Genomic DNA, 72,089 nt, shown 5'->3' on the forward strand with positions numbered 1-72,089 from the left:
TATTTGGAATAAGTTATTTTCTCAAATGTGACAAGTATTATGAAACAGAGGCAGTATATAATTTTTTTGGACTCCATGTCCTTACACAAAATCTAAAAATAAGTTGATTGAAGTTATGAGCTCCAAATGAGAATTAATGTCCAAACAATTACATTGATAATGGAAGATCATTTCTCAAGTTTATAGAAGATATAAATGAGATTAAATTCGAAAATTTCAAAGTCCTATATATTTATTTAAAAAATATATTTAAAAATTTAAAATTTTAAAGGTGTAGTTATCTTTATATCTATTTTAAAAATTATTTTAAAAAATACATCCAGTTAAATCATAGAAAATTAAGTAAAATTTCATAAATTTCAAAAAATAAAAAAATAAATATTGAATAAGAACAGAATTCTTGAATTTTCTCTTTATTTCATCTTCAATATAGAAAAAGCTGAAATTGAAAATGACAGAAAATATGACCAACTAGCTATTTTTTCATTAATTCAAACTTTTGTATAACCTATTTTTTCATCAGACTAAAAAAGGAAAAATTCTCTTATTTGATATTAGTCAAATATTATAATTCTATACTTCAATTACTTAATCTAAATAAGTGCACACCATTCTCTCCAAAAAAAAAAAAAAAAGAAATAATATATTTTAAAAATTATATTTTAGTTTCATTGTAATTAACTGATAGGGTCTAATAGTAAAGTGTTCAACCATATTTTAAAATTCAAAACATAATAAATTAAAAGGATTTAAGTTTCATTTTCAATACTTGAATTTAGAATTTTGATTTACCTTTTAGAAAGCAATATAATGTGAGAACATATGATTAAGAACATCAAAGTCTATTAAATATAAAAATCATTGAACAGGATTGCTGCAAGATCAAGTAGAAAACATACATATAGATATTTTCTTGAATTAAAATGCGTAAAACATCTAACTAAAATGATATTCAAAAAAAATAAATGAAATCTATTTTCTCCAATTAAAAGGTATAAAAAATTACAACTAAAAAAGATATTCAAAAGGATAAATGGATTTATTTTCTAAAATTAAAATACATAAATAATCTAACTAAAAGGATATATTAGAAATTTTACTTTTCCACATTTATATATAGTATAGACTATAGATTATAATTAATAATTTTTATTAATGTGGGTGAAAAATTAAAAGTCCAACCTTTTATTCGTTAATTGATATGTCCAAATTTTTATTCATTAATATTTTTTTTTTTTGAAACTAATTCACGTACGAATCCTAATAGTGAAAGTTTTAATCAACTACTATATAAAATAATAAATATACTAATCCTAATAGATCACACATGCATAATCCGCTTTTTAGTTGCTTTGGCTAAATAGAAAGCACTATAAAAATATTCAATATCTTTTTTTTAAAAGATAAAAAGTATTCATATTGTATAATCTCGGTGTGTATAAATCTTGGTATGTATAAACTCACATGAGTTCGAAATATGTTTCCATATGATATTATTATTTCTAAAAAAAAATGTATTTTTTATTATAAATAATAAAAAAAAACTAAGAAGAAGAAAAATCCAAAAAATCCTAAACATCGTAATTAATATATTATTTTTTAATTTATGAAAGGGCAATGGGGAATAGGATTTATTTAATTTATTGTAAAAAAAAAGCTAATTGTTATTTAATTTAATTTTTAATTTGTTGTGTAGTATTTGATCAAAGCAAGTCTATATGTTAGTAGATGATTTTAACAGCTAGAGTGAGAGAATAAACAATGCTATTTCTCTATCCTAGTCATCAGATGAAATTTAAAGCAGTAAAAATAAAAATAATTAATAAATTTGTTAGTAGACAATGTTTGGAAAATGACAACTCATCTTTATTATCATCAATGAGAGAATATAAATGCATAAGGACATAATTGTCTTTTTCTCATAAACTATTTACGTCATACTGTATATTAATAAATTACACTATATACATTTAACCCTCCTCCTCAAGATATGCATAATTATCTTTTATGCTCATCTTGTTAAGGAGAAATCTAAACTGTCTTGGATTTAAGGCTATAGTAAAAAGATTAACGGTCTTCAAATGCTCTGTCTTCACTATTCCTTGTAAAATCTTTTCTCTAATAAAATGACAATCCAACTCTATGTGCTTAGTTCTTTCATGAAAGACTGGATTTTTACATATATGCGAAGCAGAAATATTCTAAACAAAATAGAAGTGCTTGTTCTGGATGTACAATACCAAAATTTTGCAGCAAGTGAAGAAACCATACAATTTCACAACATGCAACAGCCATGGCTCAGTATTCTGCTTCAGCAAAGCTTCTTGAAATGGTATTTTGTTTCTTTGATTTCCAGCTTATCAAGGAATCACCAATAAAGACACAAAATCCAGTCACAGACCTCCTTGTTTCAACACAACTTGCCCAATCACTATCTAAATATGCTTACAATCTCAGTTCTGAATCGGCAGATAAGAACAACCCTTGACCAGGTGCTTGTTTTAAGTATTTCAACATAGTAAATGCAGAATTTAGATGCACCTTAGCTGGTTTGTCCATAAACTAAGCTAAAGTGTTAACTGCATATGTGATATCAGGTCTTGTGAGTACATTAGTTTCCTAATCATTTTTCTATATAGAGATGGATCTTTAGTCAATTGGTTTATATCTTCAACATGTGCCAATTTATGATGTACTTGCATTGGCACACTACATGGCTTTATTCCTAGCACCCCAAATCCTTCTAATAATTCTAAAGTATATTTCCTTTGAGATATGGAAATTTCAAATTTTGATCTAGCAAATTTCCAATCCAAGAAAATACTTAAAGATCTCCCAAATCTTTCAACTTGAATTTAGAGTGTAAGAAAAGTTTTAGCTTTTCTATAAGTGACATATTATTTATGGCTATAACAATGTCATTTACATAAACTAACAAAGCTACAAAATCATTTTCTTCCCTTTCAGTAAGGAGAGAATAATCTGCCTTAGATTGGCTCAAACCATTTTCTAATAAGCAATCAGTAAATTTGGCATTCCATTGCATAGAAGCTTGTTTCAACCCATACAAAGACTTCTTTAGTTTGCACACAAGATTAGAATCACTAGGATTAACAAATTCACATGAATTCTCCCCCTGAAGATGGAATCCTAGTAGAATCTCCATATAAGCATCCTCTAACAAATCACCATTAAGAAAGGCATTATTAACATCAAGTTGAGCAAGATACCAACCATTAATTGCAGCCAAAGCAAGAAAAACTCTAACTGTAGTATGTTTAACTACAGGATTGAAAGTTTCTTGATAGTTTAGACCTTCCCTTTGAGTATACCTTTTTGCTACAAGTCTAGCCTTGTACTTCTCGTTAGACCCATCAGACTTGAGCTTAACCTTATATACTCATTTACAACCTATAGCAACCTTATCAGATGGTAATGACACCAAATCCCAAGTATGATTATCCTTTAAAGCTTGAAGTTCAGATATCATTGCCTCTCTCCAATTATCAAACATGACAGCTTGGGCATAAGATGAAGTCTAAAAAATCGAAGAAACAGATAGAACAAAAGTTTTATGATCAGAAGATAACTGAGAATAAGAACATAATTCTGAATAGGATAAGAAAAACAAGAATTAACAGTAGAGGAGGAACTTGAATTTTTAAAAGAAAGGTGATAATCCTGTAAGTATGAGGGTATATGAGTATTTCTAGAACTTCTCCTAAGAGGGACAAAATTAATAGGAACTACAGGAACATTATCAGAATTATTAGTATGAGAAACATGAACATCAATAGTAGATGTAGAAGAATCAAAAGAAGTATCAAACAAAGGAATAGAAATAACATGAGAAGAATTAATATTTGAAGAAGCAGGTATAACAAGAAGAACTAAATTAGAAATATCAGGGGAAGAAACAGGAAGAGGAAATTGTGAATCAGAAAATGGAAACTATATTTCATGAAAAATTATATCCTTAGAAATGGAAACAGTCCTAGTATCTAAATCAAACAATTTATAACCTTTGAACTATAGACGATATCCAAGAAAGATACATTTTCTAGACCTAGAGTCAAATTTCCTTTTGTGAGGAGTAGTATTAACAGTAAAAGCAAGACAACCAAAGGATTTCAAATGTGAATAAGAAGGAACATCGTGAAATAAAAGTCCATATGGTGTTTTGTGATTCAAATGTGGAGAAGGTGTCCTATTGATTAAGTAAACTATAGTGAGGACAACATCGCCCCAAAAATGAATGGGCAAAGTGTTGGGAAAATCGCTATTTTTCCCGCCCTTCGGATCGGCTTCAAGCAGGAACAAATGAGAAAATAAAATAATGACTGAGAAATTAAAGAGAATAAATAACACGATAATTTAACGTGGAAAATGGAGAAAAACCACGGTCGTTGCCAAACGACAACCAAGAAAAATATTCACTATGCGGTAAATTGTTACAACCACAATTACAAAATATTTTTCTACCCGACACCCTCAAAAAACACCCCAAATATTTTATACTCCAAGGGCCTCCAACAGACTCGCTCTAAATCCCTAATATAAAACACATTTAAGTGTTTTTGGTGTGTTTAGAAACCTAAACATGGGCTTCCTTTTATAGCCAATTCAAACACCCTCAAAAGCTCATCTCCCCGATGTGGGATTGAGCTAAACCTTTTTTTTTTTTATTTGTTTTCAACAAAGGCGGCTAACAATCTCCACCTTGAAAATACAATAAAAAAAAAAAAACACAACACTGTCTGCTACCGACAATCATAATTCTTATCGTCAAGAATTATCATACTCCACCATAAAAGAGTATCGCCACTTGGAACCACTTTACCGACTCCAAGAATTTTCCATCGGCCATGTCAGATCCCACTAATAGTTTATGGTGCAACCCTCCTATTGACTTTTCCGAGAGTTCATTAGCCATCGACATATATTTTTCCACCACACACTTTGCATCAACTGTCAACCAATGCCGTGCGCATTTCTGTGGACCAGCTACCAATAATCCGTCCTCTTCCATGGCATCTCAACGGGTAGCAATCATGCCATGAGGACACACATCTCTCAATTACAGAGAGATCACATCATCTCCTTCGCCACAGGAGATCACATTGGCAGCAATAATGTTAGAGCTTCTAGCCGAATCAGCTCCACCGTTTGGGCAATCCTTCCTCACGTGTCCAGTTTGACCACAACCCCAGCAGACAACCTTCCTCTTTCTGGAGCTTTTATTCTTTTTCTTGGTACCGACAAATAAAGCTGAATCCTCATATGATTTATTTTTCATTTCATTCAGTCTTCTCTCCTCAGTAATGAGCTTATTAACCACATCCGCATACACCACTTCCTTATTACCATATTTCAGAACAGGTTTCATGTGCTCATATGTCGAAGGAAGTGACAGGATGAGTCGGAGAGCTTTATCTTCATCTTCAGTTTGCACTCCAACAGTTTCTAATTCAGAGACAATGCCGTTAAGAACACTCAGGTGATCTGACAGCTTTGTACCTTCCGCCATTTTCAACGTATGAAATTGCTCCTTCAAATATAACCTGTTGGATATATTTTTTCCCTGGTACAATTCTTCCAGTTTCTCCCACAACTCTTTTGTCGTGGACAATCCAAGCACATTAGCAAGAACATTTTTTGCTAGACACATGCGAATTTGACTTGCCGCTTTGATATCCAGTTCCTCCCATTCTTTATCGCTAATCTTGGATTTTTCTGAGTCTCCACTGCTACTATCTTTTCTTGAATTCTTTCCGCTGACTGGTTTACCCTTCAAAACCTTATGCAGTCCAGATTGAATCAACACGTCTTTGACTTGCACTTGCCACAGTGCAAAATTCATTCTCCCATCAAATTTCTCAATCTCACATCTCATAGCCGACATGCTTACTTGTGCTTATAACAGTGAACCCAATAATTAGTAAAGTAAATCGATTCGGCAATACCCAGGAAAGATCACAATGATCTCCTAGACAATATTACCATTCCACGTAAAATCTCAGTTGGACGGAGGGGTCACAAGTGGTCCCACTTAAAATCCGGCCTTCTAGACAGAAGTTACGTGCACGGTATATTATCAGAACTTTCGTACCAGAATAACTTCAATAATTATCGTCAGGACATTCACCACCGGTACTCAAGCACACCAAAGCAAAGCTCCACCCGTTCAAGACTTCTAAAACTCCACCTGCTTTTAAAATAAAATAATTTCTAACAACAATATTTCTGATGTGGAAGATCAGACTAAGCCGCAACCATTGTGCATACTTATAATTTAAATTACAAGAAATTATTTTAACACTAAAAGCTGCGCCTAACAACTAGGCTCTGATACTACTTATTGGGAAAATCGCTATTTTTTTTGCCCTTCGGATCGGCTGCAAGCAGGAACAAATGAGAAAATAAAATAATGACTGAGAAATTAAAGAGAATAAATAACACGATAATTTAATGTGGAAAACTCCCCAAGTGGAGAAAAACCACGGCCATTGCCAAACGACAACCAAGAAAAATATTCACTATGTGGCAAATTGTTACAACCACAATTACAAAATATTTTTCTACCCGACACCCTCAAAAAACACCCCAAATATTTTGTACTCCAAGGGACTCCAGCAGACTTGCTCTAAATCCTTAATATAAAACACATTCAAGTGTTTTTGGTGTGTTTTGGTGTGTTTAGAAACCTAAACATTGGCTTCCTTTTATAGCCAATTCAAACACCCTCAAAAGCTCATCTCCCCGATGTGCGATTGAGCTAAACCTTTTTTTTTTTATTTGTTTTTAACAAAGGCGGCTAACACAAAGAAGAATGAAACAATAAGGCTCTAGCAACATTAAGAATGTGCTGATGTTTACGTCAAACTACACCATTTTATTGTGGTGTATATGCACAACTAGATTTATGAATAATGTCGTTTGATGCATAAAAGGTAGGCATATGAAATTCAAGACCATTATCAATTCTAATAGTATTAAGAGAAGTTTGAAATTGAGTTTGAATTAAAAAACAAAATTGTTGAACTGTTTGACTAACATCATGTTTGTGCCTAAGTAAAAATACCAAAGTACATTTAGTAAAATCATCCATAATGGAAAGGAAATAATGAAAGCCATCTAAAGTAGCTTGAGAATAAGGATCACAAAGATCCATATGAACAAGTTCAAAATCATGAAAAAGACTAGTGATTATAAAACTGAAAACCCTACCACTTTTCTTAGATGAGGACAGGGAGGAATCATTAAAGTAAGGTATAGTAAAGTATAGTACGAGAAAGTTAGGTAAATGTCTTTTTGTGTTTGTAGAGAAGGCATGGTAAATGAAGGTTTAATAACATTGTCTTGTTTGGTTTGGTTTGATGGTATCATCCACAATGGAAAGGAAATAATGAAAGCCATCTAAAGTAGCTGAGAATAAGGATCCTAAAGATCCATATGAACAAGTTCAAAATCACGAAAAAGATTAGTGATTATAAAACTGAAAACCCTACCACTTTTCTTAGATGAAGACAGGGAGGAATCATTAAAGTAAGGTATAGTAAAGTATAGTACGAGAAAGTTTGGTAAATGACTTTTTGTGTTTGTATAGAAGGCATGGTAAATGAAGGTTTAATAACATTATTTTGTTTAGCTTGATGGTATAGGAAGATAATGTTAAATATAAAGATTATGAAAATACCTTTGTCATGGAAGATTTATAAATATAGTTATGGATAATTTTGAAAATTAAATTTTTTAACCATGCTTACACCCCAATTCGGCGGGTTGAAGATTGGGACCGTTTAAATAACTTTTGAAAAATCATTCTCTCCCTCAAACTCTCATCCCAAACGACTGAATAATAACATCCATTTACCTCAATTTACTCTCCAAACCCTCCAAATAACCTCCATCCACACAATCTATACAACTTTAGTAAAATCTCTCTACTGATCCGTTCTTCAACATCTCGCACTCTCCTCTTCTATCCATGCTCTCTACCATTTTCATCGCCACTGCAACTAATCTCTAACTACGTAAGTGCTTTACTTTCCTCTCACATGCACTCTCCACTCTCAATTCCAGTAAGTGCTTTTTTTGTCTCTCTCTTACTTAGTTACAGTCGACAAACCACTGATAATATCGGTTGGTTCCACTTGTGTGGTTGTTTAAGTACTGAGTGGTTGCTTAGAGGTAGAATTATTACTTTATTTTTCCTTTTGTTCTTTTGGATGTGAATTTTTTTTTTCACTTCTTCTTTTATTCTTTTTTTTTTTGTCTAAATGTGGAATAATTGATGATGTGTTTATTGTGTTTAGGTTTTTGGAGAATCCAGTTTGATTAATTTAATTATTGCAATTAATAATTGAAGGAGAGAAAGGCAAAATGGAAACAAAGAGAAAATCCCTACTTCAGCTTCAAGCGCTTGAGAAATTCTATGCTAGTACATACTCTATGTTTCTCTCTTTAATTAGTAATTTTTTTATATTTATTTTGGTGAATTGCATTTGAGTTGATTCATTGTAAGTCCATATGGTTATTGGTAGGCATTGAAGCAGGTCGGTAGCCACAAATTTTGAACTACCCATACCGTATCCGTTTGAAATTTTGTTACTCATATTCGTTCCAAACTTGTTTAAATATCCATTTAAGTACCCATATTTGAACCCACTTAAAATTTTACTAACTGTATCCATCTCAAACCCGTTTAAAGTACTCCTTAAATGGGTAGAGTATTTGCAAAATTTAAACTATCTAAACTCGAACTTATTTAAAATGCATTTTTCACTAATAAATGGTATGGGTATGCGGGTTCCTATGGTGAAAACCGTTTATTATAGCGGGTAATAGATAGAGGGTATCCAAAATCTAATGCTTGTACCCTATCTGTATCCATTGTGGGCAGTAATTTCACTATCCGTATCCGTCTCAAATCTATTTATAACTATCCGTACCCTCATTAAATGGATTGGAGCGAAGTAGGTATCCTAAAATACCCGTATAACTTCCATCCCTAGGTCTGATTTCTACTCTAATTGCAACTGCTTACTTTTTCTAAAAGCGATTTAATTTTCTCACTAGGGAGTTTTTCTATTTCTTATAGAGGTCAGGGGTGGAGGGAGGGGGGCCGGGGGAGCCCGGGCCCTCCAAACTCTAATTTTTTTTTAAATTTTCCCTATAATTTAGTATAAAAATTTTTTTTTCTTCATTTTGGTCCCCCTAATTTTTAAAAAATTTATTTTGGCCTCCCCAAATTTTAAAGTCTAAAGTTTAGCTCCGCCCCTGGTAGATGTCCAAGTTTAATTTCCTTGGTTTTGGCTTATGATTAGAGGAAAAAAGATATTAGTGAAGTACTAAGATTTTCATTTGAAATAAGAGGGCAGGAAGTATTAAAACAAGATTATAATTATATATAGGCATGTTATTTATTTTCTATAGTGGTATTGTTGTGTCAAGCACAGCACAAGTATCCCACAAATAATGCAACAGAAGAGTAATAGCTTTTATTATAGCTTTTGCATTAAGTAGAATCGGTGGCCATGCCTAAGGATACTCATCATATATATAAAAAATATTATATCCTTAGGCCTTATTTGGTAGGGGATAAGTGAACTCGGGACTCTGAGTTCCCGCGAAGCGATCAATTTTATAGTGTTTGGTTCTAAAAAACTAAAGAAGTTCTCGGGAAGTTCAAGTGTTGAAGTTCCTGACTGTATAGGAACTTACTTCCTCTCATTGACTCAAGGAAGTGCACTTCTCGACCTCAACAAATTTGTAATCTCTATTTTGCCCTCTTTCCTATTTGACGCTCAACGTTGTTGTCTCCAACTCTACAAATCCTTGTCTTCAGGGAAAAAAACTCTTCAAATCCTCTCTTGAAGAAGCAAACCAAAGAAATTTCTACTGATCAAAGGAATCCAAACCTCAAGTAAGCATCTCTTCAATTTCTTTTTAGTTATTGATTCTTGATTTAGTTACAATGTTTTGTAGTTCGAGAGTTTTTCATTGCTATTAATATGCTCTTTTCTTATTTATATTCTATTTACTAAATCTGCTATTTACATGAAATTGAATTTTGTATTGTTAATCCCTTCATATGGGTTTGTGATTTTTACCATAAAATTTACATTCTCATGTCAGATCATGTGATAATTATGAAAAAGTTCAACTTTTGTTCCATTATCTGTGCCCAAGTTGCAGTTTTAATTAGCTCAACTCAGCTAGTTTTCACTATTCCTCTACAAATTCCTTTTAAAGTCGGAAGAAAATGTTTGTATTTGCAAAAATCTGTGTATCTATTTGATGTCCATAAAGAATTTATATATCCAATGCCTCATCTAGAGATAAAACCATGAGAAACAATTGAATAATTGGTCCCTTTTACCATTTTCATCAAAAATTTCAAGCATAAGAAACGAAAAAAAAAAAAAATTCACTTTTAAGGTGAATAAAGCTACTGCAAGTCTTTATGGCATGACAAATGGCATGCATGCCTTCAAGTTTTATGTTTAAGTAGTAGTCAAGTGTCCACTTTACAAGCAAAACATATAGATTAGTCTTTAAATTGTAATTATTAGTATTTATTCTATTTGAGTGATTGGCCTGTTCTTGATTTTGTTGTGCTTTGAATGCAATTTTAAAATGTTTGTACGTATATAATGGATTATTATTTAAATTTTAGGCTATAAATAAAATGTTTTTAATTAATGTATTTTTTTTCAGTAATGGCAAAACTTCCATTGAGTAAAAAGAAGAAGATGATTGCCTCTTGTATAGTAATTTATGCTGAAATGTTGATAATGATTATGGAGACAATAGTCATGGTCATGGATGCAATTGAAACGTTAACAATTAGAGTCCTAGAAATATTTGTTATAAGTTCGGTGATTCTACTCAACAACGATTGGATGTTAGACTTTCAAATCTCAGGACACTAATTCATAATGATGATGAAGTTTGTATGGAAAATTTAAGAATGAATCAGAAGTGTTTTTATAAATTGTGTAAGATGCTTAAAGAAGTTGGGAAGCTACAAGAAAATCGAAATATGAGTGTGGAAGAAATGGTAGCAATGTTTTCATATATAATTTCACATCACACAAAAAATAGAAGCACTCAATTATATTTCAGAAGGAGTGGAGAGACAATTTCTAGGCATTTCATTTCGGTCCTCCATGCTATACTTAGATGTCACCATCTTCTTCTAAAAAAAGCCAGAACTAGTCGGTGAAAATAATCCCGATGAGAAATGGAAGCAGTTTAAGGTAGATTTCATTTACCAATGTTAACTTACAATAATTAATTTCCAAACTCGGTATAATTCTAACAAATATACACATTTTGTAGAACTACTTGGGTGCTTTAGATGGAGCACATATTAAAGTCCGTGTGGTAGAGAAAGACAAAGTTAGATATAGGAATAAGACTAATGTGTTAGGTGTTTGTTCACAAGATTTACAATTTATCTATGTATTACCTGGATGGGAGGGATCTGCATATGATAATAAAGTACTTTGAGATGCAATTTCTAGAAAAAAATCCTTTAAAAGTTCCCCAAGATAATGCATAAGAAAATTAAATTTTTATATTAAAAGTCATGTATGATTTAAATTTTAATAATTATAAAATTCTTATTTTTCATTCATAGGGTATTATTATTTATGTGATGCTGGTTACATGAATTCAAATGGCCTCCTAACCCCTTTTAGAGGTCAAAGATACCATTTGAATGATTGGAGAACCATTAATGAGCCAAGAACAGCAGAGGAGTGCTACAAAATGAAACATTCTCGAGCAAGAAATGTCATAGAGAGGTGTTTTGTTTTATTGAAACTTAGGTGGGGCATTTTAAAAAGCACACCATGGTATCCTATAAAGACAGTTTGTAGGATCATCTCAGCATGTGCTTTATTACACAATTTTATTAGAATGATCATGCAATCATATCCAATGGAGATGGAGTTAAATCAGTATGAGAAAATGGAACAAGAACCATCAGATGTTTATGAAGGAGAGCTAATTGATAATCTAGAAAGTTCTTCAGAGTGGAATAACTTTAGGCACAACTTAGCTAGAGAGAGTTTTTAAAAATGGAGGGATAATAAGAATAACTTATAAACATATTGTGTTTTTTAAAGAGAATATTTGCTTGAATTGTTTGTTTGTCACAATAACATATCTATTATTTCAATTGTTTTTAAAATCTATTACTTGTTAGACAATTTTTAATGGAAATATTTTTATTGATGTATTGACATTCTATTATGAATGTTTGTGATAATTTATGATCAAATTATATGAGTTAAGTCATTTTATTATCCATTCATGATGATATTGTTTATGTAATATATACATGTGATAATTTCAAGGATGAATAATGTCCACAATAGTCAAAGAAGTGCAATCTCAAAAGATAAAGGTAAAATGACACAAAATGACAAAAATTCTGGGAGATCTTGTGTTAGATGGACACATGCAGTTTGGTGGATCTTGTCAATATGGGAGGATGGAAACAAGACAATGGTCAATTTAAGTCTGGCTATCAATTTTAAATAGAGAAAATGATGAAGGAAAAGATTCCTAATTGTCAAATGAAAGCTAACCCACATATTGAATCAAGGGTGAAGATTTTGAGGTCAAAGTATCATGCAATTGTTGAAATGAGAGGTTCAAGATGCAGTGGATTTGGATGGAACGAAAGAGATAAGTGCATCACTTGTGATGATGATGTTTGGGAGAATTGGGTTAAGGTAATATCATATATTCCTTTTAATTTTAAAATGCATATTTCAATGATATAAGTATATGAGAATGACTAAAAATATTTCATTTTATGCAGTGTCACTGGGATGCTGTAGGGTTGAGGAACAAACCATTTCCTTTTTACAATGAATTAGATTATGTTTATGAAAAAGACAGAGCTACTGGAGAAGGTGCAGAAAATCAAACTGATGCAATAGAAGATATTGAATTAGAGGAGCAAGAACAACAAAGCCAATATGAATCTTGTTCCCCACCAGTTTTCAATGGAGAAGCAGGTAGTGAATAAGAAGAGACAAGTTATATAAATCTACATCCATATTCTAGTTCTGCTTAGACAATAAATGTTGTGCCATCAAGCACTGGAAATAAAAGAAGAAAGAAGAGACATTGGAAGTTATTCAAGAATTTTCAAGTCAAATGGATAAATTAGGTAACTTGATGGCAGTTGCTGGAGAACATATTGGTAGACTTGCAAATTGTTTTAAGCATGAGTCTGAGGGTGTAGAAAGAAGAATGGCTGTTAATGCTGAATTAATGAAGATTGAAGGATTATCTCAACAAGATATTCTTAAGGTAGGAAGGAAGATTGCACTTGACACTATGGAAACTGATTACTTTTTTAGTCTGCTAGAGGATTATAGGAAAACTTATGTGCCTAGTTTATTAATCCCTAAAAATCTATAATTTATTAGAACTCTAAAATATTATGACCCTTAGTATTTAGATTAGGACTTCTTTATATAATGTGATGGTAAATGATATAGTAGAAGCTAAGAAATAATTGGTTATGTAAGTGAAGTTATATATACTGTGATGGTAAATGATGTAGTAGGAGATATATATTTTAGGTGCTAAAATTGAGATGTATACATGAAAAGTTGTAATATTTTGGATGTTAAATATTATGATGATAATAATAATAATAATAATAATAATAATAATAATAATAATATTATTATTATTATTATTATTATTATTATTATTATAAAAAACATTATATGTTGATTATAAGGTGAGTTGAATGATAGCAAACATATATAAAATGTGCTTCATAGAGTTTCTCCAAAGAATTTTTTCAATTAATATACTCAAATTCATATTAGGGGTATTATTGACATTTCATATTTAAAAATTTCAATTACACAATTTTATTTTCTAGGAAGTCGTATATCAACCAAACATATTTCCACAGTACTTCTCATGAAGTAACTTCCTTGGAACTTTACTTCCTGGGAAGTGAACTTCTCAAGAAGTAGGGAAATTTGAACTAAACAAAATGGTCATTTCATATTTTAACAGTAATTAATGATAAAACTTTATTAAGTAATTAATGATAAAACTTTATTAAACATATAAGCGTCATACAAATAAAATCTAATACTGATACTGGCTGTCAACTATTAACTATCTGCTATTGCCATAACCACCACATACTAGCTACTAGCTTTTAATAATAGTTAAGTATTAACAAGAAGAGGAATAGCAATAATAATTTAACTTTATTGTGATATTTCCTCCATTAATAATTTTCGTAATGGGAATTGGTCAAGTAACAATGCGGTGACACAATCTTCAACATTGGTCGAATAGGTATATGCATCGCGACCAACTATAAACACCAATTCAGACACGCGTACAAAGTTGAGAAAATAATTGAGAACCGTCCTTGATACTCGATCACTTGGCTTCATGTATTCCTCATTTACGTCTTTCCATATATTTTCAATCATTTTTGTAATTTCCTCAATTGCCTTCTCTCTTGAGACACCAAATTCATTCATGTAACATTCCACAGCATCTGCCTTTTTCTCTCCCTACATATATTCAAATTCAAGCATATCACACACACACTTAAAATAAAGGATTATGTCATTAAATAAATAATTTAAAGGCATGTTTAGGTTGGAAGATTTTCAAAGATCCATGAACTTAGTGTAAAATATCTTATTTAGGTTAATGAGTGGAGAATACAATTTATGAAATCATTACAAGGGTATTTAGTCTGACTTTTAAATCAGTAAAATATACTACCTCAATTCCATAATACTTATCACATTTGAGAAAATAGTTTATTGAAAAATACTTATCATATTTGTATTTTCAAGGAGTAATAAATATTATTTTCCATGTTTACCCTTTCTGTATGACCAATAATTATTAGAAAATTAGTATTAAATTAAGGGTAATATAGTCAATTTATTCAAGAATTTATTGTAATTTAGACAAATTTAATGGTTTTCTTAACAAATGTGAAATTCTAAATGTGACGAGTGTTATGAAACAGAGGTAATAATTTTAAATAAAAAGTCATAAGTAAAATAGTGGTTAATTTGGCTTATAATTTTTTTTTTAAAAAAATAATCTACTTAAAGTAAGTTAGAAGTCATAAGTCTTAAACAAATCCTTAAAAAGACTTAGAAGTGTTATTCTAACTCATTTTTAACAAATCCTTGAACTTTCAATTTAAATAAATATAACCCTTTTAGTAATTTTAACAAATTAAGTTACTTTTAAGTTCTTATCAGCTAAACACTTAATTTAGGCTTTGTCAAAATTTTAAATTGAAACTAAACTAAAGTGAATTGATTTCAGTTTAATTCAAATCAAATTGGCTGAAACTAGAAGAGGAAGAACTGAAATTAGAATTAGCAGAATCATTTTTAGTTCTATTTTCCCTAAAGGTAAAATTAGGATTAAACCTTCAATTAGAACTGGGGTTCGATTCTGGTTTAATATCGATTCTAAATTTTTTTTAAAAAAAAAATTGAAAGTTTTCTTGAAAAATAAACTAAAATTATCTAGAACTGATTGAAACCGAAACTAGGAAAATCAATTTCATTTTTCAGAATTTTTGTGATTCTAATTAGATCCTAATTAATAGAAAAAACATAAATCATTGTCATTAATTTTGTTCCATTAATCTAATTAATAGTTTCTTTTATGATTTTTCATACCTCGTGGCTTGTTATATCGTCACAAAGACGTGCAAATAACTTGGAAACCTTGACGATTCCTGGATTTTCTCGTAGCCAAACCATATCTTTAATTCCTGCATCCTTTAGTTCCAGAAAGAATGCCGATGCAAGCAAGTCACCTGTTCTTTTTTATCGGCAAAATAAATTTATTTTATTAATTTAAATCCAGAAAAAATTTAACTCATTCAGTAAACTAAATCTAAGCCATAGCTTCTAAGTAGGTCACCTGTAATTGTGATCGATCCATTGCGCAAGTACTCGTCGAATGTTGGTATGAAGCCATCACTAAGCCATTGAGACTCCAGCATGTATGATCTCGTAACCTCTTTGAACTAATAATTAACAGAGTGGAAAAAACGTAACATTGAATATCTTCTATTATGATATAAACCTTCATTTTGACTGTTAATCTTATTATTAAAAATGAAATAACAGATTTACATATAACTGAAAGAATATATAAATAAGCTTATAATCACTTTAGGTTAAGGAGAAGCCTTTGGGTTGTGATGCATGTGTTTTAGAATTTAGGTTGTGTGGTTACAGCCAACTTGTACATTGTAATTTCATCATCGTGAAATTTTTTGCTTTCTATCCTTTTCTGTGTAAATCTACTGAGCAAATCACGTAGTAAAGATTGTTTAGATTAATGGAATGTGAAATTCATGGGTTTTGTGAAATTTATGAAATTCAAATCTCACAGAATTTTGTATTTATCATTTGATTGAAAAACAAAATACACAAAATTAAAGAGTATTTTATAAATAACATTAAGTGATTTATATTTCACATTAATAAAAAAAAAACTATGAAATTAACAATGTTTTGAGAGCCGGTAAAGATAAGGATTCGCTGAATCGGAGGGTTCGATCAGGTTCAGTATGATCAATTGGATTTTGATATATAATATTTTTAAATATATTTATCAAATAAAATTGAAAATATATATAATTTACACACAAAAAAAAACATTGATTTCAAAATAAAAAACAGTTTTAAAATTGGCTTTTACAAAAAATAATAAAAAATTAGTAAAAAATTTTGAAAAAAAAAATAAAATATGAATAAATTCAATGTACTAAAAAAATTAATTAATTACTATAAAATTTATTATTATTTTTCACAGGTGTTAAGCAATTTAATTTTTTCAATTGACATATTCGGACAGAAATAAAGATGCCCAAAAAATAAAAAATCAGTGGTCTAATTTTTAAGAGGCCCGCATTTTTTGGGCCTCTTTATTTCTAAACCGAAAGCCTAATATGTCAATTAAAACAATTAAATCGCTTAACACATATGAAAAATAATGTGGAATTTTATCAAGAGACCGGTCCGGTTTTCAGAACTATTATTAATGTGGGATTTCTCTCATTTTTTCAAATGGCGAAATTAAAGCTATTATGGAATTTATCAAGTTCATATTGTAAATCCACGAAATGTTTATATTTCGCAAATAACCTCATAAATCCGGTGTCACTATTTGCTTGTGTTTGCGCTTATTTCAATTTATTTTTCCTTATTTCTGCAGTTATATTTTGTCTTTGCCCTTAACACTATGTAATAAAACATTTTATTTTATTTTCATCTTTTAATTCAAATGTTAGAAAATTCCTGCAAACCTTACCATCTCTTTGGCAAAAGAGGTTTTGTAAGAGCTTCCTTCAATATTGCCATTGTTCTCTGTTTCTTCAAAAAGCTTCAATATTGCCTTGTACAGATGTTTCAAGTATTCTGGAAGATGATCGATTGCATCAATACTGCACCTGAAAACATATTTTTAAACAATTAATATCATTTTTTTTTTTATAATTGTAATTTCCTATGTAATTCAAGCTAGCAATAAGAAATCAAATCTTTGAAATGCATACCTTTGAAATGCATCTGTAAAACGTTGGAGTTCATCAATTGTACCATATTCATCATATGCATCATCGGTTGTCATTTCCATTTGTGTATACTTAGCTATTAATACTCGACAACGACCCCATTGAGGTTCAGATAGGCATCCAAGTGTCCACACATACACCTCTACAATTCTATCTCTTGCAAAAGGAAGCTTTTCCGTAAGATTCAACTCTTCCCACCACCTGAAACATATATATATTACATTTTCAAATGTTGTGGTTGTGTGCCCACTCAAGTGGGACCCACAATAAATTTGAAAGGAAAATAAAGGAAGTCAAAAATGGAAGGCAACGGAGTTGTACACGGCATCCTTACGTGTAGTCAAAAATGGAAGGCAATGGAGTTGTACACGACAGGAGTTGTACATGGCATTTCTACGCATTAACCTGCCTATAAATAGAGGCAGAGGCAGAACACACAACACACAGAAGAAAGAAGAGAGAAAATGTAGCGAGAGAGTTTTCTAATTTTAGGATGGGTTTCCTAAACTTAGGGGAGAGAAAAATAGTGAGGAAATTATTATGGAGTGTTTTTGAGAAACACTTTGAGTGTCACTATTTTTGTATTACTCTCGTTGTGTACCTACTATTTTAATAGTGGAAGAATGATTCGGATTTTGCCCCGTGGACGTAGCCCTAAACAGTTAAGGGTGAACCACGTAAATATCTGTGTGTCACAAGTTTATTATTCCGCTGCGTTAATTTTCTCTTAATCGGTTGAAAGGGCCCAACGAGTGGTATCAGAGCTGATGCCCAATAACTGGTATCAGAGCTGATTCCTAACAAGTGGTATCAGAGCCGAAGGTTTCGGTAGGTCCAGCCGGTCAGATAGTGGTATCCACACATTGAGGTTCAGATAGGCATCCAAGTGTCCACACATACACCTCTACAATTCTATCTCTTGCAAAAGGAAGCTTTTCCGTAAGATTCAACTCTTCCCACCACCTGAAACATATATATATTACATTTTCAAATGTTGTGGTTGTGTGCCCACTCAAGTGGGACCCACAATAAATTTGAAAGGAAAATAAAGGAAGTCAAAAATGGAAGGCAACGGAGTTGTACACGGCATCCCTACGTGTAGTCAAAAATGGAAGGCAATGGAGTTGTACACGGCAGGAGTTGTACATGGCATTTCTACGCGTTAACCTGCCTATAAATAGAGGCAGAGGCAAAACACACAACACACAGAAGAAAGAAGAGAGAAAATGTAGCGAGAGAGTTTTCTAATTTTAGGATGGGTTTCCTAAACTTAGGGGAGAGAAAAATAGTGAGGAAATTATTATGGAGTGTTTTTGAGAAACACTTTGAGTGTCACTATTTTTGTATTACTCTCGTTGTGTACCTACTATTTTAATAGTGGAAGAATGATTCGGATTTTGTCCCGTGGACGTAGCCCTAAACAGTTGAGGGTGAACCACGTAAATATCTGTGTGTCACAAGTTTATTATTCCGCTGCGTTAATTTTCTCTTAATCGGTTGAAAGGGCCCAACGAGTGGTATCAGAGCTGATGCCCAACAACTGGTATCAGAGCTGATTCCTAACAAGTGGTATCAGAGCCGAAGGTTTCGGTAGGCCCAGCCGGTCAGATAGTGGTATCGGATCCGTGGATATATTTTGAAAATAAATATACCACGATGAAGAGAAAATTACGACGAGTCCATTGGTGTTGTCCGCTGGGAAAGACGTTGCAGAATCGACTTAGTGATGAATAGTAAAATAGTAACTCGCGGTTGATGGTGAATAGTTACTATTGGCGTTACTGTTGCTGAGCCCGTCACTGTTAAACCCAGCACTATTCACACATAGTACTATTCACTCAGAGCAGAGTGGGCCAGTGTTTGCAGAGGTGGACGATATCTCAAAAGTCCAGTGGCCAGCGACTCAGAGCAGAGTGGGCCAGTGTTTGCTGAGGTGGACAATATCTCAGAAATATACATGGAGCAGTCAGAGGGTTTCGTAGAAAAAGAGGATTGTGTTTGCAAACTGAAGAAGAGTCTGTACGGCTTGAAGCAAGCACTTAGACAGTGGTACAAGAAGTTTGAGTCTGTTATGGGGGAGCAAGGCTACAGAAAGACTACTTCAGATCACTGTGTTTTTATGAAGAAATTCTCTGTTGATGACTACATTGTTTTTGCTCTATATGGTTGATTGTTGGTCAGAAATCTAGTAAGTCTTTGCGTGAGAGACTTGGGACCAACAAAGCAAATTCTTGGCATGAAGATTACAAGAAATCGAAGAACCAAGAAATTATGGTTGTCACAAGAGAAGTACATTGAGAAAGTACTTCAAAGGTTTAGAATGGAGAACGCAAAAGCGGTTAGTTGCCTCTTACTAATCACTTTAAATTAAGTTCTAAACAGTGCCCTTCTACGGATGGAGAGAAGGAAGAATGGAAAAGATTCATATGCTTCAGCAGTTGGAAGCTTGATGTATGCCATGGTTTGTACACGGCCAGATATTGCTCACTCAGTCGGAGTAGTGAGTCGGTTTCTTTAAAATCTTGGAAAGGAACATTGGACTGCAGTGAAATGGATCTTCGAGGTACAACCAAAGTATGTTTATGCTTTGGAGATGAGAAGCCAGTATTAGTCGGTTATACCGATGCAGATATGGCCGGGGATGTTGACTCGAGAAAGTCTACATCAGGATATCTAATCACATTTGCAGAGGGAGCCGTGTCGTGGCAATCAAGATTACTGAAGCGTGCAAAGAGTTGCTGTGTAACAACAGAACCAAGACCGAAAAAAGATCTGTAGGTGGTGTCTTGTGTCGAAAGTCTTCCCAACAAAAGGAGGTCGGGCGGCGTGTCCCGCAAAGTTGTAGCGGCGGTACAAGATGGTGGGCAGATCTAATAGATTATAGCTGCAGGGATGATGATGGCTATCGTCCTCACTTGAGTGTGCAGGGGGAGATTTGTTGTGGTTGTGTGCCCACTCAAGTGGGACCCACAATAAATTTGAAAGGAAAATAAAGGAAGTCAAAAATGGAAGGCAACGGAGTTGTACACGGCATCCCTACGTGTAGTCAAAAATGGAAGGCAATGGAGTTGTACACGGCAGGAGTTGTACATGGCATTTCTACGCGTTAACCTGCCTATAAATAGAGGCAGAGGCAGAACACACAACACACAGAAGAAAGAAGAGAGAAAATGTAGCGAGAGAGTTTTCTAATTTTAGGATGGGTTTCCTAAACTTAGGGGAGAGAAAAATAGTGAGGAAATTATTATGGAGTGTTTTTGAGAAACACTTTGAGTGTCACTATTTTTGTATTACTCTCGTTGTGTACCTACTATTTTAATAGTGGAAGAATGATTCGGATTTTGTCCTGTGGACGTAGCCCTAAACAGTTGAGGGTGAACCACGTAAATATCTGTGTGTCACAAGTTTATTATTCCGCTGCGTTAATTTTCTCTTAATCGGTTGAAAGGGCCCAACGAGTGGTATCAGAGCTGATGCCCAACAACTGGTATCAGAGCTGATTCCTAACATCAAATTAGTTTATTCTTTTTTCGTGACAAACAAAAATCATTGTATTAATAGCATCAGTTGGGTTAGGTGGATTGGAAACGGAGTACTTTGGCTTAGGGTCACTTTGAGTCATGTTTTTTATAAGGACATTTAGGTTGTGTTCGGTAAAAATTTTTAAATAGCTTTTAAGTTGTGTTCGGCGACAACTTTTTAAATAATTTTCCGAACACTATTTTTCATAGATAGTGTTTTATAAAAAGTTAGATGATATAATATTTAGCTTTTAGCATTTTATAAATAGCTACTCAAACAGCTAACAGCTACCAAAATAGCTATTTTACCGAACAGACTTTTAGTTTGAGTCACTTCAGTTGCAGGTGAGTCGGATCATCCATCAAGTGAACTCAAAGAAATTTAAAATCAAGTTTAAATCAAATTTTAAAATAATAGGAAAGGAAGTATATATATATATATATATATATATATATATATATATATATATATATATATATTAATAACATTCAAGGAGTTCTCTGCATGAAAGTAATCCATAAGAGAAGTACCTCAATAGTGATGCTAGCTCTTGTCTATATAACAGTTGCACTCGATTATAATCCAACTTTGCATACTCGAGTAGAGTTTCATTTCGAGATTCGTCTTCTTGATAAAGTGATATATATTTCATAGTCTCTAGTCTCTGCATACCATGGTGGATTGGTCCTTGTAAAGCATTCCTTATCTGTTTTGCAAGATGAGGGCTTGATTGCGCAGCTAAGATTTCCAAGTGTTGCTTCGTAAATTTAAGAGCTTCATCTAAAATATCTTCTCCATGTACACTTAGAAAGCTGGCATCATATAAGCTAAGTAGGCCCTTCGCATCATTGGTGATGGTTCTTTTGAACTCTCCATTGTTGTCTTTGAATTTGTTAAACACATCTAATTCATGATAATTCTTATTGAAAAATAAAGTTATTAGTTTCAAAGGTAAGTTATTTTTCCGAAATAAACAGAAATTTTAAAATTAAATTATATTTTTGCAGTGAAAATGCTTTAGAATTAAATCTAAACTCATATAGATACTTACCGCAAGGCACTTTATATCCATATTGTCTTAGAACTCGAAAGATAAGTGCTGCAGTGTGGAGATCATAATCATTTCCAATGAAGAAATTAGGAAGTGAAGTGAAAATATGATTTAATTGCTCTTCAATGTCATTCTCGAAGTGATAAGACAGACCAAGCCGGCATAATAAGTTGATAAATTCAACGTTTTGAGTTAACTCTTGTGTAGATTGCATTAACATATCCTTTACCCTTTCTTTAAGAACGTCCGCCTCTTTAGCATATGATTCCAGTTCCTGTGCAAACATATTTATTAGATCCCAAGTCTGACAAGAAGATTATAAAAGAAAGGTTTGTTCTAGTTGGTAAGAAAGAAGATTTTTTTTTATTTATTTTTTAATAAGGAATTAATTTTTGCTGTCAATTGAATTAGTGAAAATGAAGACTATATTTTTCAGACGAACTTTACCTGTAAAGTTAAAGGCATGAAACTTAGAGCCACAACTATTAGAAGATTTACATGATTACCCCGTTGACTCCAATGTGGATAGTCCCATATAGGGGTGAGCAATGGGCAGATCGGGTCAAAACCCGACCCAACACCCGAAATAAGGGGGTATGGTTGGATTGAACCGACCCCTTTTAAAGTTGGGCCCCATCTAAATTCCTCCTATAAAATCGGGTCAAGTTATTCAAGGCTCATTTAATTCGATTTTTAATTAAAGATTTTTTTTATAGGTTGGATACTTTTTTATATGGCTCTTGAACAAAATTTTCTATTTGGATTCTACACAATTAAAAAAATTGTCTAGAAAAATAATTGTTGCTCAAACAACCATAATCAAAAAATCATAAAACAATAATCAAACCATAATCAATATCAAACATTCATAATGAAAAAATCATAACACAATCAAACCATAATCAAACTATAATTTTTCATCTTCAAATCATAACCAAATCATAGCAAATTAAAAAGTCCTAATTAAGTATTTAACATCCATAATAGAAATAAAAAAACAAGAAAACTTAAACTGATTAATTATAATTTTAATTGCTCAAGAAAAAATATATACCATCTTCAAGAAAAAAAACTGATTTTGATTTGAAATTTTTAATTTTATAAGCAAAAGAAGAAAGAAAGGAGAGTGAGTCACACGAGGAAATTAAAAAAAAAAATTGAATTCTTCATTTTTACGGGTCGAATCGAGTTAAACAATTTACTTGACCGACTCACCGAACATAATGGATATATTATATATATCTCTTAGATTCTCTGACTGACTTGACCCAAAAAAGCCTTTATAGCCATATATTTTCGATCAGGTCAGTTCGAATTTTTCGGGTTGGATCGGGTTTTGCACACCCTTGTCCCGGACAATCTGGTGCAAACAGAAAAAGAAAAAAAAAATTATGAGGGAGAGATAGACGTACCAAATCTTTTGCACATAGATCTGCAAAAGCGAAACCCGAAATGGAAGGAGGATACTTTGTCAATGGACGAATGATTTCTTGCTCAGCTTTTGCTGCTCGTAGAGGGATATATTTGAGATGTTTATTAATATTATAAGCTTCGAAAGATCCATAGAGAGTTGCTGATGTCTATTATTCCTGGTCATGAAGGGAGTTCGTAAATTATTCTGTCGATTTCTTGAAGTTTCTTTGAAGTAAACTGCATCTGCAAAGGCAAGAGCTTGGTTGGCCATTTTGAAACGGGGCAAAGCAAGTCAGGTAGCTAGCACAATCCAAGAAGATGCAGAACCTATTTATGCCTGCTCTAAGCTGGTTAAACTAATATTATTATTAATCTAAGGAACGGACAATTTTTTACTTTTATTGTTTTTATAATATATAGTGACAATTAGAAATTATAATCGGCCGAATAAATTAATTCACTCCCGAACTTTGTTACTTTAACCTCGTGGCAGCCTTAACCCATTAAACACTTAAATTTATAAAATTACACCTATTAAATACTTCAATTTTCAAATTTATTTTATTGAACAATTGAACTTGCAAAACTAAATCAATTAAACACCTATTAAAAAGTTAAAAATTATAAAAAATATTATTCCAAAAGTCATGCTAATGACATATCAATTCGTATTTTGCAGCTAAACTTCAAAATCCCTAAAAATTTTGATATTAGTGTTGAAAAGTGTGTAATATTATCAAAATTTACAAATTCAAGTGCATGATAAGTCATCCGTAAAGTTCAGACTATCATAAGGTTAAAGTTGCAAAGTTCAGTATTCGGCCAATTATAATCACAAATTATAATCACAGATATCAAGGACCTATGTCGTTTTATCAATAAAATAGTTGAGAATTAATTTTAAAAATTTCTTGAAATTTTTTCATAATATACATGTTGGTCACTTGCTTTCTAAGTATAAATTTCTTGAAATTTTTTCATAATATACATGTTGGCCACTTGCTTTCTAAGTATAATTTTTTTTTAATATATATTTCAGTATAAAATTATAGTGGTTGACTCGTAATTTGTATCGTGTCAAAGATTCCTTTTGTTCATACAAGCCACTTGCTACAGCTAATTTAACTAAACAACTCAAGTTGTCCTCAACTATAGGTTAAGTTTACTGATGGCACCTCAACTTAGAAGATATGCACTTCACCGGGCGTAAACTTCAAAATGTAACTTAAAAATGTTTCAATTTATATTTGTGTAACGATCTATCTATATATATATATAAATATATATATATATATAATCTAGAAAAAAAATAATTTACAAATCTGACGTGACGCTCTTCTCTTTTACTATTTTTTTTTTTTACTTTTTTCACAAATTTTCTAATTTTTAATCATTTACTTTTCCTTTTTCCATAAATTAATATTTAATAATTAATAATGATAATAATAACTTTTGAAATCTAAACTAATTTTATAATTTTTTCAATTTTTAAAACGTTCAAATTTTAACTATTTATTATCTTTATCTCCTAATATAGTGTGTTATCATCAACAACATAAAGTTTTAAAAAGTTTCAAATACTTTTATATATAGAGTTCAATATGCTTTGATTTCATAGTAAAGATTTTTGAAGGCAACTAAATGTAAGAGTGTTAGTAATAGCAAAATCATATTTTAAAGAGAAGTAGTAGTTCATCACCTACCAAGTTTCTTTTTGTGCTTCTAAATTTTAGATTTTCATTATCACAGTTTGATGTTCAGTTTTTTCTGTGCTTGAATGAGTAATTATTGATATAAAATACAATTAATTGTTGTTTTTTTAATTTGGGATCTACTTAAATTAAACTTAATGGATTTCTTCATTCGTCATAAATATTGTGACGTTGTCTGCTATAATTACTATGGTTTAATTTATGGTTACATATGGCTTTTAATGAAAGATTTTCTCATACTTATAAATATTTTTTTCATTGGTTTACAATTCAAATCAATGTTAATTACTTTTTCTCTTTGTAATCCTAAGTCCATCGAAATAAGTAATTCATTGCTTGGCTATTATATTATGATTATAGAGTTTCCTTCTTTTTCTCTCCCTAAATATATAGCCAATTAATTTTTTACCTATGTATAATTGATTATTAATTTTTTAGGATAGGCATGAGTTCATAATAATTTCGGAATTGTATTTATAAATGTAATATATTCTTTATTTATAATAATTAGTTTTAGCATATGTTTTTTTATCTAATGTTCTAATGGTTGATTATGTAAATTTATATAATTATATAATATATAATCCAATTCTATATATTATTGTTCAAAATCAAGTGTAATAGCTTGATAAAATATTAAAAGTTTTTACACTTTTAATCTTTTATTTAAAGTTTTATATATCTTTCATTTTTTTAATAAGTATATAAAAAAATATATCATAAGAAAATAAAGTGACGGCTCAATGCGTCCGGACTTTTTAATTTTTTGTAAGATATTACAAGTAAAGATATTTATTTGAATAGAGAAAAAAGGAAAGCATGCTTCTAATACTATACTACTAGTAGAAAGTCCTTACCCATTATGCCTTACTATTCGAGTCACCAACTTACACTTGATTTTCTTTATTTTCTTTATTATTTATACACTCACCTATTTGTTTTTATTTTTTTTATATTTATAAAATTAAAATAGGATAACCTTCAAAATAACAGAAAAAACAAACTAAAAAAATCATGTCAAAGAAAAAAGAACCAGAAAATGAAAAAGGTCCAAAAATGGAAACTCAATCAATGCAAATATTATTTTCAATTTAAACAATCTGAAATAAAACAAGATCAAAGTCCTTTTTTTTTTTTTTTGGGTAAGAAAAGAGAGCACAAGCTCTAGAGTTACAAACAGTATCTAGGATGAATTACACCAACGTTATCATGGAGAAGCCATGAAACAGCTTCTTGAGGAGGATCCATAAGAATTTGGGTACCCATGGAGAAACCAGCAGCAGTCTTTTGTATCACAATCCATCAACAAATCTGGTGATGGTTTTAGGTGTGAATGCATTTTAGTTGTTTCAAGTAATAGTAACAAATCAGACTTCCCACCACAACTGCATGCTTATAAATAATTAAATAATTATATTTATTATATAAATATTAAAATAAAAAATAATCTATTCATCTTAAAAGTAAAATACTTTTATTTATTTATATAATATTGATGATAATCTCAAAAATGTGATAGCGTCGAGGAAGTAGGAGTACTCTGATTGTAGTTGATAGTTTTAAGTAACATTAACCTTTTTCAGGTTGCTGTTATATATAATTTATTGGTGTCAAGTTGGTTATCCAAACAATGGGGGAGTGATAATTGGACATTATCTCTTAGAATAAGCCCACATCGTATTTCTATTATTCACGATCCAAGAAATCCGGAGATCTCGATGAAGGAGGCGTCTATCAATTTACATTTAGTAATGATTTCCGACAAATAAAATGACGATGCAGTAATAAATAATATCTATTTTATAAAAGATCTAATTTAAATATAAACAAAATTGCATGTTTAAAAAATGTAAAATAAAATCTAAATTAATATTTTATGCTTATAAATAAAATTTATTATTTTAATTTATAGGTTGTGATTCAGTTGTCAATACAAGTTAAACATGTAGAAGAGCTCTCGGGTTTGATCCCCACTAAATCCACTTGTAGGGAGGGGCAAAAAATATTAACTGTGACTAAGACCCAAGCGGAATGAGACGATTCTTGGTAATAAGTTCGGATACCAGTGGTTTACACAAAAAAAAAAAATTTATTATTTTATTTTTCTTTTTATGAATTTAAATTCCTAACCAATATTAATAGGGTATTATAAAACGATGAGTTTTTAATTAACTTGATCATAAGAGAGACTATAGCTCCAATGAAAATAATATTTTATACATTAAATTAGATACAATTTGAAATTAAGAGTGTTATTATAGCTAAGAAATTTATGATATTAGTAGAAGAAATTTAGATTTAGAGTATAATTAAAACTTTTCACAAAGTTCGATATCTTTTTAATGATTTAACCCAAGCCGGCCGATTGATATATTTTTATAGGATGACTCTGTTTGTCGTATGATTTATTTTGTGCTAAGAATGTTTTTTACGCGTGGAAGAAAATTTCTGCATGTGTTAAACTGTGTTAGTACAAACACAATCTAACAAAGGAAACCCAGAAGCAGTTAGAAATATAAAAGGTTATCTTTGCCTTGTACGTATATATATTGTATTATATATACTCATTTTGTGTTGAAAGTCAACTATACTGGTTATATACTTATTTTTTATCCATATAATATTAAAGCATAAATTTTGTTTAGATTAAAATAAATACAATTGGTTAATTTGTATTATACTTTACCATACAAACTACTTGCAATACTACTTATTATGTACTTAATTCTATTTTTATATAATAAAGTGATATTAGAATAAAGTTCAACCCAATATTTATACCTAATTCTTTAAGCCATAATTTATAAAATGCAGATTTTCAAAATCCTAATAGGTGCTCAAAAAGAAAATCAAGTCATGGCTCAATCTCCAACCCATTGCCCTTAACACTAAATTAATATCTATATACAACTATAACGAATAATTATAATAATAAATTATTTTTACTGCTAGGTAAAAGAAAAGAAATGAGAAGATGGTATGAATTAATAATGAAAATTACTTTTACCACAGTTACAGTATTACTTACTCAGTGTATCAGAGAAAGAAATATATGCACATACATACAAATTCTTGAAACCCCAAAAAGTGATCCAAATAAAAATATATAGTTCTAGTTTTTTTTTCCAGTTTCTTAAACACTGTTTTCTTTTAAGTCAAACAAAATTAAGATATAAGAGAAAAAATATTAAGAAAATTAAAAATATTTCATTATCAATAGATCATCTATTTATTGTAAGGGAGAGATAAATCAAAATGATAACAGCTACAAATTATTCAGTAATAAATAGGAAAATAAAAAATTATTATTAAGAATAAAACTCTTTCAAAACTCAACTAACAAAAAAAAAAAACGCTTCAATATATATAGATATAAAAATATATCAATAAAATATTATATTTTTTAAATTAAAATTTAATTATTTACTATCCCATATTTAATTATGTAAATTCTATTTAAAAATTTACTTGTTACAAAATATATGCAATCAAATATGACAAACTATAAAGAACAAAAATTAATAAAAATAATATTTTTTTCTTCTTTTTTTCTGTCTCTCCTAAATAAAATATTATATAAAAATATATCCACTCATATGATACAAACATAAAGGAAAAGAATATTAATAAAACATGTATATATTTTTTTTATCTACATCCTAAAAGATTTAAATATTTAATAAATAAATTATAGAAAATTTTCAAATGTCTCATTATCATATATATTCATTAAAAATAAATTTAGTAAATATAAAACTTAAAATTTTGAAATGCTTAATTATATATATGTATTTATTTAAAATTTTGTTTTCCAATTTATTAGGAGGCCTGATAGGCCAAAATAATACTACAGTTACACAACAATTAAATTGGTAACTCACCTAACAAAAAAAAAAAAAAAAAGGTTTTAATGTATACAGATATATAAATATATTAACAAAATATTTTTTTTTTAAATTAAAACTTTCAACTGTTTACCATCCCGGTTCAATTATGCAAATTCTATTTGAAAATTTACTTTTTTAAAAATATATTCAATCAAATCTTACAAACATAAAAAATAATAATAAAAATAATATACTTTTTTCTTGTTTTTTATATCTCTTCTAAGTAAAATATTATATATATTCTATTTAAAAATTTATTTTTTTGAAAAAAAATCCAATCATATCATACAAATATAAAGAATAAAAATATTTTCTTTTGTTATATATATTTCCTAAAAGAATTAAATATTTAATACATAAAATGTAAAAAATTTTCAAATATCTAATTATCATATATATTTATTAAAAAATAAATTTAATAAACATAAAACTTAAAATTTTGAAATGCTTAATTATTTATATGTGTTTATTTAAAAAATAATTTTTTATTCATTAGCGAAAATAACACTATTGGCTACACAATAATAAAATTAGTGAAAACTCAGCATACCTTAATAATAATAATAAGCTTTTAAGTGAATTAATTAAATTGGTCTAGAGGATTCTAATTCGAGACCCTCACTCCATATATAAGTGAGAAGACAATTAGGCAGCACATGATTGATTAAAAAATAATTTTTATAAATTATATCAAATCAACTAATAAACTGTAATTTTTTAATTGTCATCATTAAAGATACTTTAGAACAATTTAAATTTAATTAAAGGTGATATAGAAAATTCTATTATTCCTCTATTTCCACTTTTGTACCTAGTATAGATAGATACATATAGAATTATAGTCCTAATTCTAGTATTGAAACAAAGAAGCAGTTAGAAATATAAAAGGTTCATAAAGATAATATTGAATTTGCATCAGTCAGACAAAGGGGTTGAGCGTAGTCAAAACGTCATACTGACATAAATATGTGGAAACAAACAGTCAATAGGGGTGGCTATTAAAAATGAAAAAAATAATTATTTTTCTAAAAATACAAATAAATCTTTCTAATTACGATTAGCATTATAATTATATTTAATATAAATATTATATTTTTTATAAGTCAAAATAGAATTTTATGATTTTTACTTTTTTTATTTTTTGAAAAATAAAACAATAAAATAATAATTTAGTGTTAAAGGGATTTGGATATTAAATAGTTAATTGCAATCAGATTTAGATGAGGTTGGATAACAAAAATGAACTTTTAAACAGGTTCAAATATCTACAGATGTAAGAGCATCTATGATGTTAATGTTGATTCTTTTATTTAATTGCCGTAACGGAAAAATAGAAAGATTGTTTAAAAAATATTTTTCAATACAAATATCTATTTGGTATATCAAGTTGAGATGTCAAAAAAAAAAAAAAATTACCGCACTTATTTTTAGAGATGGAAGAGGATGCAAAACTAATACATTGAAGAGATATTTTAAAAATTCAAAACTTTCTATTTTATACGACAAATAACCCACGATCCATATTAACATTGGAGATATTCTTACGTGCTAAGAATTTAGATAGACCATTTTTAGCGGTTACTTAACCCGCTGCCATCCTAATCATGAACTTGTATATGTACCTTCAAACAAAATCAAGCAAAGGAAACATACAAGTTATTGAAAATTTTGAAATATAAAAAGTTTTTTTGGAAAAGAAAAAGTAATGTTTTTTATATCTTTACACTCTTACGCGATATAAATGAATATAAAATTCATTTGTAAATAAATTTTTATATTTAGTATGGTTAATTTAAAATATATAATTTAATTGAATTTCGCATAATCATGTATAGAATAAATTCATTTGTTTTTGTTTTTTAAATATCCTTAAAATAATAATTTCATAAAAATAAATAATAAATTCTGATTATATTTGTTATGCTATATGATTTTTTTATATAATAAAAATTGAAAAATTGATTGTGTAAAAGGGAAATGATAGTTTTGTCATAAAAAGTTGGCTCGCTTAGTGTTGTAGAATTTATATGAAAATTTTATTTATTTTTGTGAAATTTGGTGTTACGTTCAATTTTATAGAATTGAATTTTTAGAATCGAAATCTACATTTTTTCATTCTGAACACAAAACTATGGATTTGTAAATTAATTTTATAAAATTTTGTGAAATTCATTTGTTCCGATCAACGAGTTAAAGAAAAAAAAAGAGTTAGTTGTAAAAAAAAAAAAAAAGGTACATCTACTACATTATGTGATTTAAATTTCTTTATTAGATTTTTTATGCGAATTATAAAAATAATAAAACATAATGAATACAGTCAGGAATTTAATATATTTTCTATAACACTAATTGTAAGAAATTGGAGAGCATAAACCCTGTAAGAAATTGGAGGGCCCAAGCCCAATAAAGTCGGAGATATATTACATGTAATATCCTGATTTTTAAAATTCAAAAAATTCAAAATTAATCTTTAAGACGAGTGTTTTTAAGTATAATACTATTATTTTTTTATTATGAGTAGTTCCAAGTATAATATAATAAATTGGTAAATTTGCTAATTGTATATTATTTTACGAAAATAGGAGCAAATTTAATTTTTAAAGTTAAATTAAAAATAAACATTCCATTAAGAAAAGACACAATTAATGAAATTACTAAAATCACTATTGTTAATAACATACTAATGATTAATCAAAGATAGTTTGATGAAATTATTAAAATTATTATTGCTGATAACAACATCAGGGTTATTATCATCAACCTTATTACATTATTAATGGAAAAATCGCACTTCATGCACTGGTATTTAGATATTATTTTAATAAATTATTATTGTTAATTATATTATTATTTTTGATAAACTATAATGAATTGTCAACTATTTAGAAAGAACAATAAAACTATAGTAATATCCAAATAATTTATTAATGAAGAAAATTATAACATTATTTGCAAGAGTATAAATATTTTTAAATATATTCTTAGTTAATTTACATTTTAGTTATACAAAGGTAAACAATATTATCATCAAGCTGATAATGTAAATGAATAAACTTGATACATATAAAAATCAATTAATTAATATCTTATTTATGATTATAATAATTACAACTGTAGTACTTATCAATTGCAATTACATCATGAGTTTTCAGCATTTTAGGCTTGTGTTATATGTATTACTTGAATAATGCTTGGTAATCATAGGGTTAATTGGGCTTACAACATGTATAATTGGATTATACTTTTATGTGATGAGATTACACTTATTAGGAGGGAACTTTTATGTTTTTGTAATTGGATTGTGCAAAAGTAAAAGTCATACAAACATAGAAGTTTGAGAGAAATATATTCTTATTCCATGTAGAATGGGATTAATACTATCATGTAACTTGGATTGCACTTAGTGGAATATAATACTTATTATATGTATAATTAGATTATACTTGGTTATAATGAGTATGAGATTGGTTGGGAGAGAAAAATTTTCAAAAAGAAATATTTCTACCCTCTCCCCAATTCCCTATTATCTTTTGCTGCGCCTTAGGTTTGTTCCAAAGTGATTCAAAGTGGGCGGTAGAGCAAAGTTTCCAGTAGCTTTCTAGGAGGATGAGGCTAGCTAGGGTAGTGAAATGCGAAACATAGGAATAAATCGAATCATACATTAAAAATGGAGAAACTAATCATTAAAGAGACCTTTTGATGGAATGCCTTGGATGTTAGAAATTAATTGTTTTTATTGGGCTCATTTATTGTATTTATTTGTTTTATATAACATTTGGGTTAAGCTTAATAGTCCAAAAGATTTAATTTAAAAGTCCATTATTAAAGAGAGATCGTTAAAAGAATTAATGTGCCAATTAAATGTGTTTGGTTTAAGTGTAATTAAATCATAATCGGGTTAGGATTGTATATCCTAGTAGGATTATGATGAGAGGCCCTAATAGTTTCCTACATATAGGCTATGTTCTCTCCCTCTAGTCTACGCTGTTAAGATAATAAATTATTTTTCACCAATTGGGAGCTTATAGACATAGAGAAGATGCACCTAGCCATTCCACGGACAATTGTGCATGGTTGTTTTAATTTTTTTCCACCTTTCCCCTTATTGTTAGGGATCAATATTGCATCAATGGAAGCCAACAAAATAACCTGTAAATTATTTTTATTATTTTTGTGATTTCAAATTTATACATGAGTATTTTCTGCATTCAAATCTAACATGTGATATCAGAGCCTACTTATATAAATTGAAATCCTATTATGAATTGCATATTTGATTGATCCAAATTTGTGGATAATTTATTTTAATAGTAAAATTATTAAACATGCAATGAAGAACAATTATTTTTATTTGTTTACCACGATGGCTAGAAGCAATTTGCTTGGACATCTTTGAGGTGAAACCTTTAAGGTTCCCTTTATATCTCAGATAGAATGCCCACTAAATTTATTCTTAAAAAAAGAAATAGTTTATCTTCATATTTGGAGTTGCCCTGTAAAGGTTAAAATATATAATTCCTAAAAAAAAAATATTGGTGTGTTCTCTCACATGAATTGGACCAAGTCAATTAACTAATATATAATATAATGAATTTTTTGGATGTTTATGTTATGAGCAGGAAATTGGCTAAATAATTGACTTTTCCTAAAATACTAAACTTTTAACTTTTTTTTTTTATTGTACGCACATATATTTGAAGCTTGTATTAGTTGTACAGATATATAGATCATGTGCTCACAGTAGTTATCCTTTTGCATGTCCATATTTGTATGTATGTTGCTGATAATGACACGTGATTAAAAAAAAAAAGGCCAATTGTTGCTTTTGTTGTACCAGAGAAAATATCCATTAGCTTGGCAAACGCGTAATATATAATAATATAATATTATATGTTAGAATTAATTTTGGAGATAAATTGAGTTATAATAGAAATTACTTTGACTTTGCTAATGGTCATAATGCTTATTTGTTATTCCATCCGTTCTATTTATATAGAGAAAGTCAAAATTTCTTTAGGATTAAAGAGGTGGTTCGTTTTTAGATTTCTTCCTAATTTATCCCTGAAAATATATTAAAGTGATCCCTAATTTTCAATAAAAGGTGATAAATGATGAGAGAGAGGATTTGTTGCTTAAATAAGTGTTTTATTTGTTTAGACTTTCAATAACAAAAAAACGTGGGCTATTTAATTGCAATTATGCACTAAAGTTTCAATATCAAATTTGGATTGAAAAATTAGCGTAAAAGTTGAAAGAAAGTTTGGAGCCAAAATTTTCAACCTCAATTTATTTTGCTTCTCCAAATTACGAGTAAAAAAATGAAATTTAGAATCAAAACTTTCAAAGCTAAATTCGTTTAAATAGGGATGAATTCACAACTCTAAAATTTAATCCACAAACCCCATGGACACAGCCATTCCTTTTGATTTGAATACAAAAAATGTGCCCAGACTTAACAATCAATCTTATACTTGATCTCCTTGCCATCCACTGAATAATTGACTTTTGTAGAGTTTAAAACCACAGCACCACCAAGTAATGCTCCAGAAGAGGCTCGAAAAGGCAACAAAAGGAAAAACATCATTGAAGATGTGAAAAATACAGTTTGTATGTTACTATATTCTGAAACTGAAAAGCGTGAGTCAAGTGCCCGCAGTATTTATAAAGTTGCAAACAGTTTATCCATATCCACTAAAACAACTTATAGAATTTGGCATAATGCAAAAAATGAGCACAACTATTTTTATTTAGATGAAATTAGGGTTTAGGTTCTGTATCTCTCTCTTTAGCCATTTAAGGAGTTCATTAGAGTAAATATAGATGCGCACAACTATTTTTATTTAAGCACTATCATTTGAAGGCAAATTTTCCTCCGTTCAAGATTTAGTAGAGTTGTGAGTAAATTTCACTATATGTGCACACTTAAATGTTTAGCATAAACTTCTTAGTAAAATTTAATCTATGCCTATAATGTGCTTGAATTTCAGATTTTCTTAATATACGGTTCAGTCAATTTTTGAATGTTAAATGCCAAGCACTTTCTTAAATACTCCCAAAGTCAATGTTTAATCTATAAACCAAAGCAAGGGTATATTGGGCTTTTTGCTTTGGCATTAATCCCAAAGTTACCATATTAGGAAAATTTATCTATATAAATAGAATTGCCTAAAAAGGAAATTTTCTCTATGTAAATAGAACGGATGGAGTCTTAATGTTATCCATTATTGTCATCTCATGATAAAAGAATAATTATATTAGTTATCTTTGTTAGATAATTGGTTTGTAAAAGGAATAATAAATTAATGTTATAATTTCTTTTTAAATGTCCAAATTAATATTCTTTTATCAAATGAAATACGGATAAAATTAATAACATGTACACATATGATAGGTAATATTTTTATAGTATTTTTAATATAGTTTTTATTAGGATTTTTAGTTTTTTTTATTACTTTAATTAATTTTTATTTAGTTTTATTTCTGTTTTTGTTCAAAGCTTCCTTGAATAATTCACTTAATCTTAAGGAAATTTGTAGGGTTTTGACACTGAAAAGAGCAAAATAAAGCAAAACACTTAGGCTCTAACACGCCCTGCTCGTGCACATCAGCACGCCCGTGCTGGATTCAAGGAAAATCAAGTGGAGACTCAGACTCTAGCACGCCCAAGTCGTGCTATATGGCACGCCCGTGCCAAAAGAGGACATCAACACGAAGGCGTGTTTGCTTAAGCATGGCCCGTGCTTCATCTCATCCTAGAGACTCAAAGCCTAGCAAGCCCTAGCCGTGTTATGTGGCATGCCCGTGTAACAAATCCTTATCTAGGCATGCCCATGAGCACAGCCCGTGCTGAATCTTCCTTAGAACTTAGGTTTTGGCACGTCCTGATTGTGCCGCACAACACACCCGTGCTGTGAATCATGCGCTGTCTTGAGTCAAGAATGCCAACCAGTCCCTATCACTTACATGGGCCCACCTGAGATATTTTCCTAACTTGCCAATCAAGTTCTAATCCTATTTAGGTGCATGGAAGAGTCCTAACTAAGAAGAAATTCAAAGCCTAAACAGTTTCCTACTTCCAAAAAGATTTCTTACTTAATGAGGACTCTATTTCCTAAACGGAGTCGGATTTTCTCCTAGGAAATCTATGTAAAGAGAGGAGTCATTCATTGTAGAGATATATCCAGTTTTGATCATTTTTGTTCTATTGTTCTTCTCTCTCTCTCCAAGACTTCAAGTGTTCAAGATTTGTGCCAAGATTCAAGGAAGCTGTCCAGAATTAATTATTGACTAGTTTTATCTCTAAACTCTTAATCTTGTTTTATTCTTTCATTATTCTGATTGATTATGGAATTTTTATCAAGTATTATTGAGTTTTATTTAATTACTATGTCGAACTAAACTCTCAAACTAGGGATTTGATGTAGCTTAATTTCTTTTCCAATTTATAATATTAGATTTGTTTTTCTTTGTTCAAATTATAATTTATTATTGAACTTAATGCTTCAAGGCAGAGTTTCTCCCATGGATTGATTTTTTTCATTAATCACTATTGGGAGAAGGGTTTTTGATATGAAAAAGGTAATAAATTACATGAAAATAATAACTTGATGCGGAAGCTATATGGTTTGACTTGACAGTGCTTTCGCAAGTGTATGAAATCGCCACAAGTAATACATGATAAATAGAGTATCGTTTCCACGAGGATTGTATACCAAGTACCAAAATTGTGTTATCCTATTATTATTTAAACGACAAATGAGGCAATTGATTCAAGAACTTAAATTCAATAAGTAAAAATAAATAGAGGTTAAATAAGCAAAACTTGATTAAAGAAATCAAGGATAAAAAAAAACTACTAGGGATTTTGATTTCACTTAAGTCTATCCAATTTATTTTATTAGTCCGTTAATCAATTTTAATTGTTTAAGTAGGGGAAACAACTCTAGAATCACTAACAAGCTCTCCCAATGTATTGTTAGCTATTTTAATTTTGTTTAACTATGTATCTTCCAATAGCACAATCAAACATGAATTAAATCATTAGGTTTTGTAGTTTGTTTATGAATCCATAAATTAAGGTTGTTAATTCATGAAAACCCCCCATGAGTCAAACCGTATAGCTTCCGCATCAAGTTGTTATTCTCATGTGATTCATTAACTTTTTCATATTAAAAATCCTTCTTCTGATAGTGATTAATAAAATAAACCAATCCAGGGGATATCCTCTGCCTGGAAGCATTAAGTTTATTAATGAATCATAACTTAAACAAAGAAAAACAAATCTAATATTATAAATTGGAAAAGAAGTTAAGCTACATCAAATCCCTAGTATGAGAATTTAGTTAGACATAGTGCTTAAATAAAACTCAGTAATGCTTGATAAATATTCCATAATCAATAAGAATAATGAAAGGAACAACAAGATTAAGAGTTTAGAAATAAGAACTAGCTGACAATTAACTCTGAATGGCTTCCTTGAATCTTTGCACAACTCTTGAATATTTGAACTCTTAAAGAAATAAAACTATATACAAGAATAAGAGAAATATGAGATCTGGTATGAGATAGAGTAGAATGGGATTGTATGATCTCTGGGATGAACTGTCACACCCCGACTCTAATCACAGAGGAATTGTCCACTTTGGTGTAGTCCACGGACGCCCTACACCGTAGTGTAGTCCCCGCACGACCTACACCTCATGGTTTTGTCCTGCAGGTGAAATGAGAAACTTCCCAAGAGGTCATCCATCCTGAGATTTCTATTAAGCGAGCATGCTTAACCCTGGAGTTCTTCCAACTCTCCAGCCATTTCACCAAAAGGCACCTCTAATGATTAGTTTCCCCCTTTTCGATATATGATTTGATTCATTCCTGTGTCCTGCATTCCACTACCCTAGCTAGCTTGCCATCCTAGAAGCTAGCCAGGAGCTTCGCTCTACCCGCCCTCTTAGGATCGCTTTGCCGGGTCGGGATGTTATAGGCCCACCAGCTTCCGCGTGGTTCGTCCTCGAACCATACATCTACTGGAGGGGTCTGGCTCTGATACCAACTGTCACGCCCTGACTCTAATCACCAGAGGAATTGTCCACTTTGGTGTAGTCCTCGGATGCCCTACACCACAGTGTAGTCCTCGCACGCCCTACACCTCACGGTTTTGTCCCGTAGGTGAAATGGGAAACTTCCCAGGAGGTCATCCATCTTGAGATTTCTATTAAGCAAGCACGCTTAACCCTGGAGTTCTTCCAACTCTCTAGCTATTCCACCAAAATGCGCCTCTAATGATTAGTTTTCCCCCTTTCGATATATGATTCGATTCATTCCTGTGTCCCGCATTCCATTACCCTAGCTAGCTTGCCATCCTAGAAGCTAGCCAGGAGCTTCGCTCTACCCGTCCTCTTAGGATCGCTTTCCCAGGTCGGATGTCACAGGACCTGTGACATCCCGACCCGGCAAAGCGATCCTAGGATGGTAGGCTAGCTAGGGTAGTGGAATGCAGGACACATGAATGAATCGAATCATATATCGAAAAGGGGGAAACTAATCATTAGAGGCGCCTTTTGATGTAATGGCTGGAGAGTTGGAAGAACTCCAGGGTTAAGCGTGCTCGCTTAATAGAAATCTCAGGATGGGTGACCTCCTAGGAAGTTTCCCATTTCACCTGCGGGACAAAACTGTGAGGTGTAGGGCGTGCGGGGACTACACTGCAGTGTAGGGCGTCCGTGGACTACACCAAAGCGGACAATTCCTCTTGTGATTAGAGTCGAGGCGTGACAGTTGGTATTAGAGCCGGACCCCCTCCAGTAGATGTATGGTTTGAGGATGAACCACGCGGAAGCTGGTGGGCCTGTGACATCCCGACCCGGCAAAGCGATCCTAGGATGGCAGGCTAGCTAGGGTAGTGGAATGCGGGACACATGAATGAATCGAATCATATATCGAAAAGGGGGAAACTAATCATTAGAGGCGCCTTTTGGTATAATGGCTGGAGAGTTGGAAGAACTCCAGGGTTAAGTGTGCTCGCTTAACAGAAATCTCAGGATGGGTGACCTCCTGGGAAGTTTCCCATTTCACCTGCGGGACAAAACCGTGAGGTGTAGGGCATGCGGGGACTACACTACGGTGTAGGGAGTCCGTGGACTAAACCAAAGCAGACAATTCCTCTGGTGATTAGAGTCGGGGCATGACATGAACTTCTTCTTCTCTTTTTATAGACATCTAGGGAGAGGAATCCACATGGTTTAATGATCAAAGTCTACCTTTGTTAGGTGGTAAAGTTCTCTTTTGGGTCTTAAATTTCTTTAATCATGACTCACCCATGTGCATAGATTAGATCTTTATTTGCATGTGAAGAAAGTTGTCCAAGATTAGCTCCTGAAATTGGTAGGAATTAGTTGGCAATATTTGACTCAATTTAAGCTCTTGATCTTTGGCACGGGTGTGCTAGGAAACATGGCTTGGGCGTGTCAGGCTCTGGAAGTGTGGAGGACTCAGCACGGGTCGTGCTGTCTAGCACGCTTGAAGAGGGTCTTGTGGCACGGCCGTGCGCCCTAGCACGGTCAGGGCGTGCTAGGCTCTGGAAATCTTAGTGCATTTGTAGCACAGGCGTGCTTCAGCGGGCACGCCCCAGGATTGCATCTTCATTGTGGCACGGGCGTGCGCCCTAGCACAGTCAGGGCGTGCTAGGCTCTCGAAGTCCAGGGCATATGCAGCATGGGCGTGTGTCTTGGCACGGGCTGGGTGTGCCAGAGTCTAACTCTCCGCTTAATTTTCCTTTTGGTTCTTAGCACGGGCGTGCTAAAATAATTTGCTTCATTTTGTCTTTTCTTGTGCAAAAACCCTACAAATTGTCTCAAGATCAAGTGAGTTGTGTTTCAAGGAAGCTTTTAAATAAAAACATAACAAAATTCAATAAAAACTAATTTAAATAAATAAAAAATACTAAAAATCTTAATAAAAATTACATTAAAAATACTATAAAAATAACACTATCATGACTCATGGGGGTTTTCATAAGTTAATGACCTTAGGTTATGAATTCACAAAACAAACCATAAAACTTAATGATTTAATTCATGTTTGATTGTGCTATTGGAAGTTAGGTAATTAGACCGGGTTAAAATAGCTAACAATATATTGGGAGAGCTTGTTAGTGATTTTAGGGTTGTTTCCCCTACTTGAACAATTAAAATTGATTAATGAACTAATAAAATAAATTGGAAGGAATTAAGTGAAGTCAAAATCCCTAGTAGCTTTTAATCCTTGATTCTTTTAATCAAAAATTGCCTTGTTTTCTTCTTATTCTCTTTTATTTACTGAAGTTAGTTTCTTAAAATAATTTCCCTAAATCGCCGTTTAAATAATAATAGGTTAACATAATTTTGGTACTTGGTATACAATCCCTGTGGATACGATACTCTTCTCATTCTATATTACTTGTTGCGATTTCGTACACTTGCGAAAATCACTGTCAAGTTTTTGGCGCCATTGTCGGGGATTGGCGTTACCAATATCAATACCAATTACCCTATTATTAATTTAGACATTTGTTTTTGTTTATTGTTTATTTAATTTAATTTTTCTAAGAAGATTTTTCAGGTGTTTATGCAAAGAAGATCAGGTAGGACTGAACCTTTGATCTTTGATCCAGAAATCAAAAAGGCTTGTCGTACGAACAACGCTGCTAGAAGAGCACATGAGAACAAACCAGAACAGCAAGCAAACAGGGATGATGAAGTTAACGCTCAGAACGGACCTGAACCTCATGTCCGCACCTTGCAGGATTACACAATACCTTCTCTCACTGGAATAACCTCTATTATCACTAGACCTAGGGTGGAAGCTAACAATTTTGAAATTAAACCTGCGATTATCCAAATGCTTTCCACCTCAATTCAATATGGAGGTTTACCTAGTGAAGATCCTAATGCCCATATCACAAATTTCTTAGAGATTTGTGACACTTTCAAACAAAATGGAGTTTCTGAGGATGCCATAAAATTAAGACTCTTTCCTTTCACTCTTAGGGACAAAGCACGATTCTGGTTACAATCATGCCCTGCTGGAAGTTTTACAACATGGGAAGAATTAGCCTAAAAATTTTTAGCAAAATTCTTTCAATCTTCAGAAACCACAAAACTGCGGAACAAGATAATGACCTTTGTCCACCATGATCAAGAGAGTTTTTACGATGCTTGGGCAAGATTCAAGGACTTATTAAGAAAGTGCCCACATCATAACTTGCCTAAGTGATTACAGGTACAAACTTTTTATAATGCATTATATCCTAACATTAAAATTACTCTAGATGCAGCTGCAGGTGGATCTTTTGAAAGAAAAGAAATTGATGAGGCATATGACTTGATAGAGGAGATGGCAAGCAATAGCCATTATCAAAGCAACTCTGAAAGGAAGAAAACTGTAGGAGTTTATGAGATTGATGCCATCACCATACTTAATGCCAAGGTAGACAATATGGTAAGGAAGTTAGACTTATTGACTACTAACTCGGTGAATTCTATTGTGCAAGCTTGTGACAGGTGTAATGGACAGCAAGTGATTGAGGAATGCATGTTAGATTCTTTAAATCCATAAACTTTGGAGCAAGTGAACTATGTGATGAATCAAGGAAGGAAGAATTATCCGTACTCTAACTCTTATGATAACAGGTTGAGGAACCACCCTAATCTTTCATATGGGAATCCAAACAACGCCTTGAACGCAACACCAAGTTTTCTACCTCAAGAGAAAAAGTCTCATGATGATCTCCTTACTGCCCTCTCTAAATCACACATGGACTTCATGAACGAAACCTGAGAAAATAATAAAATCCAACAAGCTGCGATATTGTCCTTCGGATGAAGCAAGGTGCTGGGATTGCTAGCATGGCTTTGGCATAGACTATCCTGAGCCTCAACCGAGTTTACAGAGTGGACGAGATATGGTCAGCTAGCCCGATCCTACTTCAGGTAAGCATTCTCAGAATAACTTGTTTTAAATTTGATCTTGGTTAGGGTGCTTTCTGAAAAATGCTTAATTTCTGGGTCGCATATGAATACCTATTTTTAGGATTTGAATAGCAAAAAAAAAAAAAAAAAAAAAAAAAAAAAGAAAAAGGGGGCAAAATCTAGTATTGCATGCTTTCAAAGAAAGGCTTGAGTGTTTGAGTTAGGGCCTAGCTGAGTCTGCTTGGATAAGGGGTTTTGCATGTGAATGCCTATTTAAATTTGAATCATAGAGAGGGCGAAATTTGGTGTGACTTGGTTTCAAAGAAGGCTTCTGTGTCTGGTCAAATCTGTGAAGTAAAGGAGTGTTTGCATTTGGATGCCTGTTTCATCTTTGTGTTACAGTGCAATGTCTAGTCTTCCAGGACTGATTGAGAGATCATCTGACGATGGTAGAGCCACCATGGTGTCGTTCGTATGAGCCATCACAGTACCAATCTAGACGAGTCGTGGTGAGAATCGAGTCAGAGAATGAGCGGCTATAGTGGCTACTAGCGCTGAGGTTGGACCAGATTTTATGGAGATGTGATTGGTATGAGGTCAGGAGTTTTCTAGTTCAGTTGGCTGGGTACTAGATGGCTTATCTGCTTGCCATGGACAACATCACATTTTATCCTGGTTCCAGGCTAATGAGACAGATTGGGCATATTTAGGGGTTGCGCCAGTTGGATCTCTTTTCCTAGACATACTGGTTTTCACCCCGGGTTACTATAGGTATACTTGGTAGTTGGTCGAGAGGGGCTCATGTGATTGAGGCTAGAACTTCTAGGGGCAGTACTGCTACTTATGAGGCTTGGTGGATGACTGAGTATGGTGATCGAGAGAGAGAGTGTAGAGCGACTTTGACTTGGGAGATGGACGCTAGACTCTGGGCGATGACTGAGACAACCCTAGATACTACCCGATGTGTTGACCAGAGGATTTTGACGACTCTAGGGAGATGACTCTAAGGCGGCGCAGACGGTTTGCCTAGTTCCTCGGTGCATGACGACCTTATCTTGATAGGGTAGGATTTTTGTTTTTGTTAATTTTTGACTTGGCCTATATTTTTGTGGGGGCTTTGAGATAGGACACTGACCCATGATGTATAGAGGGTTTAGTTGACACACATTTTGAATTTTGACACTCTGGACAGTGGACATATTCAGACAGCTGAGACATAGATAGATGACAGAGACAAATGACAGCGATAGATGCCTAAGTGATAGGGTGTTTGTGATTTTCCTTTTACTTGACTTGTACTAATTTGAGATATGGAAAAAGGGAATCATATTGACACTCTTGGAAAATGAAGTTCAGCCTTATCCTTCACGCGATTGTTGCTTATGAGCCTTAATTTTTGCCTAAGTCGCCCTTCAGTACAAAAAAATCACTAAATTGCGATCAATGGAATATAAGAAATCGCTCATTAAATGGACGTAGAGACCAATTTGCGACAGACGTGAATCGGTTGCAAAGTGCTTGTCACAAATAATTTTGTGACCGAATCACTAAGCGGTCACAAATTAGTGACCGACTATTTGGTCGCAAAATTATAAATATCGGTCGCTAATTTTCGTTGTGTTATCCTTTTGGAAGCTTGTCACAAATTGGTTGTAGAAAGTGTCGGTCGCAATTATGAAAAGTAGTCGAAAATTTTGAAAGTTACTGGTTGGTGATTTGTTGCAAATTTAAATTTAACGATTATAATTTGGTTGCAGTTCGGTCACTAGTCGGTCGCAAAATATAATTACAGGCAAAAAAAAAATTAATAATATTAAAAACCATAATTTTTCCACTGTCAAAAATCAACATATATACAAATCAAAAATCACAAGCATCATCATCAATATCACAACACAATAACAATATAAGAATGGAATTGACGAGGTCGGTCCTCTGCATGATCTAGTGTCGTAGCGTCGGTAGGAGTATCTGCTGGATGTGTCGTAGTGTCTACAGGAGTGAGCAATGTATCATCTACAGTATTGGTATCTAGAGGAGACGATAGTGGCTGATGCAGAGCTGTAGAAACATGTCGATTTGTAGCAGTAGAGGATCAGAGGAAGAAGTACCAGCACCATGCTGACTGGACATCCGCATGACATGCGCTTTAAGCTCTGCAACTTGTCTCTCCTACTCATCAACACGCACCCGTAATGCACTAATCTCCTCGGCACTGTGGTGGGGCCGTGGTCGTGAGGAGGCTGCAGAAGCGTCAGATGCTGAGCCGCAATAAAACTGTGATGCCTGAGACCCGATGCCACATCCTTTCCTCTTCTTTTCACCCCCTACTGCCTCCATATAAAGTTCTAACTCATCAATTCTTGACTCAGCTTCAGATCCAGCTTAAGAAGAAACAACACGCTTGCGAGCTGTATTATAGTTCTCCTGAAAACAACAAATTAATTAATTAATATAGTTGCAAAATTTATTATATTGAACTTGTACACGTAAAAGAAAACTAGAAAGTAAATTTAAATATTCTTCATTGCTACTTACATTGATGCCCAATGCACGTTTGTCGACGAACGTATTTACATCATGGTCCTTTGTGTGAGTGTAAGTGAACACCTCCATCGTTGTGGGCTCACGACCATATTTTTCAGCCTGTAATGAATTTTAATGCATGATATATTAATATGGTATCGTTTAATTAAACATCAGGTTTGTAACTGTAACTAATTGACTTACTAATAATCGAGATGTCTCTATACCAGATATTGATCCGCCCTTGTGTTAGGAAGGTCCTGCTCTGTCACCGCCAGTTTCACTGTGCCTGTTTCGTGCAAATATCTCACACTTTCTCTTGAATGCAGGATCCTCCCAAGCCTTCTACCAGCTCTCTCATATCTCCTGAGACAGGCACTGCTGCTTCTTATCTCTTTTTTGCATCCTATAAGTGAAGTCAGCATACCGTAGAGCACATAATCTCTCCCAGGCCACTTTTAGCATAGCCATAATAGCCTCTTCCCATACAAAATGCTTTTGTAAAAATGAAAAATAAAATTTCCACAAAGAGTAAGTGAAGGCCCATTGATTCAGATTATTAAATACATTGAATGAAGATATAACTTGAACCAAATCATACCTGAAACTCTTCCCAATAAAAGTCTCTCGCCTCTTACGATACAACATCCCATGTGTATCCATCTCTATCCAAATGTAGGTTGATTATCCTCATAATTTACCTTCATGCTCAAGAGGATGTATATATGCTGAGAAAAAAAACTTCAGTGAAATATAAGTAGACGAAAGCATCAAAATCTGAACAAAACCAAGTTCAAAGGAAAAAGTAATTACGTTCTTACTGTCCCGCTACCAAACTGAGCTTATTACGTGGCTCTGATGAAGCTGCAAAAGAAGTGACAAATGCTATCAATACGGAGAAATAATTAACATATAACTAAAATGACAGTAAATGGCATTTATGATTACCTGGTGCAGTAGGTGACTATGAAGATGGTGAAGACTCTGCTGGTCCAGGAATTGGGGTAGAAGAGGAAGGAATAGAAGGAAGTGTTGGCAGCATGGGAGGCTGAGCAAAAGACGAAGCCCTAGACATACCCAAGAAGGAGGAGGAGGGATAGTCACTCCTCGCCCACGTGTACTGCGTCCTTGGCCACAATATCCATGCGGACCACTGTCGGACGCGTTTGAATCAAGCGCCCTGCCTCTAGCCATCTGTACTACAGATAACAGAACCTGCATATGTATGTATACAATTATATGAATTGTAGAACATGTGGTAAATATGTATAAAGAAAGTCAACAACATTAAAATTCTTCATTAATAATATTATATATACATCTATTAATTTAGTATCCATAACACACAATGCATTAAGTATCTCTATCTTCATCATCATCTTCTTCCTCTTCTTCTTCCTCTTCTTGATCTTTGTCTTCTGAGGTACCCATGATGATTTGATCTTCTTCCTCTTCATCATCTGATGCTCCAATTTCAACATAAGTTCCGCTTTCATCATCCAGTCTATCCATTAAATCTTCAACAACTTGCATCAGTTGCGTATCAACCGCAACTTCTTGAAATGGCTTTGTTTTCCCCCCGGAGAAAAATATAATCGCGGTTTTTATTTGGTTTTGATATTTGTTTTGGAAAAGTGGTGATAAAACCTTTTGGACATACGGTGCCGATAAATTGGTCTTATAAATCGTTTTTAGTCGCCACCCATTATTTCGGCAATGGGACCGTTTTGATTTTATTTTGTAAAAGTGACTCCATTTTAACCCATTTTATTCAAGGCCTTTTATTTTTTGAAAACTGGTCAGGCGAACCAATGAGGTTCTAGGTAAGGGAATTGGGTACGTCGGCCCGTTGGAAGCCGACGCCCGGAAAACCTCTTTTAACCTACAATTTCTAATTTGATTTTATTTTAGAAAAAGCCAAACATTTTAAACCCAACCCGAATAAATCGAACCGAGTTCCTATGTGGAAAATTAATTAACCGTCCCAATTAATTTCACCCATTGCATTCATCATAAATAAAGCATATCATCCACCATCCATCCATAGCACATACTAAAATAAAATGAAAGACCCGCTCTTGCCTTATGGTTAAAGGCGGGCCACAAACTGAATTTGACAATATGATAAATAATAAATAAAGAGAAGTAAATCCTAAAACCTCAAAATCATTAATAATTAGTTGATTTGATCTGATTAAATCTTAATTTGCCCATGTTTGATCATTTTCTGAGTTAAGATTAAAATCTGCCTAATAATATGAAATTAAGGTGAAATTAGGAAAATACACTGAAATCATGAGACAGTTGCGTCACGCAGGTGTTCCATAAGGAACAGTCGCGTGACGCGACTCCCTTCATTCATCCTGGAACTTTAGAACAGTCGCGTCACGCGGGTGATCTATGAAGAACACTCGCGTGGCGCAACTCTTATTGTGTTACTGGAAATTGGAACAGTTGCGTCACGCGGCTGTTCTATGAAGAACGGTCGCGTGACGGAACTCCTAGCTGCGTGACAGAAATATTCGCGACTTACTAATATTCTCAGTTTTATTGATTATTCATCCGAAATATCACATTAAATACAAAAGTTTCCTGGGTCTGCGAATAGCTGCATTACGCAGGTGGTCCAATCCATATTATGGACTTTTGGACATGAACAGTCGCGTCACGCGGGTAGTAGCTGCGTGACGCGGCTGCTCTGGTCCGCAACTACCATTCAAATCCCTTTTTTACGTGTTCTTTTTACCAACAGGGGCTTAATACAACTCCGAAACGCTCAAATATGGGCAAAATGTAGTTTAATCAAAACCAAACTAACTAAAATACCAAGAAAATGGGATTTTCACAAATAAATAACTAGCTAAAGAAAAATGCAAAAAGAAGGGTTGAGATGATTACCTAACCTTCAGATTTGAGGATTGCATACGATATGGTCGATCTAAGGATGAAGCTTCACGATCCCAGAAAGATTCAACGTCCAATATTAACAATAAAAGCCTTTCTTTTCTTTTCTTTCTCTCTTACTCTTTTCTTATGTCCTTTTTATATTTTCAAGTTTTTCAATCTATGTGCCTAATGGCTTGATCTTCCTCAACGTTACTCACTGGAGTCTTTGAGGAAAACCCTAGCCGCAATCGTTTTCTTTTTGTCTAAACTGCCTTAGTCTTTTTGAGAGAAAATGAGAGAAGTTTCAAAAGTCTCTAAAAGTCCCGTTTATGCTGTGTAATGCAGTATTTATATGGTTAGGGCGACATGGCAGTCGCGTCACGCGGGTAGGATCTGCTTGACGCACCCGTAAGCCTGCGTGACGCGACTTACTTTTTGTACAGTTGCCGCGTATCCATACAAACAGTGCAGGCCACTACACGGGCGCGCGCCAAAGGTGTCAGACCCGTTAGAGCTGCGTGACGCAGCTATAAGTGGCGTCACGCAGGTGATAGCTGCGTGACGCAGCCCTAATATGGGTCAGGCTCCTTTGGGCGGTTTGGTTCAATTTTTGATTCAGACACCTCTAGTTTATTGTGAAGCCTCATCCTTTGTCCTCATATCATCATTGGGTCAGGTGGAGGCATAAATCCACGCGTCAATAGTTTGCCCCCCCCACTTTATCATTAATTGTATAAACGATTAATGTTAAAGTGGCCTATTGACGCACCTTCTTTCAGGCAATCCTCTCGAAGCTTGGTTTGATCGGTTCGGAGAAATGCTGAATCAATCATCTGGTCACCTCCTAAGCTCGGTTTGATTGGCTTTGTCGGCTTCCATGTAATCCGAAGAGCCATCATCGAAGCTCAGTTTGATCGGCTTGGAAGACACCTTCGGGGCTCGGTTTGATCGGCCTGAAGGGTTTTGAATGTTGCTTTGATAGCAAAGTCTTCGAAGCTCGGTTTGATCGGCTTGAAGAACTTTGGTCTGGCCACCTACTCAGCTCGGTTTGATCGGCTTTGTCGGCTCCAGTCGGTTTTGAAAAGGCATCTTTGAGGCTCGGTTTGATCGGCTCGAAAGACATTGATTGGATAACAAAGTCTTCAAAGCTCTGTTTGATCGGCTTGAAGAACTTTGGTCTGGCCACCTACTCAGCTCGGTTTGATCGGCTTTGTCGGCTCCAGTCGGTTTTGAGAAGGCATCTTTGAGGCTCGGTTTGATCGGCTCGGAAGACATTGATTTTACCCGGGTCAACTTCGCAACTCAACATCATTGACTGGGGAAGAAGATTTCAAACAGCTTCGCAATACATCATCACGGTTTTGAAATTGTTCTGACTAGCTTCGCAATATACCATCACTAATCAGCAGGACCCATTGACTTCGAAAAACCATCACCAGTTGACCTGAAAGAAATTGTTCACAAGGAAAAGACGAGCATTGTCTGTATACGAACAGACCTTGCTTTCTGTTAGAAAGGTGTTGGAACATCACATGTCCCCATGCAAAAATTCTTATTAAGGCAAAAGGTCATACTTTTGCCCCCAGTCCGGAATCCCAGCCTAGAACCAAAAGTATTCACTTTTTATAAACGCATTATTATTATTTTTGTGAAAATTTTACCAAAAATTTTAGCAGGAAAGACTTAACAAAACTGCTACCTGTATTTTTCAAGTATATCCTTTATGATATAGTGTTTAAAAGGGAACTTACCTGAGGGTAATATGGACAATTTGATGCTCCTGACCCCGGTACGGTAAGTTGATGAAAGTTGCAGCCATATACGAGCCGTACATCGACGTCATGTCGCCGGAACAGGTCGTCGTGAGCTTTTGAAATGGGCCGTATGGGCCTGTTGGGCTCGAAAAAGGATAATGGGCCCAATGTTCTTGTCGGGCCCAATTGAATGGGCTTCGACCCAGCTGGTTTTACTATAAGTAGCTTCCTTCTCAGTCGATTCAATTTCACTTATTCACAAACCCTAAGCAATTGGAAATTCTCTGAACTGTTCAACTGAAACGATGTCTCAAATCTCAGAGATCCCTGCTTCTGCCTACACTCCGGAGATGGAGGTTCTTGGGGCCCTGCCCGATATTCCTATGTTTAACGGTGAGCCGGTGCCGGTGAGCCGGAACCCGCTAACCCCCGGGACGCGACCATTGCAGCTCCTTCCGTTGCCGGGTTTGGAATTTCCAGTCCGGTACGAAACGAGTCAGATGCGTGGCTTTCGATCCGAGGTAAGTATAGAATTTCTTCAATTTTCTGTTTTTACTGCTTTTGATCTGTAACTGTAGTAATAGGATTATTTTTCACTGTTTGCGCTTGCGTCGGCAGTCGCGTCACGCAGGTAGGAGTTGCGTGGCGCGGCTGTTCTTGTGTGAACAGTTGCGTGACGCAACTGTTCGAGGCGCTAGAAACCCTAGCTTGCCTTGAACTTTAGGATTAATCTCTTTTTGACTGTGTTTAGACCTTGGTTTGTTGAGATAGGATTGTCTAGCAACTCTAGGCGATTGACTTTGCCCTGAATTTGCACAGAAACAACACAAACGTAGTGAAATTAAATTGAAATTGAACTGCTGCGTACCTTCGACAGTTGCGTCACGCAGCTGTTCTTAGGAAGAACAGTTGCGTGACGCGACTGTTCATCAATGAATGATGGTCTCGAACAGTTGCATGACGCGGCTAGAGAGATGCATGGCGCGGCTTTGTGGTCGCGTGATGCATCCGTTCTTGGGGCCACATATGTTGAACAGTTGCGTGACGCGACTGTAGAGTAGCGTGGCGCGGGTGTTGAGATGCGCTACGCAGCTGTGCTTCTGATTGCGCAACTTGGGTAAAGCTACGTGGCGTGACTCCATAGACGCGTGACGCGACTGGGAGCTACGTGACGCAGCTATGGTTCGAACCAGTACTCAAATTTTTGTTCCTCCTGTCATAGAAGAAAATAAGCAATTATTAGTCTTACATTTATTGAAATTGAAATTTACTTATAGGTTAATCTGGGCAAGGCCCGCTCAGGCGGATCGGCTACTGATGCTTCTGCCTTCTGGGATCTGCTGGACCCTCCTATGCGAGCTCGGGTCGTCGCTGCCGGTTTTGGGGATTATGCCGCCGGATTGCGCCACACACAGCCTCGTTTCCCGCCCGCTATGCGGTATGCATTGATGGAGCGGTGGAACGACTGCACCCACACTTTCGTGTTCGGGTTCGGAGAGATGACCCTCACTGCCGTGGATTACGTAGCCATTACCGGTTTACGCTTCACTGGCCCGGTTCCTTCGCTAGACGCTCGGTACCAGACGGCTGCTATCGGAGCCCAGCTTTTCCGTTCCCTCCTCGGCGTCACGACGCAGACCCGATATACCGTGCAGGGGTGTATGTCTTACGAGACGGTTTATCGGTTCTGGGATGAGAGGATCAGGACCCGATTGGAGGCCTGGCGAGAGTTGCCAGAGGATGTCCGACCCGCTGCTCCTGCGTACACTCGCGAGGAGAGGGACCAGGCTGCTCGGTCCTTCCTGTTCTACATCATCTCTTCGCAGCTACTATGCACCTCCCAGAATAAGGGAGATCCTGCGGTGCTGGCGTGTCTTCGGGACCTGAGCCAGGTCGGGTCCTTTGACTGGGCCACAGTTAGTTTGGCTCATCTCTATCACGGTCTAGACGTCTGGACCCGTGGTAGCGGTGAGTCGAACTGGCTGTTCATCCGGCCTTTGGAGGTAACACACTTTCATTCTTACTTACTTTCTCTTCTTTGACCCGTCGTTCTCGACTGTCCAACTAACTGATGTTATTTTCTGTTTCTGTTACAGGTGTGGTCTTACGAGCACTGCATCTACCCGGGCGGTCCGAGCGGTGACTCTCCCGTCGAGTCTAGGAGGATTCCTCGCTATCTGGCCCACTGCCATCACAGTTATGCTAGTGGCGAGGATCCAGAGTACTGGCGGAGCTTCCTTAACGATCGGGAGTTGTCCGATGTGAGTACAGAAAGAATTTCTGAATCTATAGCTTGTCTCTTTCTTTATTCTGACATACTATCAATGCTGATTTCTTATCATTTTGCAGCTATCTTTAGAGCCGTGGGACTGCGAGGCCTGGAGGACCTATCCAGGCCGGGAGGTGGCTGAGTTGCATACCCGATCGAGGCTGCTGCTGCGAGGCTACTGGGCCGACCGGTACTTCCTTGGCGAGCGGGTCTTTGACACTCCGGTAGCTCCAGCTCGACGGAGAGTGCCTCATACCCCTCCCCGGCATATGTGTCTGCTGGAGGGTTTGACCCGAGAGGACCTAGAGGTAGAGTATAGAGGCTTCTCGACAAACGATTTCCTGTCCGCCGGTGATTTTCCTACTTACTTTGCCTCTCGGATGCAGGCTCGACTTCCCGAGGTTCTCGAGTACATCCAGGTAACTCATCTGACCTTCAACTTCATTCACTGTTACTACTCCTCTTTTTGTCTCAACTTACTGATGGTATTACTTTCTTTGTAACTGAATGCAGGAGCGGAAGACACACAAGACCGCAGCTCATTACTAGGCTGAGGCAGCAGCTGAGGCGGGTGGCGTGGTGGCTCCGACCGGACCAGTTGGTGTTGTACTGGGCGATGTCCCGTTTTCGCCAGGTATGGAGGTGGTGTTGGATCCTGGCCTTGGCTTAGGAACTGGCATCATTATTCCTGCAGACCTGCGGCAGGCTCCTCCTCCAGTACAGTTGGACCCTGAGCACACCACACATGTAAGTTATAAACCGAATATACAAAGTTAGAAGTATCTTACCTGAATATCCATTTTAATGGATTTTTATGTTTGCAGGTGCCGGCCCAGCGATACCAGGAGATCTGCCAGCGGTTCGGCTTTGCCCGGTCCTACATCGGCCGGCTCTGCTCCGAGCGACATGAGCTGGTATGAATTTTTACACATTTTCACCTTTTCGCTCCTTATTATTTTGATGACCTTTCTTACATGTGCTTGTCTTTGCAGGAGTTGGAGAACGGGAGGCTACGGAGGCATCAGTCCCGTCAGTCCAGTGCCGTGAGCCGGCTTCAGGCGGAGGTGGAGCGGCTTCGGACGAGGCTAGAGGTCGAGGGCATCCCGCTTGACTCTTCTGATGAGGATGAGGGCGGCTCTTCCTCCGACGACGGATCACCATCTCCACCCCCTCCGACTGTCGCTGGTCCTAGCTGTAGACGGCGGTAGTCTTGTTGCATGATTCCTCCATTTTTTGAACACTTTAAACATTTTGAATTTTTATTAATTTTCTATTTATTTATTTTTTTTGTGATTGTACAGTTATATCAACATCTTATGGTATTATTTACATTTTACAACACTTGTTTTTTTTTATTACTTTATCATGTGCGTTTATGTTTTGCAACTGTGAAGTCTTGTTCCTGTAAAAACAAAACATGAACACAATACCAAATACAAAATAGCGATGTACGATTTATTCATAAGAATGGTTCACCTCATTAGCAGTCAGTAAATCGACTTATTGTAAATGAATAAATGAAATAAAATAAAAATAAAATAAAGTAAATAAAATAATGAACTTAATATGGAACATGATCAAGAATCACTTTCCAAACAGAGAGCATAGCGCAGTACTTACCTGATGGGGCGGTCCACTCAGTGAATGCGGACGTAATGGCTCAACCACCCTTTTCTTATTAATGCGATCATAAAGACCCGACTTCCTTATTGTACAGGCCGTCCTTGTTGTTGATGCAGGTTTAAATGTTCACCGTCCCGAATAGACCCTTCAAGACCGTCCTTCCAACTACCTCTGACGATGATTATTAAATTGAGTGATGGTGATGTTTCGCCCATCGATTTCTTCATTTTCCTATAAATATAAGTCCCGCTTCGCACCTCCTTCCCATCCAGTGTCCAAAGCACATCGATTTCTTAAGTGATTTTCTTCCATGGCCTTCAAAAGCTGAGTCTCATCTTTCGTCCAATCCATTTCTGACGACCTATGGCAAGTCTCTCCTTTGGATCAACTAGCCTGGTTAAGATATTTCAAAGACCTAAAACCTAACCATGGCTTCTTGTCTTGGCTCATTACCCATTTCAATCCAAACACCATGGTTTTCCGGTTTGAAGATTCTGAAGTGACTCCGACCTATGAGGAAATGTGCGCCGTGATGGATCATCATCCTGAACAAAACGAAACTCCGGCCTTGCCCCTAGGTTCTAGGTATGATCTAGCTGAGATCGTGGCCTCGTGTCCGGTTTATCTTCCTGATGGCATAAACGTAGATCAAGGTCTTCCTTTGGAACCTTTCTTGAACAAAGTTTTGTCCACCGATCTAGATCTGCCTTGGATCCGAGCTTGTTGCTTCTTGCTACTGAATGTGTATGCCATGAAGAACCGTCAACTCAGAATTGGAGACTTTCGACTTCTGACCGTTGTTCGTAACATGCAATTGTACCGTCGTACCGTCTTCATGATGATCATGGGGGAGACAATGTGTTGGGCTAGGGATATTGCCCTTCACATTACTGACTTCAATGTTCATCATCGCGGCTGTCCACTACTATTGCAAGCCTGGGCTCTGGATAAATTAAGCCTGATTCCTCCGGTTCCTGCTCGCTTGATTCCAACTTATGGACCTGCTGTTTTTCAATCTCGGTCTCGGAGACGCTTCAATTTTGGTGATAACCCTATTATTCGGTGGACCTGTCCTTGGTGGAGAATTAGACTGGCCACGATTGGAAGCATGACTCTCAATTACGTGTTATATGCCAGTCTGGACCGTTCCATGGCCTATTTCCCAGAGAGGATTAGTCGTCAGTATGGGATGATACAGCGTGTTCCCCGAGTACACAACTTCGAGAGCGGCTTGATAACATCACATCTGTTGACTAATTTGGCCAATCGTTGGCAAAGTCGAAACACCATACACTTAGATGAAGGAATGATGCAGGATATTGTGACACCTGCATATGCCAACTGGTTCTTTACCCCACAATGATGTTACGCTTTGTAAAGGCCCACCTTTGCTGGTGTGTCTCCTCAGAATAATTGTTGTTCATCGGTTTTTTTTTTTTTTTTTTTGAATGTATCCGCTTTTCTTTTAATCAATGGTCTTGATGATTCCGTCCTTATTAATTCCTGCGCACATGGACAATGAAAGACAACAAAACTTTTCTTTCGAAATTATTTGCTGTGTTAGTCATCTGGGGCTTCTGCCCTCGGGTTAATAAATGAAAACTCAATAAAGTAAAAATTATTCTATAAACAAAGAATGAAGTGACTGCTTTATAACCTGCACAAATTAACAATAACAAATGTAACTCCTCTATGTATGCATGAACTAATACAAGTGCTAAGGTTTATTCATGGTTTTGTTGATCCTTCTAGGGAAATCACTGAGAAAATGGTACTCGTTCCTCTGACCAATGTCTCTTCTTTTTAAGATTTAATGTTTAGGCAGGACCAATGGCCAGGACACTTCACACCAAGTGAGTCGATCTTTGTTTAAATAAACAGAGAGGATGGCCTTGCATTCTTCGACCGTAATACTAGGACAAAAACAAAGATTTTGAAAACACAAATTCTTTATTAATCTTACTTCTTTTCAACATTATACAGAAGTAAAGAAAGTTTATTCTAATACAATGGTCATTCATTTTAACTACTTGATTTCCTATTCTCCTTCAAGTTAAGTTGATGGCATTGAGCAACCAGTCACTAATCTGTCACGAACGCATGGCATGAATTCTGCATTTAAGCTAAGCACCACGCGCTAATCCCAAGATTTTACTATCATTATTTTGCATTTTTTTTACATGCTCTAACTTTTGCCTAGGTCGCCCTTGCGGGTTTTCGACCTAGCGAGCTCATTTCTTGCCTAAGCCGCCCTTTTCGGGTTTTCAACTTAGCATTTTTTTTTTTTGAAATCATCATTTCAGACATAGAATCTTTTCATTTGATCTTGATTGACGATTCGATTGACAGGCTCTCCTTCCATAGTGACTAATTCAGCGGCGCCTTTAGGTAGCAATTTCTAAATTTTGAACGGCCCATGCCAGTTGGGTTTGAATTTCCCGCCAGGATGATGTTGGGCTTCGTGATCCAATAACCTGATCAGCACTAAATCTCCATTCTTTAAAGCCCTTGGATGTACTCGCTTGTTGTAGAAACGAGCAATCCTCCTTTTTCTCATCTGATCCTGGAATCGAGCATTCAATCTTCTTCCGTCTAAGAGTGTCAGATCTTCATACCTCTTCTTGACCCATTCTTCTTCGGTCAGACCAGTTTCTACCAAAACCCTGAGAGACTTCTTTTCGAGCTCTACCGGTAACACTGCCTCCATCCCATATACTAATTCAAAGGGAGAAGCTCCATTTACTGCCTTGAAGGTAGTGCGATGCCCCCAGAGCGTGAAAGGAAGTTTCTCGGCCCAGCTTCTATACCTTTCACACATCTTCGACAGGATTCTCTTGATCTCCTTATTTGCAGCTTCTACTGCGCCATTAGCCTGAGGGCGATAAGGAGAAGAATGGTGATGCTCAACCTTGTATCTATAAAACAATTGGCCAACTTCTGCTTGAAAATGAGAACCATTATCTGTAACTATGTGATGGGGAACACCATAGCGACAGAAAATGTTCTGTTCAATAAACTTTGCCACATGCTTGGCAGTTAAGATTTTGTAAGATTGAGCCTCGATCCATCTAGAGAAGTAGTCAACTGGAACCAATATATACTGATGACCATTGGATGCTGCAGGTGAAATTTTACCAAGGACGTCTATGCCCCATGCAGAAAAAGGCCACGAAGGAGTTGTTGGATGGAGTTCAACAGCAGGTAAGTGGCTTCTATTGTCATGATATTGGCAAGCTTTGCAACGGCGTACATACTGGACACAATCGCCTTCCATCTTCATCCAAAAATAACCTTGTCTCATGATCTTTCTTGCTAAACTCATACCGCTTAAATGAGTACCACAGACTCCTTCATGAACTTTTCTCATTATATCCTCCCCTTCGGTCTCGCTCACACATCGCAGCAGCATTCCATCCCAGGTTTTCTTATAGAGTTCGCCATCGGCTAGGACGTAGTGTAGCGCCATTTTCCTTAAGACAACACGGTCTTCTTTCGTCACATCATCAGAAAAATTACCGTCTTTCATATACATCAGGATATCCGTAAACCAGGGTTCTTCCTCCGGCTCCACTTGATTCACATAATGTTCTTGATAGCATGGGATATTGGCTGTGGTAATGATAAATGGCTTCTTCGGAACTTTGCTTAAGTCTTGCCAAGCCGACGCTAAGTTTGCCAAGGCGTCTGGAATTCTGTTATAGGTTCTTCCTATGTGGGTGAAAGTGATCTTGTCGAATAGTGCTACCTTCTTTAACAAATACTCAACATAGGGTTTCAATCTTTCTTCTTCTACCTTCCATCTCTCGTTGGCGTGCTCGATAACCAGTAAGGAATCTCCTATTACTTCAACCTCCTTAGCGCCTGATGCAAGAAGAGCTTCCATTCCCATGATGCACGCTTCATATTCTGCCATGTTGTTAGTGACCGGGAACAATAGCCTCTTGCACATGGTTGTGACTTCGCCGTTAGGTGCTTCTATAACAACACCAGCCCCAGCTCCATTTCTGTTGGCTGATCCATCAAAGTATAATCTCCAAGCTCCTGTGTCAATATTCAGCAAATGTTCATCCGGAAATTCCAATTCCCAAGATTCATCGTCTGTCACAGGGTTTTCTGCTAGGAATTCCGCCACAGCTCGACCTTTGACCATCTTTTTCGTTACGAACTCCGCATCCACGCTAGACATTTGAATCAACCACTTAGACAACCGTCCCTCTAGAGTAGGCGTCCTCTGCAAATACTTTAGTGGATCAATCTTGGAGACAAAAGTGACCTTGAAGGAATCGAAATACGGCCTTAATTTCTTTATTGACCACACTACTGCCATGCATGTTTTCTCAATCAGATTGTATTTCTCTTCGATAGGCAATAGTTTCTTACTGATGTAGTAAATGGCTTTCTCTACTCCAGCGGCATCCGGCTGTACCAACATCGCTCCCATTCTTGCATCTTCTATGGATAGGTACAAGACCAAAGGTTCTCCTGGCCTTGGCGAACTAAGCACCGGTGGGTTCATCAAGTATTTCTTTATATGGTCAAAGGCTTTCTGGCAATCTTCATTCCACTTGACTGGCTGATTCTTTTTCAACAACTTGAAAATTGGAGCAGAGGTGATGGATAACCTTGAAATGAACCTGCTGATGTACTGAATCTTACCCAGGAAGCTTCTCACCTGCAGTTCTGTTCTTGGCGGCTCCATATCCTGAATGGTTTTTATTTTGTCCGGATCAACCTCAATTCCGTTAGGTCCTACCACAAAACCTAACAATTTTCCCTTCGTCACTCCGAATACACACTTCTTGGGATTAAGCCTCAAATTGTACTGTTTGACCCGTGTGAAGAACTTCTCCAACACCTCCGCATGTTCTTCTTGTGTTTTTGTCATGATCACCATATCATCTACATACACTTCCAATCCTTTATGGATCATATCATGAAATAAAGTAGTAGCCATCCTCTGATATGTTGCCCCGGCGATTTTTAGTCCAAACGGCATCACTCTGTAGCAAAATGTTCCAAAGTCAGTGGTGAAGGCGGTCTTATGTTTATCCACTGAGGCCATCAATATCTGATTATACCCTGAAAATCCGTCCATGATAGAATAACATCCCATTCCTGCAGCACTGTCTATCAAAACATCTATATGTGGAAGTGGAAAGTCATCCTTAGGCGAGGCTTTGTTCAGATCCCTGTAGTCGACACAGACCCTTATCCTGCCATCTTTCTTCAGCACTGGGACTATATTCGCTAACCATTCCGGATAGTGTACTACTTCCAAGAATCCTGCATCCAGCTGTTTCTGGACTTCAGCTTTGATCTTGTCCTGCCATTCTGGTCTGACCCTTCTCCTTTTCTGTTTTACTGGCTTAATACTCGGATCAGTAGGAATAAAGTGCTCTGCTATCGATTTGTCGATCCTTGGCATGTCCGCGTAGCTCCAGGCAAATACCTCTGAGTTTCTTTTGATACATTCTTGAAGATCCTGTCTGAGCTCAGTTTTAAAGTCTGATCCGATTTCAATTATTTTAGGATCTTCGGCGGTGCTTAAATTAAATGCGAAATTATGCAATGCGTTTATGTCAAATATGCGAGTGGTATAATCAATGCCATGAACATGACAATCAGGAAAATAAGAAAACAAATAGTCAAAGTTCACTTCCATTGATTGAAATAAAAGAGGAAAACCATCCATATTGTTCTCAAAACAAGCATCAGAAAAACAAAATACAAGATTAACTGCCTGTTCAACACATTCATTACAAGTATCTTTTATTGCCTGGACCACTTCATCGGCATCTGCGCCTTCTTCTTCCTTCGCCGGGATAGCTTCTTTCTTGGCCTCTCCATGCTCTATCGCCTTCTTTGCCTTCCTCTTTGTTTCTTCGACATCTTCAGTAGCTAGAATAGACTGGAGGATCCGTGCCTTGGCCTTCTGCTCTTGCACTGACTTGGAAGCTTCATCCCCAATCCCCAAAAAGTCTTCAAACTCAGATATCTTCTTCAACCAATCAGATTCAATACTTGCTTCTGTCATGCATACCATGAACTCGGTTCCATCCACCAGCTGTTCCAATGAAGGTTCGGGCGATTTGACCAGCTTCTCCTCATAATCAGTCATAAATATCTCCAAGCCGGGATAAATCTTTCCCCTGCTCTGAAATTCCCCTTCAGCTTGTGGAACAAAGAAAATCTGGTTCAAGTTTGACCCTCTGACCGGAGATTGAATCTCGTATTTTTCTTTCTTTCTATTTTCAGAATACCCCAGTCCACGCTTGTCTTGCTGCCCGGATGCTGATGAAAGAGGCTCAAACCTTCCTTGCAATTCCCGGCCCAAACCTTTGTCGTACTGCCAATTCATCTTCTTCATCATCTTTCTAGAAAAAGGACTCATGCTGTTTACTGCACTCTTGCTCTTGGTTGTAGGCGCATCAATTACTGCCACCTGAAATCCTGATAATGGCACGCCAGTTCTAGACCTTCCACTGCAGCCACATTCAGATCTTCTTGCGCATTGACTGTCACCACATCTGTTCCCCACGGAATTTTCACCTTTCTGTGCAGAGTGGATGGAACTGCGCCTAAAGGGTGGAGCCACGGTCTTCCTAACAAAAGAGCATAATTGGCTAGGATGTCCAGCACAATCACGTCTACCCAACTTTCCACTGCCCCTGTGGATATCTTTGCTTTGAAGGTCCCTTTTGCATTCCGCACAGTGTTATCATAAGCCTTGACCACCATGTTTGATGGCTCAAGCTCTGACTCTTCGATCTTAAACTTGGACAACATTTTCAACGGACATACACACAGTGCAGACCCATTATCTACCATCACATTCCTAGTATCTCGTCCATTGACGGCAATTTGAATATACAGTGGCTTATAGTGGTTTCTTCCCTCTGGTGGGAGGTCTGAGTCAAAGAAAGTGACTTCGCCTATTCTCCGCTGTAGCATATTGATCATGTCGACGCTTTGAATTCGAGCTGGCACTCTGACGAAAGTCATCTCTTCAAGTAAAGCTTCTCTGTGCTCCTTAGATGCTATCAACAAATCCCATATTGAAATGTCTGCTCTTGTTCTTTGTAACTGACTCAGCACTGAGCTGGCAGTTACCCCATTTGGTGTCTTGCTCTGACTGGTTTCTCCAACTTCGACAGCCTTCTTTTGCCCTTTCACTACCTCCTCTTCTTTCTTTTTCTCTTTCGGGTTCTCCCCGTCTTTCTCTGTCATTTTCTTCTTTGCTCCATCAACAGCAATCTCTTTTCCCTTAGCCTACATACTGCTCTCGGGATTGTACACTCGCCCACTTCGGGTCAAACTCTGAACACCCACTTCGTTCACTTCTTCTTCACTGCTGTAGTACCATTGTTCTTCTTGATCGACCAAACTCTTTTGAATGGCCAGCTGGAGTTGTTCATCTTCATCTTCCGGCACGTCGCCTACCTTCACAGTGATACTTTTCTCAATTTCAATCTTCAGTGGCACCTTCTCTTCCTCATCACTGCTACAGTCGTCCCATATGTTCAACATGGCGCACATCCGCTCTTCCCATTCCGCTTCGGCTAATACCACTTCTTCTGGTAACCCGCTCCCAATCGCGTTGACCGATCCACCCGACTGAGACTTACGAGGCGGGTAATTGTACTGATATTGGGGAAGTGGATTGTTCTTAGTGCTTGGCTTGATCTTTTTCGAAGGCTTAGTAATTTTTCCACTGTCAATCAAATCCTGAATATCGTGCCTTAGTTTGAAACATTCATCAGTTGAATGCCCTTTGCACTGATGGTAATCACAGTTTCAGTCCATATACCTCCCTCGTACGGGCTTAGTCGGATCGACTGGCAGCTTCGACAACACCCCGTTCTTGATACAAGATCTCAATACTGTGCCCAAAGGCCTTCCTAAATCAGTAAACTCTCTCCTAGTTCTCTCATTAACTGCACCTATCACTGCATTATTGGCTCCTGACTGATTCTGATTACTGCTTCCGGCACCTCTGTCACCATAAGAAGTTCGGTAATTACCAAACCCTCTGTTCTTCTTCTTTTCTTCCTTATACAATTCCTCGATGTTTAAACCGGCACTTTGAACCAAGGAAAAATCGGTGAGGGGCTGAGTCAACATCCTTTCCTTGAAGAAGGGCAACAAACTCCTGCTAAAGATTCTGATCAGCTCTTTGTCCTTTGGCCTTGTCTGATCTCTATATAGCTTGGTCCTCCACCTTCTATAGTAATCAGAAAAGCTTTCATCCTTCCCTTGTCTCAAACTCTCCAAATCACGCAGACTGAACTCATCACTCTCTTCAGTCTTGAAATGTTTGAGAAATGCTGTCTGCAGTTGGATCCAATTCTTCTGAACCTCTTCGTCTAAACCGTCATACCACCTCCGATAATCCTTATGCAGTGTTTGCGGGAATGCTCGCAAAACATCTTCCTCGTTATACTGGTTCATTTGGGATACTCGGAGAAATTCAGACAAGTGAGAACGAGGATCATTATCCCCTTCAAATATGGAATGCTTGAAGGTCTTGAAAGAAGCCGAGCTGGTCGGGTGCAGGACATATTCAGTTATGTGAAAATTGGTGACCGGGTCTTTCTCCTTTACTGCCGCCATCTTGTCGAACCTTTCCTTCAGATCGGCGAGTTGCTTGAGCATATCATTTTCAACTGGGACAGTGTTTCCCACGGAAGCCTGATTACTTGACACAGGTTCCGGGATTGGTCTCTCTTCAGCCACAGGTTGGCTACCCGAAGGAGGAGTATTCTGATTTTGGGCCCTGTCTTGAGCAAGAGCCGCAGCCACAATCTGGGCAATGGTCCTTATCTGAGCTTCAGAAAATCTGGTCTCATTTTCTGTGTTATCCGCCATTTCTGCTGGATCTGAATCGGGTTCTGAATCTGATGAACTGGACTGATTCACGGAGCTGACTGGAGCAAATTCGGGGATTGGGGATGTTCTGATTAAACGCTGACCAGGATGCCGATTCCAAACTCTCAAAGTGGTTTCCCGGGAAGGATCAATTCTGACAAGAAAAATTCTGAGTTACAGAGGGTCCTGCATGTATGCATGTGAAAATGAGAGCACATAGGATGGAGAATGCATTTCTAATGCGCTAGAGCCGGTATGGAAATAAGATCTCGATCTCAACGACCGGATCAAAAATTCATTGTAAATAATGTATCAATAACTTATTTTGTATTTGAACATTTCAAGCATTATCTGTCGTCAATCGTTCCTTTTGGATTTACGGTTGACAATTTTCTCTCGAATCCCTAACTTTTGCCTCGGAATGAAAGAATTTCCGAACGGGATTTTTCTTATTATTTTTTATTTATTATTTTTTTGTATCCTTACTTTTTGCCTTGGAACATATGGTCCCAAGCAGGATTTTCTGTTATTTTGTTACAGAATTTTATAATCTCTCACTTATCTTCAGATAATGCGAGGAATGTTGAAATACAAAGGAACTGCAACCCCCTTATAACTCCCTTTTCTTTTGGATATTAGTTCACTATAAGTGATTGCATTATATTATTCATAACGAATTCGAGATCCGGTCTCAAAACCAAGATCAAATGTCCATACCGAGCATTAGCTCTTATTAATGCATGGCTAAAAAGGAAAGTGTTACATGGTGCATGAATGTCACGACATATGTACAGTTTATAGCAAACAGGGGAACGGGAGTTGGGAAATGCATGCCTTCCAACCTTATTTCTCCCACACACGGATTTCATTGGTATAAATTCCGACATCTGTTTCCTAGGTATTGGTCTAATCTCGACAACCAACAGGGGGTTTTGAGATTGACGATATAAACTCTCGGAAATGAATGCGGCATTACAACAACAAATAAAATCGGGTGCACCTTAGGGGAAGTAACTAAGGTTTTAAACTAAGTGCATGGGCTTCGGTCTTATTGGGCTGAACAAAGTCTGGGTTCCGCAAACAGGATTCGGGCTTTGTTGGGCCTACTCCTTTTGACGCACCTTTAAGGTACTAGGCTTGCGGTTGGTAGTAATGTTAATTCTCGGATGGATGCACCTAAATCGCATGGTCTAGGCTAGATCCATCGTCAAACTTAACACCAGTACCGGAGGGTGATACGGGTAGAATGAGGTGAGAAGAAAGAAATGCAAATGAATGCAAGGATCCTAAAAAAGTAAGCAATTAAAACATATACGGACGATTAACTATTTTCCACTGGCTTTTTCTAACCAATTTTATTTAGAAAAAGTAGGCTTTTTAGAGTCAATTCCTAATTGCAACCACTAAGTTATTTATTAAAAACAACCGGGGATTAGTGGGTGCAAAATCCCCAGCAGAGTCGCCAAACTGTTTTCCCCCCGGAGAAAAATATAATCGCGGTTTTTATTTGGTTTTGATATTTGTTTTGGAAAAGTGGTGATAAAACCTTTTGGACATACGGTGCCGATAAATCGGTCTTATAAATCATTTTTAGTCGCCACCCATTATTTCGGCAATGGGACCGTTTTGATTTTATTTTGTAAAAGTGACTCCATTTTAACCCATTTTATTCAAGGCCTTTTATTTTTTGAAAACTGGTCAGGCGAACCAATGAGGTTCTAGGTAAGGGAATTGGGTACGTCGGCCCGTTGGAAGCCGACGCTCGGAAAAACCGGCCTCTTTTAACCTACAATTTCTAATTTGATTTTATTTTAGAAAAAGCCAAACATTTTAAACCCAACCCGAATAAATCGAACCGAGTTCCTATGTGGAAAATTAATTAACCGTCCCAATTAATTTCACCCATTGCATTCATCATAAATAAAGCATATCATCCACCATCCATCCATAGCACATACTAAAATAAAATGAAAGACCCGCTCTTGCCTTAAGGTTAAAGGCGGGCCACAAACCAAATTTGACAATATGATAAATAATAAATAAAGAGAAGTAAATCCTAAAATCTCAAAATCATTAATAATTAGTTGATTTGATCTGATTAAATCTTAATTTGCCCATGTTTGATCATTTTCTGAGTTAAGATTAAAATCTGCCTAATAATATGAAATTAAGGTGAAATGAGGAAAATACACTGAAATCATGAGACAGTTGCGTCACGCAGGTGTTCCATAAGGAACAGTCGCGTGACGCGACTCCCTTCATTCATCCTGGAACTTTAGAACAGTCGCGTCACGCGGGTGATCTATGAAGAACACTCGCGTGGCGCAACTCTTATTGTGTTACTGGAAATTGGAACAGTTGCGTCACGCGGCTGTTCTATGAAGAACGGTCGCGTGACAGAACTCCTAGCTGCGTGACAGAACTATTCGCGACTTATTAATATTCTCAGTTTTATTGATTATTCATCCGAAATATCACATTAAATACAAAAGTTTCTTGGGTCTGCGAATAGCTGCGTTACGCAGGTGGTCCAATCCATATTATGGACTTTTGGACATGAACAGTTGCGTCACGCGGGTAGTAGCTGCGTGACGCGGCTGCTCTGGTCCGCAACTACCATTCAAATCCCTTTTTTACGTGTTCTTTTTACCAACAGGGGCTTAATACAACTTCGAAACGCTCAAATATGGGCAAAATGTAGTTTAATCAAAACCAAACTAACTAAAATACCAAGAAAATGGGATTTTCACAAATAAATAACTAGCTAAAGAAAAATGCAAAAAGAAGGGTTTAGTTGATTACCTAACCTTCAGATTTGAGGATTGCATACGATATGGTCGATCTAAGGATGAAGCTTCACGATCACAGAAAGATTCAACGTCCAATATTAACAATAAAAGCCTTTCTTTTCTTTTCTTTCTCTCTTACTCTTTTCTTATGTCCTTTTTATATTTTCAAGTTTTTCAATCTATGTGCCTAATGGCTTGATCTTCCTCAAGGTTACTCACTGGAGTCTTTGAGGAAAACCCTAGCCGCAATCGTTTTCTTTTTGTCTAAAATGCCTTAGTCTTTTTGAGAGAAAATGAGAGAAGTTTCAAAAGTCTCTAAAAGTCCCGTTTATGCTGTGTAATGCAGTATTTATATGGTTAGGGCGACAGGGCAGTCGCGTCACGCGGGTAGGAGCTGCGTGACGCACCCATAAGCCTGCGTGACGCGACTTACTTTTTGTACAGTTGCCGCTTATCCATACAAACAGTGTAGGCCACTGCACGGGCGCGCGCCAAAGGTGTCAGACCCGTTAGAGCTGCGTGATGCAGCCCTAACATGGGTCAGGCTCCTTTGGGCGGTTTGGTTCAATTTTTGATTCAGACACCTCTGGTTTATTGTGAAGCCTCATACTTTGTCCTCATATCATCATTGGGTCAGGTGGAGGCATAAATCCACGCGTCAACAAAAAAAACCTACTTTTTCTAAATAAAATTGGTTAGAAAAGCCGATGGAAAATTATTGATCGTCCGTATGTGTTTAATTGCTTTCCTTTTTCTTCATAGGATTTTTTGCATTCATTCGCATTTCTCTCTTCTCACCTCATTTTACCCGTATCACCCTTCGGTACTGGTGTTAAGTTTGACGGTGGATCTAGCCTAAACCTCGCGTTTTAGGTGCATCCATCCTAGAATTAACATTACTACCAACCGCAAGCCTAGTACCTTAAAGGTGCGTCAAAAGGAGTAGGCCCAACAAAGCCCGAATCCTGTTTGCGGAACCCAAACTTTGTTGAGCCCAATAAGACTAAAGCCAATGCATATAGATAAAAGCCTTAGTTACTTCCTTTAAGGTGCACCCAATTCTATTTGCTGTTGTTATACCGCATTCATTTCCAAGAGTTAATGCCGTCAATCTCAAAACTCCCTGTTGGTTGTCGAGATTAGACCAATTCCTAGGAAACAGATGTCGAAATTTATACCAATGGAATTCGAGTGTGGGAGAAATAAGGTTGGAAGGCATGCATTTCCCAACTCCCGTTCCCCTGTTTGATATAAACTGTACATATGACGTGACATTCATACATCACGTAACATTTTCTTTTTCAGCCATGCATTAATAAGAGCTAATGTTCGGTATGGACATTTGACCTTGATCTTGAGACTGGATTTCAAATTCGTTTTGAATAATATTATGCAATCACTTATAGTGAATCAATACCCGAAAGAAAAGGGAGGTATAAGGGGGTTGCGATTCCTTTGTATTTTCACACTTCTCGCATTATCTGAAAATAAGTGAGAGATTATAAAATTTATAATAAAATAAAATGAGACCCTGCTTGGGACCTTATGTTCCACGGCAAAAGGTAAGGATGCAAAAAAAAAAAAAAAAAAAAAATCCCGCTCAGAAATTCTTTCATTCCGAGGTAAAAGTTAGGGATTTGAGAGAAAATAGTCGGTCGTAAATCCAAAAGGAACGGTCGACGACATGATAATGCCTGAAATGTTCAAATACAAAATAAGTTATTGCCATATCATTCACATTGAATTTTGGGTCCAGTCGTTGAAATCGAGATCTTATTTCCATACCGGTCTTTAGCACATTAGAAATGCATTTCTCATCCTATGTGCTTTCATTTTCTCATGCATACATGCAGGACCTGCTTTAACTCAGACATTTTCAGTCAAAATTGATCCGTCCTGGGAAATCACTTCGAGAGTTTGGCATCGACAGCCCGGTCAACGTCTGGTCAAAAAAAAAAAGTTTTTTTGCACCTTAGTTCAATGTTTGGTCCCTAAATGTTGATCTGCTTATATTCACGTTTTGAAATGGAAGTCTTGAGTAATATACCGCTGATCATATGTTTAGATTTGATTATGAACTCGGGTATTAGGGTTTGAAACATGACATGTGAAGTTTCTTTAGCGAAATTGTAAATTTCTAGTTAAAAATCTAGACATAATTTTGGCTTAAGAGAAGCATGAATCCTAACTTGAATAAGAAGTAGGAAGAAAAGGGAAACTAAAGCCATAATACAAGTATGTTTCAAGTCAATAAAGGATGAGGGTATTGCGAGAGAAAAATCAAGATCGAGGGAATAACGGAAATCTGTTCTAATGAAAAGTGGTACGGAGCATAAAATGCAACCACTTTTTGCTTATATTCCCATAAGAAAATGCAGTACAAGTGGTACGGAGCATAAAATGCAACCACTTTGTGAAATAGAACTGTGAATACTCAAATTTTGAGGCTCAAAAAGCCTATTTTCTCGGACTGCAAATAGTTCGGCTGGACCGGAGGCCATTCAGAAAGTTCATCGAAAGTATGCCAATATGGTACTTGAAATGTCCGAAAAAATACGAGGATCGCAAAACTGGTCCCGGAATATTTTTTGGAGGTCCAGAACTCCCGAAAAAGCCTCCGAAATGAACAAAAAGAGCACGGGTCGATGTGCCCGCCCTCAGGGGCGGGCACGCCCACCCTCAAGAGCGGTCCAGAGGGCGGGCATGCCCGCCCTCAAGGGGGCGGGCATGATCGCCCTAGAGGGCGGGGGGCACGCCGCCCTGGAGGGCGGGCATGCCCGCCCTCAAGGGGCAGGCGCGCCCGCCCCCCAAGGGGCAGGCACGCGCGCCGCCCTCGAGAGCAGGCACGCCCGCCTTCCAGGGCGGGCAGGACCGCCCTTGGGCTTATTTTTCCTATAAAATTGGCCCCGGGGCCTCCGTTTTGACTCACTCAGTATGTGTTGACGGACGCTCCTTCTCCCTTACGCTCTTTGCGATTCTTTACTGCTTTCTGCATTTTTACTTAGCTTTATTATTTTCTTGCTTTGCTATTTGGTCATTTAAAATTAAATTAATTAAGATTCCCTTAACGAGGAGCTTAACCTGGAGTTAAGAAGTGGCCGTCGATTAAATCAGGTACATGAACTAAAACTCTGCCTATTTAATTTTAGCATGTCATACATTCTTCTCTTCTACTCCTCCTAATTCTACAACTGCATAAATGCATTCACGTCATCTTTAGGCAAGCAAATTGCCTCAATTAAATAAATTTAGGCTAATGCCCGGTTAATCAATAATCGTGGTATTAAAGCCTAAATTCGACAATAATGGCTTAAAATACCTAGTTAGTTAATAACTATGGTTAATTGCCTTTATTTCGAACAATCCGGCTTAAGTCCAATTAATTAATAATTGTGGCTAAAAAGCTTTAATCAATCACAATTTTAGGCAAACAAATTGCCTATAAATTAGATTTACCACTTTTTTAGCGACAAATCACTTAAATCAAAAGTTTTGGCAAAATGCCTTAAAATTAATCAATCTTTTGGCTTTAAAGCCTTAAATCAATCATTTCGGCGACAAACGCCCAATAAATCAACACTTTTGGCAAACAATTGCCTAAACTAAATCTTTTTGGCTAAAAGCCTTAAAATCAAGCATTTTGGCAACAATCGCCTAAATCACATCAATTTTTGGCAATAATTGCCTGAATCAATCCTTTTGGCCAAAGGCCATTTTTTGGCATCAAATGCCTGAAAATCAATCAATTCTTTGGCAAAATGCCTAAACAAAATGCACAAAGCATACACACACTCATGCATAAAGCATCCCCTTCAAAGCCCTTCAAAGAAGGCCTATCGAACTACGTTGACTTTGATCTTCCATTCAAACGGAAGTACGTAGGCACGTTTGGGATTTAACCCCGAGCGGCAAGTCAAAATCACATAAACATTTTTCATTGGTCCAAATCACATCATCTTTCACCTTGCAAAGCATTCATTCATAGGTTAGTTCATCAGCATGACATAGTCTCGGGATCCATCTCGGGTTTGCACACCATGCCTTAAACATTGGGATAATTAATCTAGTAAGTAGGTTAATTAAAATTGGAGTCACTTAGGGTTTTTCCTAGTTTACCCTAAAATAATTAAACAAGGTGGCGACTCACACATCACGTGCATTTCTTCCTTAGTCACATGCGTTTTTCATGCATTGATATTAGGGGAGGGGTTCACAGTTTGGCGACTCTGCTGGTGAATCATGCAATCATTTTGCATGAAGTGGACTACAATTGCTGTGTAAACTAACCAGCCCTTCTTTAGGGTTTTATTTTACTATGCTTTGTTTTGCAGGGTACCCTATCACGAACCAAGTGTTCTTTCTTTAAGAATACTTGAGAAGGAGATTAGAACTTAATTGACAAGTTTGATTAAAACATTTAAATTTGTTGATTTATTTGCACGATTGAGAATCCTTTTCTCCATGGCATAAAAAATGAATTTCAAATGTTTTTCTTCTCTCTCTGTTCAAACTTCTAAGTCTGGATAGCAAGTAGCGCTGATCGGCAGGTCTCTTTGATTATGTCGACGGACAGCCAAAGCGTCCTCCCTGTTACCGCAAACCGCCCCTAATCCTTTTGGGGGTGGCCCATGGGCATGCGTACTGTTGGACCCACGCGAAACTCTTTGTTTCACATGTGGTTATGTATACCCATGCTCAAGGTTCAAGGGTCCCTCTGTAAGCCTATTCTCTTATGTCATAGCCTACAGAACCTACCCTCTAGGACTGTATGCACCCAATGATGTGAACCATACCATTAAATAGATTATGACGTGTTGTTATGCGCATTCACGACATATCATAAACAGGGGTAAAACAAAGAGAGCATGAAATACCCTCCTCATTCATGCACGGTTGGACAAAAGAGTCGTTCTGCATCAGTTACCCTGACACACCACCACTATGCCTAATCCAGCTACCCTATCCTTACAGGTGCCAACAATCCAAGTGCCAGCCACACCTACAGTACTATCACCGGCTTCACCAGCTTCACCAGCTACACTAGTCTCACCTACAACTCCAACAACCCTACCTACACCAATGGCATCACTCGCTGATATCCAAACCCTCATTGAACAACTGGAGGCCAGAATGGAGGCCAGGATGAATGAAGCACTGGCTGCCCAAAGGACCGCCCTGATAGCTGAATTGGGTAATGGGAATGGTAATGGAAATGGGGCTTCCGCTGGGGGAAGTGGACCTGCAGCCTCCAATCGGGTCCTGCTACTGGACCTACAAACCCTGCCCTGAACCTCGATGATATGCCCTCTAAAACTGCCTCTGAGCTAGAAGCTCAGAGAATGAGAGAGAAACTAGAACTCCTGGAAAGATCTATCACTGCTCTCAAAACCCACAAGGAAGTGGTGGACATGAACTCCTTGTCCTTGTTCCCTGAAGCCAGATTGCCGACTAAGTTCAAAATGCCCAACATGGACAAGTTTGATGGAACCACTTGTCCTAAAACTCATCTGAAAATGTATGTGGGAGCCCTTAACCCATTTGGATTGAGTAGCGAGCTCCTTGCTCAGTTGTTCAACAATGTCTGACTGGTGCTGCTTTGAGGTGGTTTCTCAGCTTGGACCGATCTAAGATGAAAACATGGGAGGACATCTGTAATGCCTTCAATTCACAGTATCACTATAACATGGAGGTGGATGTTACTCGTAGGGAACTAGAAACCACCAAGCAGAAAAACAATGAACCCTTTTCCTCGTTCCTTACGAGGTGGAGGGCCAAGGCTGCCCAGATGATTAACCGGCCTTCTGAGCAAGAGCAGGTAGACATAATAATAAAGAACCTGCAACCCGTCTACCAACACCAATTACAAACTCAGTACCTACCGACGTTTCAGTCGCTCATTGCCACTGCTACAAAAGTAGAAGATTTGATTCAAATGGGTCAACTGAAAGAAGACTCAGGAGCCTCAAAGTACAAGAAACCTAGCCAAGCTAGTAAAGTCCACGAAGTGGCGAGCATCACCCCCACTAATCCTTTGCGTGTGGGGAACATGAGAAATGGCAATCAGTCCAGAAGAACCTATACTGATCTTGGGATGCCAATCCTTGTGGTATTCCGAGAGGCTGTCAAAGCTAACTACTTAAAGCCTTTGGAAGCGAGGCCACCACCAAATCCATTACCAAGGAATTACAGGGCTGATGAATACTGTGAATATCATCAGGGGCATGGGCACAAGACTGAAGCATGCTGGACACTCAAGAACCGCATCCAGGACCTAGTGGACAACGGTTCAATTATTCCCAGAAGCAAGCCAAACATTAGTACTAACCCCTTACCAAATCACGGGGTAAATGCTATCATGGCTGACCAGGAACTGATCGATCCTTTCGAACTGTTCCTAGAAATGAATAGCATCTGTGTCCTAGATCTGAATGACCTAGCTGAAGAGGTCGATGCTATTACCAGGAGCGGGAGACAATATGAGCCACTAGTCTTGGATAAAATCCAAAATAAGCCCTACCAGAGGGCAGAGGAGCCAAAGGAGGACCCGGTACTGGCACAATTAAAAAAGACACAAGCTAGGGTGTCAATCTGGGAACTTTTGGCGTCATCCTTTCCTCATCGCCAAGCTCTTTGCAAGGCTTTAAGCCAACTTCAGACATCAGTAGAGGTTAGCCCTGAAGTGCTAGTATCCACCCTTACCCAATCATCCAAAATACAAAGCGTCGGGTTCTCTGATGATGACTTACCCAAGGAGGGAGGCAGTCATAACAATGCCCTTTATGTCACTGTCAAGACCAGAGACAAAACTGTGCCCATGGTTCTCATTAATAATGGGTCAGCGCTGAACGTTTGCCCACTGAGAGTAGCCAGCTGTCTAGGGTTGGAAGAAACGGACTTCACGCCCTCAGACCAGATAGTGAAGGCCTATGACAGCACCCAGAGGGAAGTATTGGGGGTTGCTACGCTAAAGTTAACAGTTGGGCCAGCTATGATGGAAGTCCCGTTCCAGGTGATTGTACCGACTAGCTTCAACCTGCTTCTGGGCCGACCATGGATACACCACACCAAGGCGGTACCCTCGTCCTTGCACCAGAAGGTCAAGTTTCCCTACGAAGACAAAGTCAATTCAGGGGGATGACTATAGAAGCTAAAAAAGCCAAAAGGTCAGCCTCTCTTGAGGCCAACCCTGAAACCGCTAAACCTACCCTCTTGGGATTCAGTATGACAC

The 72,089-nt window shown here is 36.1% G+C and overlaps 1 protein-coding gene, 1 non-coding gene and 1 pseudogene across 2 annotated transcripts; 1 reads left to right on the forward strand and 2 right to left on the reverse strand.

The window, feature by feature from the left end:
* Positions 1-10,721: 10,721 nt before the first annotated feature.
* Positions 10,722-12,084, forward strand: LOC149493741 (uncharacterized; annotated as a pseudogene).
* Positions 12,085-14,132: 2,048 nt separating this feature from the next.
* On the reverse strand, positions 14,133-45,869 carry LOC105634372 (putative terpene synthase 8). The gene is made up of 9 exons (XM_089726324.1): positions 45,753-45,869; positions 23,606-23,773; positions 22,194-22,467; positions 21,673-22,045; positions 17,603-17,821; positions 17,359-17,497; positions 15,961-16,066; positions 15,714-15,853; positions 14,133-14,573 (listed from the first exon to the last, which is right to left on the reverse strand). The coding sequence occupies exons 1-9, from the start codon at positions 45,867-45,869 to the stop codon at positions 14,259-14,261; spliced, it is 1,851 nt and encodes a 616-aa protein (XP_089582450.1). The 3' UTR covers positions 14,133-14,258.
* LOC119371183 (small nucleolar RNA R71) lies at positions 41,338-41,444 on the reverse strand. Its single transcript, XR_005178748.1, has one exon. It is a non-coding gene; the product is annotated as a small nucleolar RNA R71 (small nucleolar RNA).
* Positions 45,870-72,089: the final 26,220 nt, after the last annotated feature.

The sequence above is a fragment of the Jatropha curcas genome, chromosome 9 (assembly GCF_041381405.1).
Source record: "Jatropha curcas cultivar XTBG-Jc1 chromosome 9, XTBG_Jcur_1.0, whole genome shotgun sequence".
Taxonomy (NCBI): domain Eukaryota; kingdom Viridiplantae; phylum Streptophyta; class Magnoliopsida; order Malpighiales; family Euphorbiaceae; genus Jatropha; species Jatropha curcas.

Excerpts from the sequence above, each read along its gene's own strand:
- LOC105634372 (XM_089726324.1), bottom strand. The coding sequence starts at position 45,869 with ATGGCTAGAGGCAGGGCGCTTGATTCAAACGCGTCCGACAGTGGTCCG. Across the intron at positions 23,774-45,752 it reads TCCCTCCTCCTCCTTCTTGG|ACATCAGCAACTCTCTATGG; the intron begins GTATGTCTAGGG and ends CAGGAATAATAG. Across the intron at positions 16,067-17,358 it reads CCTCTTTTGCCAAAGAGATG|TTCAAAGAGGTTACGAGATC; the intron begins GTAAGGTTTGCA and ends GTTAATTATTAG.